This window comes from Phragmites australis, chromosome 22, assembly GCF_958298935.1.
Source record: "Phragmites australis chromosome 22, lpPhrAust1.1, whole genome shotgun sequence".
NCBI classification, from domain to species: Eukaryota; Viridiplantae; Streptophyta; class Magnoliopsida; order Poales; family Poaceae; genus Phragmites; species Phragmites australis.
The window spans coordinates 17,355,828-17,427,916 of NC_084942.1; the positions used below are offsets into that span (position 1 = coordinate 17,355,828).

The 72,089-nt window shown below is 41.8% G+C and overlaps 4 protein-coding genes across 4 annotated transcripts; 3 read left to right on the plus strand and 1 right to left on the minus strand.

Annotated features, from left to right (window-relative positions):
* The first annotated feature begins 18,779 nt into the window (after positions 1–18,779).
* On the plus strand, positions 18,780–27,816 carry LOC133904547 (indole-3-pyruvate monooxygenase YUCCA1-like). Its single transcript, XM_062346039.1, has 4 exons — positions 18,780–19,628; positions 21,827–22,075; positions 22,351–22,473; positions 27,598–27,816. Exons 1-4 carry the CDS (start codon positions 18,903–18,905, stop codon positions 27,814–27,816), a joined length of 1,317 nt encoding a protein of 438 aa, XP_062202023.1. The 5' UTR covers positions 18,780–18,902.
* A 4,642-nt stretch (positions 27,817–32,458) lies between these two features.
* On the minus strand, positions 32,459–35,637 carry LOC133904549 (uncharacterized). Its single transcript, XM_062346040.1, has 4 exons — positions 35,092–35,637; positions 33,625–33,867; positions 33,403–33,536; positions 32,459–32,477 (listed from the first exon to the last, which is right to left on the minus strand). The coding sequence occupies exons 1-4, from the start codon at positions 35,491–35,493 to the stop codon at positions 32,459–32,461; spliced, it is 798 nt and encodes a 265-aa protein (XP_062202024.1). The 5' UTR covers positions 35,494–35,637.
* Positions 35,638–46,706: 11,069 nt separating this feature from the next.
* On the plus strand, positions 46,707–47,219 carry LOC133904550 (uncharacterized; the record flags this gene model as incomplete). Its single annotated transcript, XM_062346041.1, has 1 exon — positions 46,707–47,219. A coding segment is annotated over one exon (513 nt), but the record flags the coding sequence as incomplete, so codon positions are not given.
* Positions 47,220–53,372: 6,153 nt separating this feature from the next.
* LOC133904551 (peroxisomal and mitochondrial division factor 1) lies at positions 53,373–55,584 on the plus strand. The gene is given in 3 exon segments (XM_062346042.1): positions 53,373–53,700; positions 54,661–55,040; positions 55,174–55,584. Coding segments are annotated over 3 exon segments (1,119 nt in total).
* The last annotated feature ends 16,505 nt before the right edge of the window (positions 55,585–72,089 follow it).

The window sequence follows — 72,089 nt, forward strand, 5'->3', positions numbered from 1 at the left end:
TTTTTATATATGTGATCATGCTTGTCTTTTATTTTCTTCTCTTGTCATGAACACAGGGCTGCCACTAATTATTTACATTTAGGATTTATTTTAATCATTTAGTGAAACCTAAACTCTTGAATGATCTGGTTTGAGAAGCTAGATTCTGTTGGGCTTGCATAGTCTGCATTTGTAGACTATAGATAGGTGGCTTGGCTTCAAAATTTAAATGGCCAACAATAAATAGCATGGTCACCGTACTTCATATCAATTATTATGAAAAATCATTATGAACATCAGCATTGGTTTCATGTCTTCAAAAGGTTTTTGACATTTAAGTAAGAAAATAATGGTTATAAGCTCATGCTTTAGGTGCTTTGTTTTCAGTTCTGTCATGGTCAAGTAGTTATCTCTTCTTGCTGAATTGTTTGGGATCATGGCCCAAGATCTTTACGTCAGGTTTACATTGATTTTTTTAATTCAATATTCATTTCATGTATGATAAGCCAATCTGGAATTTATAGATTGGTTATGTTAGTTTTTTCTCCTTACTTGTGCCCTTCAAAAGGTTTCTTATCTTCTTATAACAAAGAATCTATGTGATTATCTTACCTTTTTACTGCTTGCATGGACGTATCTAAAAAAGAACATATGTGATTGTCTTATATCTGTACTGCCCTACATTTACCTTAATGTTTGCTTTTGCTAAGATGTATGTTCCGTTGACAGAATTTGTTAATTTACTAAGAAACCTCTCTATATCTCCCTATCTCTCAGTTATACCTATTCATACTTTTCTCGTGTGTTGATGTGTCAAGTAAGGAGGGAGAATAATACAGACATGATAGAAATATGTTGATGAACGTCTTCGTATGACCATAGCAGCATTTTAGGTTGTCATTCAAATTGTGTTATTAAAACATAGATTGGCCTATGCATAACATCATCGACCTATGGGGAGGTGTGATCTTAGGTACAACATTGTTGACTCATATTTTCCCCCTTCCCTGAGTTTTGGTTGTGATTGAACATGTGATTCATAGCTTTAATTATCTTCTACGATGTACTATATCTTATCTTTATACATGCAAACTGCTAGGACTGTTTTCATTGGGTTAGTGGCCTTATTGATCAGAGCAAGACAATGGAAGAATCATGTATAGTGTAAAAATTAATTGCCCTCTTATAAATTAATAGCTTGGAGTGCAACATGTGTTTGATCTTGCCCTTTTTAATTATGACTTGTGTGTTTCTATGAGCATATTTTTTGATATTGTCTGCTATGAAGTCTGCAAGTGTCAGTGAGTGTGCATGGTATTTTGTTTTTGAGAAGAAGATCACCCTATTCTGGTTAATTTTGTCATGGAGTAAATGATTCTTTATATGTTGGTGTTCCAAACTCTACATTTCTAAAATAAAAATTCCTGCTTGAACTTTTATTTTGGTAATTTTATGTTGCATAGTATCAATGGCACAATTCTTCAACCACATTTTAATGGTTTCTTTGGTATAGTGGAATTAGCAACGAGGAGAAGGACCACCTTTGGAAAAATCTTTTGCTAAATATACTTGAAGAGAATAGCCAGGTGCACACCAGATAATATGCATTCAGTTTTAGTCATATGATGGTAAACACATATTATTTGTATTGACAGCAGTATGTTTTCTTAATACCAAATAATATCTAGTACTTCTATAATTTAAGAGAGAAACTAAAGATTTCGTGTTGTGCACAACAGCTGGCCTACGGTTACATTGGTTGGTAAAATGTGGTTATTCTCACATGCTCTTTGTCATTGTTTTATAGAGGAAATATCAGACGCACAAAACCATTTTATAAGTGCCTAATTGAGTTTCAAACAACTATAACATCTTTTCTATTTATCATCTACTCTTCCCTAAAATCCGTTGATTTTGTGTACAAGGTCTCAATTATACTTCTAGTTGTCTAATGTTCAGTAAAATGCTAGGTGAAGGTACAATGTAACCGACAAAAAATAAATGGTTACAATAGATTGCAGTTCATGTAGGGAAAAATATATTATTCTTATGGATATATATACACACACGTGTGTTGGTTTCTTATTCATATGGAGGATATTGTGCTAAATAATAATTAAGTCCACCTTTTATAAACATAAATATCCATTCAAAATGTTTCATTAAACTCATAAATATTATTGTAAAGATCACCAATTTAAAACTTAGCATTTCTTGGAGAAATTCCGAATGTAACCCTTCCACATATTATAGTCAAATTTCTATCATAGGTAATGCATGCATATAGTGGTTCAAAAATATAGATATGTAATTCTGCCATGACAAGACCACTCTGATGAAGTATTCGTTGAAATTTAATTGAAATATCTATAGCTTCTGTTTGGTGCATTCTTAAACATAATGCATTTGGGGCTAGTACATCTAGTAGCTAGGAACAATGGAACAAAAATTGGTAAACACCATGAACTTGGCAAGCAAAAAATAAGCACACGCAACTGTAATAACCGTAGTAGTATAGGCAAACAAAAAGAAGAGTTCAGAGTTGTGCCATTAATCAATGTAGGGAGGGGACAACTAAAAATAAAGAAGAGAGGAGCTGTTCATGTGCGCAACTGAAGAGAACAACCCAAGTTTATGATTTTTTTAGGACGAAGCACAAGTTTAAGAATTGTAGAAGGCAAGTCAATTACCCTATCTAGGGATGCAAGTGGGTACCTAATGGGTAGTTCTAGATCATAACTTAGTTTATTTTTTTCTTAACTTAATTGGGTGGGAGTGAATATTTAGTTTTTTTAAGTTTTGGGTCGATCGACCCAGAAAATACAAAACTTGTATCCCTAGGCCCATCCCAAGTCCCAACAACATGCACCGGTGAACTATACTGGCTCGAAGGTTGAAGATAGTTGCACACACACAGTGCCAAAACATAATGGTATGAGCCACTGGCAATGACCAAAACTTGTGAAATCCACCCGGGGGAGCAACGAATCAACTTCGAGCAGCCTGTGTGGTGAGAGGGGCTATGCGACCTAATATCATCAGAACAATGTTAGTAAAACTCATTGTCAGTCCATGTGATCCAGTAAAGTAACCTATAGACCTATATTGACATAATTATAACTTAAGATTGATTTTCCTAAAATTCCTAGAAAAAGATGTTTCATAAAATTTGATTTGTATTTCTAAGATCCAAATAACCACTTTGAATCTATGCTTCACTATATATACCCATAAGTTTAAGAATTATGTCATTTATAGTGTAGTGTACATTATGAATTTGTTCTATGTTTTATAGTATATTACTTATATGGTTGTCAACCTTTTTTTCTTGACGTAAACAAGTGGGGAGGCTCCTAATGATCTTTTTCATTAAAAGGAAATATGTACAAGCAGAATATATAAGGCTCAAGGCCCAAAGTAGAGAAGGCGCAAACTACAAGACTAGAGATTACTTAGCCAATATTGTAATTGACAGATGGTTTTGCTCTGGTCATCAACCTTTTATCTAGCGTAAATCTATTGCACGGGTGTTATCTAGATTGTTATAATGATGACTAAAAAAATAAGCCTCTAAAAAGAGCCACATAATTCTTAAGTTTTGTGTACCAAAAAGAAAATTCAAGTATCTCATTCTCTAAAATATTTGTGATGAAAAAACTAGAATGTTGTTAACGAAACATTTGTTTCAGAATATGCTCGATGTTGTAAGGTTAGATTGTAACTATCTAAAGTTTGATATTTGTTTAGGAAATGTTTATAGAAAGAGGATACATATGCAAAGAGGCCTGGATCTTGCCATGTGGCAATGATGTAACTACTAATGTAACCCCTAAATGTGTAAGTAGCACTAGTGTAAAGTACATCGCAAGGTGCATGTATGTTCAACGATGGATATTTAATAAACATGTTGGCTCTTATACAAACAATGCATACTTTAGTTATTCATTTATGGATGTTAGTTCTAAGTTACCAAGATCTTTTTTTTTTTTGTTTATCATGTGCGTGTATTCTTGAAATCCTTTGGTCTCTTGATGAGCTCAGAGATGTTGGCTTCTGGTAGTCATTAGTGTGGATTGTATCATTTTCTCATCTAGCTTCTTGCATTTTGAAATGGCATTATGGAGATTCAACCCAAACGCTGAAGCTAAAACCGTCAATCTCGAACCCAATTTTCAACTTAGAGTGACTTAATTGATATTTTTTTTTTAAAAAAAGGACATCTACCGTATTGTATTTAGTCATGGGGAGAATGGTGAAGAGTGAGGTGGTATAAGTTCAATGATGCACTATATTTCCTCAATGTACAAAATTAATATGTGACTTAATTCTATTCACAAGGACTTGCATGGCTCCAAATTTGTCTTATTCTTCTCCTTTTATGTATTGCAGGAGAAAATTTGATACATTATTGTTGTATACTATTCAAACATGCAAACAACTATCACCAATAATGACATTTCCTCATTGCATTATATTTTTGAGACATTTGTTTTCTTCAACGATTATCTATTCTCCAACCGCAAAGTGCAAAGGCACATGCAATTGTCACCTTTGATGAGACCTTTCAGTTACGGTGCATACTTGTCTATATCACAAGTAATAATAACATCACATATTGTTCAAAACATCAGCACAAACATTTACATCATAAATAATAAGAACACCACACATTATTTAGAACATCATCTCAGGCATTTACATATCACAAATAATAAGAACATCACGCATTGTTCAGTACATCACACATTTTTAGAACATAAACCTAGCTAGCTAAACGCGAGATAATTGGCATCATTGAAGACGCTATTTTCCAAAAGGACAAGATGATTGACATCACTGATCGACGTCATCTTCCAGAATGACGAAATGATTGACATCATCTCAGCCACCTGTATTTCGGCACAATGTCAACCCAAGCAGCATCTTCAATTTCGCCGTCATCAGATCAAGCACATCCTAACTAACTCAGTCATGTACCAGAACTAAACTGCATTGCTGCCAAATCGTCAGACATGGTTAAGTAAGAAATGCACGTTCAAACCATTCTTGCAGTTAACGAAAACATCTTCATTGTGACGAACAACAATAAAGAAATTTTCAGCTAGAAGAACATAGTATAGAACAAGATTCATAGTAAAAATAGGGTCCATGGAGGGACCCTTCACAGCAGCGAAGAACGCATAGTCCACACGACCGAAATTGACATCAAGCATTCGCACCATGGAAGCAGGCATAGGAATAATCTCATCCTACCAACGCCTGATAGCAGTGAACAAATACGTTGTAGATCTAAGATGAAAACACCATATTACCCTCGGTTACATAGATTGAAACAAACACTAATGAACCCTAACAAAACCATGATGGAAACCTACATTATGCACCTCAGTGCATGGACGGGGATTCGGCATCCAGTTCTCGCTCCTCCGACGTAGAAAAAAACCCTAGCTGACCATCGCGAAATGGGCTCTCTGATGGCAACAAGGAGAGCAAAAAAGATGAACTCCTCGTCACTTTATATTCAGTGAGCGAGGGTAGACGAACGGTTGTGTGTATGAGAAGCCAAAGAGCGAGGGGAGATGAGTGGTCAAATTTAAAACAGTGACATGGTCTTTAACTACAAGCGAGTTTTCAGAAAATCTGTCTGTGACTATCATACAGACGTAGATGGATCTTACAAGAAACTGTCTGCGACAATATCACAGATGGATTTTTCTAAACACCGTCTATGTCTATATGATAGAAATAGATAGATTTGTGAAAACCGTTTGTGAGTTTTGACACACCCAGACAACAATCTTGTTACATATGTGTCTGTCTTAAAAACCGTGTGAGGGTATTTTGTCAATAACGGATCCCAAGAAACCGTATATCATAGTTAGTCTGTTTTGATTTTGTGGTAGCGGTTGATACATGTGAATGTTGCACAAGTGTTGAAATTAGGTTTTAGTGAACCCAAATTTCTAAAGGGTACATATAAGGACTCGCACCACTCACTCACATCACACCACTACTACAGAACAGGTCATAAGTAGCGCCTCATCAGTGTTGGTTTGAGCGTAACCGGTACTGTTGACATATTAGTGCGGTTCTTAAACTTTGATACGAATGGTGTCCCGATCTTCGCAAAGTAGGATCACAAACAAGATAACTAGCTTCAAAGAAGCTGGATAACTAGCTGCAAACAGTCGGATAATAGTGCAACCTGGCAAATAAAACTTGAAGTCAACCACCGTCTTTAACCGGTAACCTGAATCGAGGATTCATCCAACCACACTCTCAAAGAACCAACCAACACAACCTGGAATCAATGGACCAGGCGCACCAATTGGGAGCCGATGACGCGAACGCTTTCGTAATCTCGCGAGGACTCTACAAGAGCAAAGGGGTAGAGATCACTCTCTGAATTTGTTAGCACACAGCTAAATAAAGGGGTTTGTATTTTGATTATCAAAAGTCAGCCTATAATAGTGATACAAGGGGGTATTTATACTAGGAACAACCCTCCTATCTAGGTGTGAAAGGTTGGTGGAGTTTCCTTAAAGATAAGCTAGCTGAAAGGTCTAAAGTCGAAGAGTCTCACGTGGCCTGTTCAGCTTCTAGCAGTCTTTAATAAATTGGCCATTACTCCTTATTGGGAAGTCAAAATAATGAACCATTTTTTGGGTGTGAAACTAGTCTTGATTATGTTTCCAACCATGTGTATTATGCATGCCGAATCATCACAGGTTTGGTCGCATGACTCGTGGAAGTTGAAACATTTGTCACAAGACTGAGAGTATTGAAGGTTGTGGAGGCGGTCGAGGCCCCCTCTTTGTGGTCGACGAGGTGGTCGACGAGATCGACCACTTCCTCTTTGTGGTCGACGAGGTGGTCAACGAGATCGACCACTTCCTCTTCGTGGTTGAGTATCTTGCTGCACTGCTCGGAATTGGTTGAGGATCACGCGAGGCTACTCAGAGCTGGTCGAAGAGCACGCGACGCTACTCGAAACTGGTCGAGGAGTATGCGGCGCTGCTCGGAACTGGTCGAGGATTACGTGGCGCTGCTCATAGGCCTTTGTATCCAGAGCAATGTCCTTCTCTTCAGGTGTAAACCTTAGCAAAATAAATATACAACATTTAGGTAGTATAAAATTCTCATAATTATTAAAGTTTAACTCAGTAAGAAGCGAGTTCACATCTTGTTGTATCTTTTTGGCACGGCTTCGTGCAATCGACCCTTGGACTAGGGGTGAAGCATCTTGGTTTACATGACTGGTTGGGATGTCCGCATCAAACTTTCGCACGCGAGCGATAATTGAGGCGTCACAAACTGGCACTGATAGGCACTATCAGTGCCGGTTCTTGGCACCTCAATTATTATTCACACGCGGGAGTTTAAGAACCGGTACTGATAGTTATTACCAGTGTCTGTAGAAACTAGAACCGGCACTGATGCTTATGTTATATGTATATCCAGCACTTATCTTCTCTCCTCGTTTGCTCCATTCAGCCTGACGTCGCTCCTCCTCCTCCACCGTCACCTCCTCCTTGTCCGTAGCCTCCTCATCGCGCGTCGGCTCATTGCCTCATAGTCCTCGTCCTCATCGTGCGTCGGCCCACCGCCTCCTCCTCCTCCTCCTCTTGCGCTGACCGCCACCTCCTCCTCCTCATCACACGCCAAACGCCGCCTCCTCATCCTCGTCGTGCGTCAGCCCACCGCTACCTTCTCGCTCTCCCCGCGCTCCAGCCCACCGTCGCCTCCTCAACATCCCCATGGCGAATAGCAGTGGCAGTGGAGGTGGAGGGCGTAGATCTAGGTAGCGTGGAGGCAGCCGCTCCATCCTATCCGGCCACCCGGGTCTGGATGACCAACCTTGTACTCCCGACCTCCTGATCCTCAACATTGTATCCCCTTCTTACCCGAAAGGGCCACAAAATACCTGGGCTAGTTCTCAAATTCAAGTTAGCAAATTGTAGTTAGCAATTTTAGTTAGCCAATTTAGGTCCTAAAATTAGATATGTATTTTAGTTCAAAATATGTTGGCTTATTATTATATATGTATGTCATGATATTAGATGTGTATCGCTATATTGGTGTTTTAGATTTTACCATCACTTCCCAATGAGCAACTAGTTTGGTACTTCCTTGTTCTGCAATTGATGACTTGACATAATTGCGAGATTATCCACATGTGCCGATTGATATGGTATTGGTGTTTTTTTTTCTTTGGGCATGTAGACGTACCTATGACTTGTCATAGGTACATCTAAATGCTCAGAGATGAAAATACTTTTGCTATAAATTATAAAAGGTTAGTTAATATTGTAGTTTATAGTTAATAAATTCAGAAACTAACATGCCGATTGATGTAGATGCTTCCTCATCTACAATGGCTATATGACATTATTGCGAACCTTAATGGCACACCACTTGTGGTGACAACCACATTAGCTGATAACAATAAAATGAATATCACTATCTCTTTTAGCATTATTTTTCCTATAGAAAGATATATCACTTTAATAGCATCAAGCTCTGAAACATACCAAAGACTTATGGCTGAAAGATCTGCTGTCCATACGCTTCTACAATCGGTTAACTTGCAACTTGGATACATGTTTCCGGACTACAGCTATTTCAAATTGAAAGCGCTTGAACAGAATGAGGATGTGCTTATAATGACTCCTAGGCTCTCGCGGTTACATGCAGCTGAAACGGTTGATGACATGAACATGTAGTTTATAGCTAAGATTATTTCAATAATATTAAATTTTTTCTCTATATTGTTGCTCTTTGTCTGTAGGATTTTTACTGGAACACTTGAATGCGGATGGATCGTAGGTTTACTTCAATCTTACATCTTCTTGCCCAGCAGCGGGGGTACATTTTACTTGGTCCTCAATGTAGGAAGGTATGGGAAGAAAAGTATCAGTCATACCTTAAGTTTCAGTATGATAGTAATAATTTCGTTATAAACGGAAGTCCAATGAAACATCCATTTGAAGCAACAGCTAGTGCGCTTATTTATGCACTAAATCATTTTGATGTAATATTTTGAGCTCAAATTTTAGATATCAACTATGCATGTAATGGTATTTGATGTAATTTTAGAAATGCATGTAGTTTGAATTAATGTATTAAGTGTTTATCGTGACTAAAACATTAGAAGAATAGATGCATGTGCATGTGATGTATTTTGGATTGTGCAAATTTTTTGCTACCAAATATCTATCAGTGCCGATTGCTAATAGGGAACTGGCACTGATAATTCGTGGATAGAACCGCACTGATAGTGATTTTCAGTGTCGGTTCTATACCCGACACTGATAGTCACTGATTTTCAGTGTCGAGTAATCAATGTCGGTTTAAAACTCAACACTGATGACGATTTTAAACTAACACTGATAAAGTATTCTACAGTAGTACGCTCTTGTGTTTGTCCTATACGTAGTAGGAAGAGAGTAGAGGACTATAAGCCTCCAAACTTTGGAAAATACACAATATCATTGAATACCCATATATACCCACAACCTACCCAATATCTATTCACGGGGTAAGATTAAATCCAAGCGGTAGGTAAACGCCTGCGTGCAGCACTGGAACTTAACACAAGTGAGCACGGACGCACCACGGCGTGTAGCCCACTGTAGTTCTCATCTAGTGAACTCAAATGATCATGGTTCATGGGAACTGGGCCGCGCTTGTCTTATTAATGGGCCTAAGCCCATAGGATATATTCTGTATATGTTACTTGTATACTATTTGTCTGTAGTACATGGATGATTCTATTGCTATCATGGGAAACAGAGTATCCCATAACTATTGCAGAACTTTTTCTTTTGTGGCTTATCCCACAAATGATTGTGTGATTGTGTCTATCAAGACTCTAGAGATGTCAACAAAGAGGCCATATTTTTTTACGAATGTGCAAGAGATAATTAAGAAAAACATGATGCACATGAATAATCATGTGTAAATTGGCAAACTTCCTTCCAACCAACTTAAGATTACTACTTCCCCTCCCTACGCCAACTAGCTGCACCAAGTCCCTATATTCAGCCCATAGTGTGTACAAATTTAGGTTTGGTAGAGCTCTCAACACAAACGTTGTCCTTGTACCAACACGTTTTTTAACATGATCAGTACATAGTGTCACTGATAAGTGGACTCAACTCATAAAACTTTCCTAAACTGAACTAGCCGTAAATATAACCGTGCCGCCATTCCAAAATCGACACATGTACTTCAATTTTAGTCACACCTTTTAATTGTACCATGTTCCTTGCAACATGTGAGTATATGCTGTACCACCACATATGGACCAACCAAAAAAATCTCACGTTATTCAACTATTGCAATTAGATGCTCCCAATGTTTCATCTAGAAATCAACCACGTTATTCAAGAAAAAGGCCATTAATAGTTTCCTCCAATAACCTTTAATTTATTCGCACTTGCGAAGGCTTTGAAATCCCTTACGTTGGCACAGGAAGGTATGGACTTCAGATATACCATGGATTCTCCTCTCACCAATTGTCATCATCGTGGAGGAATTTCTCGGAACCATATTAATATGCTGCCCAAATATGGGCTTTATGGAGATAGTCTTAGATTGCGTTATAGGCCATATACAGCTAATATTGTGGATTCGAAAGCGGGCACCAAAATAATACCTTATGAAAATACAGTACATCACCGACTATAGAAAAAAATGTGTTGGAGGTCCATAACTTGTGTGCTGTAGCAAAATGTCGTCAACAAGGTACCTCAACATGAATGTTAAGTTGATAGGTCCCTCTACTGAAAATTGTTGTGAAGAAAATAGAAGTCTGCATGGACCATTCAATATGATACATATCAGTTCCGCACCTCCATGCCATTTCCATGCCAGCATTTAATCAATCAACAAATTCGAACAGCATAATTGACACAAATTTTCAAGTCAATGTCTTGATGTGTTATGCAACAGCGATTGGACCCCATGTCCCATCCATCTCATACCTCTCTGTTGCCACGGTTTTCAACTTATGAGTGTGACCACCGTTGCTGACTAGCTATATGTTTGTTTGAAACTAGATGCAAGTTTTGTATTTTTTAAATCATTAGATTAATCTAAAACTCAAAAATTAAACTAGAAATTTACTCTCACATAATTAAATTAAGAAAAAAATTAAAATAAGTAGTAACTCAGAGCTACCTATTAGGTATTCACTTGCATCCTTAATTCTACCATTCGGTCTACAAGCAGCCCTCATCGGTGACAGATTCTGGAAACTATCACTAATTATATGGAGGATCAATTATTTGTGAAAATTACTCACAGATTAACTTCAAAACAAATATAATACAAGGAGGTTTGCAAAATGTGTCAGATCCACCACCGGCTGGCAACGTCCACAGACGGTTGTTCAACATGTCTCCACTCTCTAACCATCAGTGTCGGTGTCTTAGAAATTTCCTTCTCTGCTGACAACGAGAACATATGGTTACTGACCCCCCTACTATCCATGGTTGCATCAAAGTCAATTCAATACATTATATGAAAAACAGATAAATAAGACATAATTTAGTGATAAATCATTATACGAAGTTATATAGCATCAGATCGAAATCGGATATTGACTCATCACTGATCGTTGGTCATGAGTGACGGATTACATCAAAGTCAATTCAATATACCACACGCACCTCACAACCAAAAACATGCATATAGATCCTTTGTGGTACAGGTAGCTCCCTGTTGCCCCTCCTGGCCCTCGCATCCCTCGGTAGGGTGACTCAGGGGCGTCACAAACTCGCCGTGCCTCCATCTTGACATCCGGTCTAGTGCGCGGCCACCGCCATTGCCAGCCGGCAGTGGTGGCGAAGGCCAGCTACGGAACCGAGCGGCCTTCGTTGCGGCCTTATTTCTCTCCCTTACTTCCATTCTTCTTGCATTGCTTTGGATGGCGATGGTGGTGCGGCATCATCTTTTCGCAGCTCGTGGGCAGCCGTCTTCCCCTGGGTAGTAGATAGATCTACACGCCCAGGCAAGCTCAGTGCGGCGGCGGCCAGATCTTGTGGCTCCCGCGCGTGGTCTAGTTCTGCAGGTGGCAGCGGCTGTGCGACGGTGCGGTCGCCTTACCGTGTGGGTGGATGGATCTGCTGGCATGGATCCACACGGTTGCTGCGGCATGAAAATCCGTGGGATCCTACGTGACGACAGTCGGATCCACAGGTAGCAACTCTTGGTGTCTTTGGCGGTGGCCTGGATCCGCCGGATCTATGCGACAACGGCCGGATCTATGGGTGACAGACTTGCTGGCGTTGTAGCGGCGCAAGTGGTAGTGGAAGTGTGCGCGGTGCAGCGCATGTACTTGGTGCTGAGTGAGGCGAAGGAATGCCTAGCGCATATCTACATGGAGAACTGCACGGAGGTTTGGCCAGCGGAGGAGGCGCCTGCAGCGTCACCATGCGGTGGAACGTAACATGTTAGCTAGGGGCTTCAGCTTCTCATTCGCCACATGTCCAATTGCCACTGCAAGTGCTACGCAAGGTGCCTACAAGTCAATCAACCTCCACGCTCTGCCTCTTGCAACGAAGTCATACATGCACGCCTGTATCTTGAACACCACCACCACCGCTGCCCGCCCCCCATTGTGTTCATACCGTTCAGTCTCGGCGTGCGCTCTTGCATCGGCCTATGTCTCGTGGCTGTCAACATCATGGCACTCGTCACGATCGCCTAGCTTCTGACATGTCTCTGCTTCTCGATTTCATATTCGAGCCGGTGTTCGGGCTGCACCTCCTCGTCCGTCACCTCGGTTTAGACGACAGCGGGTTATCCTCGGCGGCTGGTGGCGATGCTTGTGGCCAGGTCGGCCTTGATGGTGCATTGGCGTAGCACCTGTATCCTCGGTCGTATGCATATCTGCGCATGTGAGCGGAGCAGGCGGCTACTTTTCGACTTCCTACGAATGTTCTGCGCACGTCGACAAGAAGATATTGCATCCTCAACCCCTACATGCCTCAAGCCACTTTTTCGCTACCAGAATGATGTCCTTTTACTACCGAATTAGAGACCACCTCTTCGGTTCCGTTGCCACCTTCCTTTGCCAGTGCTTCAGCAGTTCTTTCAGCTTTGTCACCTACCCTACTTGCTTGTTGGTCGATCTATTTTGAGGGCAAATTAAAATTGTTGCTGTGATGCAGCTGTTGTGTGTTATCGTCCTGAGTTACACCATTTTGTGAGTTCATCATCGGAGCCATCACCCTGAAGTGTAGGTCTGCAGTTGTGGAGGCCCCGTGATTTTTACTAGTTGTTCAGGTCGACAGCAAGTTGCTCGTCATCGATGTGCATCATAGGGGAGGTGGTAAAGAGATTTGGGTTGTCAGCTTTCCGCGTTTTGCTCTTCATCACTACCAAGCTAAGTGCCTGCCTCTCGCCTTTGCCATTCTGATGTCGATGATTGGAGGTTCTAGCAATGTGTGCTCGCGTGGTTTCTTTGACTATGATGAAGCTTGTGGTTCATCATTCCACCGCGTCTATTGTTCTCTCTCAAGTTTGGTACAACGGTGATCTCCACAGTATTTAGCATGTATCCATGTTTGAAGCGTCAGTGTGTCAAAAGGTCTAAGACTAGCATTGGTCAGGTTAGCAGCAATGGTGCACCAGTCCTCTTCTTATCCATGTGGTATTGTAGCTATTAGCAGGCTTTAGCGATTGAGACGTCAATGTGTCGAAAGATCTTAAAATGACAGTGATATTAGGCTATCACTGCCGGTTGTGGAACTGACAACGACAATCTCAAACTATCATTGCTAAGTACATATTTTCAATTCAAAAACCGATATAGATGGTAGTTTCTGTTGCAGCGTTAACTAAGCAAGGTCTCGCTACGCTAGCTCGCGTTCTAGACTCACACCCATTTTTTTTTTAAAAAAAAAATGGAGGGTGAGGGGAAAAGAAAGAGATAGTGTATGATTATTGCAAACATCTATGGCCTAGCTTGCGCGGCGGCCCAAGCCCATGCCTCTGCAGTGCTAGTACACACTCCGACTAAATAGACCTTATGCATATCTAGTCTCAAAAAAGACTTCATTGATATCCTAGCTAGCTGATTATTGTTCAATAAAGCTTTCATTAGAGAAAAAAACTGTTTTTTACGAAAGTAGGATCATTCCTTACTGATTATGTATTAAATTTAAAATAAAGAGATAGTAAAAAATAGATTACCAACCAAAAACTAAAACTAAAAAAAGCTCTAAAATAGTTATTCTAAAGAAGCAAGCCATTGACACATGTCATCAACTCTAGAACATTTAGCTCGGTTAATTATTCAAGCGAAATCTTGCTTGAAAAAAATACCAAATTGCATGAACGGTTGGGAGTGAATCATTGAAAATCCAGTCATTTCGAATCACCAGATGCCCCAACACATGATTGTAATAATTTTCATTGCAAAAGGTATAGCAAGTCTTCTCTTGAAGATTCTGAAATTCTGGAACCGACTAACATTGGGGTTGGACTGGAGATTCAGTAATGCCCAGTAGTTCCTAGCAAAATTCCAGGAGAGAAAAAGATGAAATCTAGTTTCTTCAAGCTGCCAAAGACCAAGATCACAAATATAAGAAGAGAGCGTCATATTTTTCTATCACATAAGCTCTCTTGTATTAAGTCTATGCTTTAGAAGCAACCAAAAGAAAACTTTATGCTTCATTTGGCAACAAGTTCTCTAGTTCCATTTGAAGATCGGAAGAATAGGTCTATGCCCCATAAGATAACTTTGCTAGCAGAGAAGAGGGCACTTCCCTAAAAGTAAGTCTAAGTATCATTCTGAGAAGTAAAAGGTAACTGAGAAATGTGATCTTGAAGCTGCTAAAACTACTGATAAACTTGAACAGACAAGGGTAAATAAAAAGACTCAGTTAGATTATCAGCTGAGAAACCTGTTAAAGAGTAATTTTATCATTTCTAGCAAAAGAGAAGAGCTCAAGGAAAGAAAGAGAGGGAACAAAACCATTCCAAATATTTGTCCACAGGAGAACTTAAGATCGATTTCCAATAATTGGAGAGGCAATACCTTTATAAATATCCAGTAACTTAACTGTATCTCTCCACCAAAAAGACCCTCTTCTAGAATTAGAATGCAAGGTTATAGTTTTGTAATAGCTCTCCCAAATTAAATGTATCCAGGGTAGTTTTTTTTTTGAAAAACTTATGAAGGTTCTTGAGAAGCAGAGTATTATTATAAGTTCTCAGCTTTATGATGCCAAGACCTCCCTTTTGTTTAGGTCTACATGCCATTTTTCATGAAGTTAGCGGTGAATTTTTACCAATCAAATCAGACCCCCTCCATAGACAATGCCTTCTATAATTGTCAATTAGTTTTATAACCCCTGAAGGAAGCCTGAGAGTGCAAATATAAAAAGTAGGCAAAGAAGAAAGAACAGTATTCACCATTTCAAGATTATTTGACTTGGTCTTTTGAATATCTACATCTCTGTTATTATTCTAAAAAAGATATTGTCCTTCTGAAATTGGATTTTGAAAAGGCTTTCGACAAAGTAGAGCATCAAGTTATCCTGGATATCTTTTTTCACAAAGGTTTTAGTCAGCGTTGGATTTCCTGGATTTCTGACATTATTCAATCTGGTACTTCTGCAATTCTTTTGAATGGGGTGTCTGGAAAAGTGTTCCATTACAGAAGAGAGGTGCGGCAAAGGGATCCCTTTCACCCCTCCTCTTTGTTTTAGCTGCAGATCTTCTATAGAGTATTTTAAATAAAACTAAAGATCTAGGTCTCCTTCATCTTCCTCTTATAATTGAGGCTAATCAGTATTTCCCTGTTGTGCAATATGTTATTGACATACTTCTTATCCTTCAAGCTTGCTCCAAACAACTCTTTGTGTTTAAAACATCGCTCAATATTTTTACTGAATCTATAGGTTTAAGAGTCAATTATTCAAAGTTAGTCAAGGTTCCTATTAATTTGTCGGATGAGAAAATGGATATTTTGGCTAAGACTTTCAATTGTCAAAAAGAAATCTTTCCTTCACTTATTTGAGTTTACTTTTAGGTCTTAAAAAACTCAATCTAGAGATTTTCTTCTTCTAATAAAAAAGCTGATTATTGTTCATACATACTTTTTTATAGCGCTTACACGTACCAATCACACCCTTGTCGCTGTCGCCTCTGGACGTACGTTACGTACGCACGCTACTCTTCAACTTCACCGGTTCACACGCACGCCCATGCCTTCCCGTTGCATGTGTCGCATGCCAACCATTGCCTGCGTCCATGCTGAGACCTTGCTATCAAATCTAAATCTTGCAGCCCAGCCATTGCCTATGGCAAGGATCTTTCCATTCAGATATAAAGTGGTTTGCCAAGTATTCGAACTTGCATTTGTATTCGACGCATACGAACGAATATATAAAGTAGTTCTTCGCCTGACTGTTATATATATATATATATATATATATATATATATATATATATATATATATATATATATATATATATATATATATATATATATAGTTCACCTGTACGTACATCTCAGTTATGATAAAAACAGTATAATTATGATCACAAAATATATCAATTATTATAAATATATATGGTCGTAACTTGAATACATTCTCTAGTCGTAATTATGTACTTTTTATCATGTAATTGTAACTTGTTCATATCTGCGCACACCTCCTAGTTATAATTAAAAACAGTATAGTTACGATCTACAAGATATTTTACTTACTATAAATATATATGGTCGTAACTCGAATACATTCTTTAATTGTAATGATATGCCTTTTTATTTTTATTTTATTTTTCTCTTATTTTTTCTCACTTCAGAAGCACTAGAATATGAACCATTGGATATTTCTGCTCAAATTTGATGTAAGGGGTAACGGCTATGAACACAAACGCTCGTTCCGAAAATGGTGCAGAAACTTCTAGAGGCGAGAACTCAATCTTCCAAGCCATTTTAGGCCTCGAAAAATTCGCCGAACCTGACAAAGTCGGGGAGAAACGGATGTAACTTTTTTTTGATATCCGTACAGTCAAAAAACGTCGAAATCGGAGTCTGTATGCAAAAGTTATGGCCATTTAACCGAAGGCACTCCGAGTCAACTGTTTTTTATGTCTATTGTAAAATTAACATTGGTAACGTGTCATAACTATAACCCGTCACTTATGATCCTCAGTAAAATAGTTAAAATGATATTTTATCCGAGTCCCTTCAGGATGCACGCGAGGTTAAGGTGGTCAGACAGCTACGCGTGCGAGGGGCTGTCGTGAGTTCGATTCCCACAGAACGCACATTCTAAAAACAGCCTGAAAAATAGGTAGAGACACGTGGCGAGTGGTGATAGACCTGAGTTGGATTGACTTGGGTGAAAAATATTTTTTTGACTTTTTTTCGCATCAAAAAACACGAAAACCGTATATCAGTCATAAGTGACGGGTCACAAACAAGTCATAAGTGACGATCACAGTTGTGACCCATCACCAATGACCTTAATAAGTGACGGGTCAAATTTTGACCCGTTAACAATGATCTTATTGGTGATAGGTTCGGGATGATAGGTACGGGACCCATCATCCTTGTCCATTTTTCACGTAGTGGGTAGCCATGGGGCGGGGGAAGCAGTGGAGCTGGTCGGGCAAGGGGAATCGGTAGAGCTCGTGATGGTAAGCGAGATGCGGATGGGCGCTAGGTCGCATCTGGAGGTGCCTCCATTGGGGGTTGCACTGCATTTGGGAGGTGAGCTCGATCGGCCTGAAATGTGCGGCGGCGCGGTCGCGTGCGGGAAGGAGGTGCGGGAAGGAGCGGGCGTTTGATTCGGAGCAGGCTGGTTCGGTCAGGATGGTGTGGGCGGGGGAAGTTTCTCCGATGGAAGCAAATTATAAAAGAATTTCGTGTGATCCTAATCTAACTATACATGCTCTAATCTAACGGTTGGGCTAAAGAGCACATAGAGAGGAGACACATGTATCATAGAGAATGAGGTCTATCGTAGAATCTGATCCTGTAGAATTTGCTTCCTCGCTCGATCTGATTGCTGGTTCAATCGGGTGGCTTGGTTGTGTAAAAATGTCGCAGAATAATTATTATACATCATATATATATATATATATATATATATATATATATAAAGTTTCAATGTGGTGTTACGTTCACTTAGCTTAATTACAATTGTTACATTTTGCCATGATGATAATTAGGTCTATTGTAATTTTTTTTAATGGCGCCTCCCAAGTCTTTTTGGAGATCATAGGGTGCGGGACTAGAGATCGAATCCTCACCGGCTCACTCCACCTTGTAGGTTTTGTCACTAGCTACGAGCCCATCCACAGGACTATTGGAATTTTGCTGTGTCCGAATATATAACAAGTATAGCCCATTCAACCAAATTACGGGAATATGTTTAATTCGTATTCATTTTAGTTCGTCAGAACCCACAACCTAATTAAAATAATTCGATTTGTATGTGTATTCATATCTGCCTTAAAAATATGGACACGGATGTGGTATGACACTCTGTTTGAATCGTATTCGAGCCACATAACAGTTGTATTTTTACAAACAAAACTCACGTTCCGATTTAGTGATAGATAGATACGATCTATTTGGCCTGCACACATTTTTGACAAAAAATCTACAAATTATTTATTATTCTCATATGATAAATTTAAACCCCTTTGTATAACAATAACCAAGGAATAAATTCTGACTAATTAATCCTAGTTTGACATCTATTTTGGACCGCAAACAGTATACTATACATATTTATAAACATATATGTGTAGCTCTGGAGTGTAGCTAAAGCTGTATGTATGTGCAGTACAAGTTCACAAGAAGGCACCTAGAGAGAGATCTCGACACTCAACAGTAACAATAGCTAGATAGCTCAACATCTTCCACATACACATACAGTTGTCTCCTCGTTGCCATGGCAACCTCGCGAGGAGGAGGACAAGACGACGACCACCCCTCCATCCTACACAGCGGCGACGGCGACGGTGGCGGAGGGGACGCCGGCGACGGCGACGGACCGAGGCAGGTGTGGGTGCCGGGGCCGGTGATCGTGGGCGCGGGCCCGTCGGGGCTGGCGACGGCAGCGTGCCTCAAGGCACGCGGCGTGCCGTCGCTGGTGCTGGAGAAGGACGCGTGCGTGGCGGCGTTGTGGCGGCATCGCACGTACGAGCGGCTCCGGCTGCACTTGCCGCGGTGCTTCTGCGAGCTCCCGCTCGCGCCGTTCCCGCCGGGCACGCCGGCGTACCCGACCAGGAACCAGTTCATCGCCTACCTCGACGCCTACGCTCGCGCCTTCGGCATTGAGCCCCGCCTCGGCGCGCGCGTCCGCAGCGCCGCCTACGACGCCACCATTGGGTTCTGGAGGGTCACCGTCGACGTCGACGGCGAGGCGGCGGCGACAGAGTTCGTGTCGCGATGGCTCGTGGTGGCCACCGGCGAGAATGCGGAGCCGGCGTGGCCGGAGGGCGTGGAGGGGATGGACAGCTACCGCGGCGCGGTCATGCACACGAGCAGCTACAAGAAGGGGCACGAGTTCAGGGGCAAGAAGGTGCTCGTCGTCGGCTGCGGCAACTCTGGCATGGAGGTCAGCCTCGACCTCTGCAACAATGGAGCCAGGCCCTCCATGGTTGTCAGGGACAAGGTAAGTACGTAGTCTGACGTGTCGCTGTTCACATGATCACATCATGCATTTACTTGCCAAGTAGTTAAGTGACAAATCACAAATCATAACAGATTGGACATCAGTTTAAAGAAAATCCAGTTTTGCCATGGTGAGCAAACAATACTAGCAGTAACAAAATCCAGTTTTTGTCCCTTTCTTATTCGGTTATTACCAATTTACCATGCACGAATGTGTACTCCCTGCAGTCAAGAAATAAGTGATGTTTTAGGATGTATGCATTTAGAATATATATTTGTATGTGTTTATATTGATTATATGAAACGGTATGCATAATAGACTCGATGTCATCATAATAGACAATGCCCATATCATCAAAGCAATAGAATTCAGCTTGTAATTATGTGCCAATTCTCTTAAGTGGTCAATTCTGTAGTGCGCCACGTATGTTTCCTTCCTTTTTGTCCCCCTCTCGACAGATTGTTGTCATTTTCACAAGCAAAGTAATAGTAATTCAAGAAATTCACAATGACCAATACGAGTATATATTTAATAGATTGTTGAAGTACTAAGGATTCTGGATCTTCAGTTTCCTCGCAATTTTTTTTCTTCAATTCGATCAACGGTGTATAGCATACATTGTGCCACTTGTGACATTCTGTTACATAAATTTTATTAGTACATGAAATTTTATTATTCCGAAATATATTGGTTCTTGTGTAGTATATGTTGGCTACTTGTAACCTGCTGTTTACACAGAAATATATACTGATGTGGTGCTACAGTGACCAATACATCTTCCTTTCCTTATCTTGCATACCTGTCCGAGAGACAGGGAAAGAGCAACCAAAACAAGAAAAGTGACAGGAAAAAAAATAAATCAGAACCTGAGAACCCTCGAGAATACATACATTTTGTCTGCGTACAAGTGGTATCGTATTTTTTTCCCAAAAGACAAGAAAATAGAATTGGTAGTGTTGAACATATCATAGAGTTTGCTAACTATATAATGGTTCGAGAAATATTTCAGCAGTAGTAATTCATGTGAAACTGTCTAATACTCCCTCCAGTCTAAAATATATGAAGATAGTTTGCAAATGGATGCCGTTTAGAGTTTTGGAGGCAATATTTTTGAACAAATGCTGCTACTATATATCTATTTTCTTAGTGGTAGTGATGTTAGAGAGGTACTACCTAGTTTGTTTTACTTCTTATTCTGGTTATTGACACAGTCTCCAATATATGTTTCTGATCATTACTTTTCGTAACCATCTTTTATGAAAAAATAATTAAAATTATAATCAATTGAAAGTGTTTTTCATGAAAAATCAATTAATACCATTCTTATGTGACAAAGTTTTAATTCTTTCATGTATATCAGTGCTCAAATTTTACAAAGTATGAATGCACGCATATTTAAACAACATTTATTTGAAAGTGAAGAGAGACTAGTAATTTATGAGTAGGACCAATCTATACCAAGAACCAAACTGTGTTAATTAACGTTCCTTATGCTGCATCTATAGAGGTGAAGTTACTAATAAAGCAGACCGGCCGGAGGGAGTACTCACAAAGAAAACACAATTGTTAGAATATTTGTATTCTAAAAGTTAGGCATATATTGTTTTCTTTGAAAAAGATTAGTTTACAACATATTAGGGTAAACATCCATCGGGAGGATAAACGGGCAGCATCAGCTGCTAGAGGAGGGATTAGACTATAGATTGGGAAGATAAAACATCGGAGAAGACATAGAAGGAGACTGAGAACTAGATCTATTCTTTTTTCTTGATTACAATGATGCATGGTTGCTCTTTTATATAGAGGGGGAATTACAATTCAAATCCAACTTCAAATCCTAATTTACCTAATTTATCTCTAGTTGAAATGGAAACTAATCAAACTATGTCTCCTAATTTAAATCAAATTTAACTTCTACCAAATTTATCTTTTAATTAAATGGCAAGCCTAGATTTCCTGCCATAACATAACTCGTGCTACAAGACCCGTGGTACTGTTCACACGAGTAAACAATAATTCTTGCACATGAACAGTAGCCTTTGCACGTAACACAGCAACTATATAATAAAAATTAACAAAACTCTTATACATATTTTTGAAATACAAACAGTAGGAATTGAGAAATTAATTGCATGATTTTGTGTCGTCTATGCGCCATACTTATATTTATTCTTATATATGCTGCTTCTTTTTTTTAGCTTCATGTGTTGCCCAGGAGATACTTAGGCATCTCCACATTTGGACTCTCGGTGTTCCTTCTCAGGTGGCTCCCGATAAAACAGGTTGATTGTTTGCTCCTCTTCTTCACAAGATTGATCCTTGGAGATACTGAAAAATATGGTCTCCCGCGGCCTATGATCGGCCCACTGCAAATCAAGAATTCAACCGGGAAAACACCAGTACTCGACATCGGAGCTCTAAGAAAGATCAAAGATGGTGAAATAAAGGTAAATGATCCTAATACTTCCCAAAAACTCGACGTAGGAATTTCATGAGACAAAAAATTAATATCCGCTCTTGCTGGAAATGGGTTTCCCACAGAGTTGCTGCATAGTACGTAGGAGTGATGCAGTACTCTAAATGGGACCTTATGTACTGCAAGGAATAAAAACTACGTAGATCTCGAAATGGAACAGAAGAGTCCTAGATTTGTATCACTTGTTAGTGTAGTCAATGATATATATGTTGTCCTAGCTAATGAATCTAGAGAGAGATTCCGTAGGTGGTCCCGGCAATCAACCGGTTCACAGAGAATGGGGTTGAGTTCATAGACGGCCACATAGAGGTCTTTGATGCCGTCATCTTCGCCACCGGGTACAAAAGTAATGTGTCTTCATGGCTCAAGGTATGTACATACCTACACATTCAATGGTCATGTATTATCTTTAAACAAACATGAATGAACTTTTGATAGTGGTATAATAGATCAATCATCAAAGTTAATCACATGCTCACTCACACATCTCTCTTATCCAGTAACAGAAAAAAATTAAGTGACAATTCATTGGAGAGCTTTTTTCTAGTATTATATTTAGCTCTAAATTATGTGAAAAACTTAGGATTTGTTTGGCTATGCCTCGGGTTTATTCTAGCTTCTACAGAAGCTGGTTCAAGAGAAGCTGCTGTCAGCTACTTCTCTCTTGTACTAGTTCATTTTGTGCTCTAGAGCAGCTAGGCTTCTCCAGATCTGGGCTTCAAAGCTGAACCAAACGACACCTTAGAGACAATATGGATACAAATATACATGCCCTTGGCTAACCTTATACACCCGCGCATGTATGGCGAGCAATGCCTACTACAGAAAGGATCATCCGCACCCTCTGCACTGCCCGATCAAAAATAATTAGCAGTGATAACATATTACTGCCGGTTTGGGACCTCCAGGTGCACATAAAAGCCAAGCTAATAAGAACCAATAGTGATAGTGATTAATATTACGCACATAAAAAGGTTGGTGTTACTAATTGGCAGTGATATTCAAATTCTCACTACCAGTTAAAAGACGTGCCTTTAAAAACCGGTAGTGATATATAAAAATCCGTATGATTTCATGTGTGCTCCTGCTCGGCTTCACGTGCCTGCCTGCTCGGCTTCTCCCAACACCTTTAAATGTTGCTTCTCTCACACTCGATCAACTCACCTCTCTCTCACTCTTTCTCCCCTTCCACAGCTACTGCTCTCACCCTCCCATGCCTTCCTCTGACTCCGCTACCACTGTGCCACACGATGGATCCACCACCGCCGGCTCCATAGCTGCCTCCACCGCCGCCTTCTCTGGGGAGGAGGAGGCCCCATAGGTGCGGTCACCGGATGAGGCGTTGATGGCCTCGGATGCCAGTGAGTCGCCAGGCCCCCCACCTTCGACGAGGTGTGGGATTTCTTCGTCGACGAGCTGAAGGAGAAGAAGCCCTGGTTGAGCTCATTGGAGGAGGAGGAGGAGACCGGTGAGGACGACTTCGGTGTCACCAATGACGATGACGCCGATGACGAGGATGATGACGACAATGACGATGATGACTTCTTCTCCCGGATTGAGTATCATTAGGGTCAGTAGCTTAGTCGCGCGCATTTAGGGTTTTTGTGTGCGGGGGTTTAGGGTTTTGCGAGTGACCGTGCATGATGTACGTTAGGTTTTGGTGTACAGTGGGATTATCATTGCTATAAACTCAAATATTATGGTTATTAGTAATATCAATCTCGGTTAAAATATTGCCTCAATGCTTAAATTTTTATTTATTTTTTTGTCTTGGATTGAGTATCACTGCTAGTTCATAGTTAGAACTGACAATGATAAGTATACAAATAATTAGAATAAGCTCAAGAACTGACAGTAACAGCTTGCATCACTGTAGGTTTTGTAACTGCGGTGGATTATCACTGCCACTTATTCACTCTCAGTTCAAAAACCAGTAGTAATGCAGTTTTTGAACCAGTAGTGATAACCTTTTCAATGTGACATCTTAGGGGTCCTAATGACACCTTAGGGACTAGGGACATTCCCATAACATATGTTTTGATATCAAGTTAATTCAATGTGCATGTGCATTTATATATGTAGTCCTTGTCAAATTAAGCTAGTGTCTAGATAGCAAGCACTACTATAGAATACACGTTCATTGCTAGTTCTAAACTAGCTTTCACTACTAGTTTTGGAACTGACAATACGCAACAGGCAATGATAGTCATATTTCTATCGCTACCAACAGTTGTCCACCGGCAGTATTGGTATTTTTAGGAAACAAAAACAGAATCCTAGACGCTACTCGCTCGCTGGCACCCACTACTGCTCAAGCTCACCGGAGCCCCTCGCTTGCCACTCCACCGCCACGGGCTTGGCTGCCGCGCGCACTCCGCTCCACCGTCACACCCTTGGCCACCTTGCATAGAAAAATGCAATGACACAAAGGCCACCACCACAACACATAGTACTGCTATCGTCAAGGACAATGTCACGGCTACTGGTGCTGTCGAGGATGAGGGTGCAGCCACCAGAGACGCGGAGGAGTCCTTGAAGGCATCAAAGAAGAAGCTGGTGCAACAGGTAGGGCGGTGAGCTCTAGGAGCGGGTGGATCAGGACGAACCGCGGGCGCAGGGAGGCGCCAGCCACGGTGTCGAGGCAGGCACCTAGGACGAGGTTGGTAGGGAGACCGAGGAGGAGGAGGATCCCGCGAGGACATGGCGGCTGGAGGCGGTGGCAGAGAAGCCTCGTGGAGGACATGGTGGCAGGCCATGGCGTCGGATTTGGCCTCCCATGGAGGTCTCATCGCTGGATCCAGCCTCCCGTGTAAGCCTCACCGGATCGCCACGCTCCTCGACCCACATGCCATTATCACAGAGAAAGAGAGGGTGGCGGCCATGAGGAGTTTGCCGAGGATGAGGCTGGTGGGGAGACTGAGTTGGAGGAGGATCTCGCAAACATGGCGGTTGGCAGTGGGTAGTGGCTTGGGACCAAGAGGGATTGAGGAGACGAAGAGAGAGAGAGAGAGAGAGAGAGAGAGAGAGAGAGAGAGAGAGAGAGAGAGAGAGAGAGAGAGAGAGAGAGAGAAGAGACCTTATCTCTTGCGTCGGGAGCCCGGGACTTGGAAAAAATCTCGGACCCGAGCTCGGTTTCGAGGAAAAGGCTGATTGAATAGAAATTTCAGGTCCGGCTCCTTCATCACTGCTGGTCCGTATTAAAAACTATCATTGCCGGTTTTTAATATGAACCGGCAGTGATAACCTATTAGCACTGCCGGTTGTTTTCTAAAACTAGCAGTGGTACTGATTTTGTTAATGACCATAGCGATACAACTATTATTGTTAGTTTTTGATGATCCGACAGTGATGGGGCAAAATATATAGGGTTTTTTATAGTAGTGAAGTTATGGGCAATGAAAATGATGCCAAGGGGACGACGCTATCCCCATGACGGTGACACGAAAACTTGATCATCAGGAAATTGACAATCAAGGGCAATGTTGATTGATGTGGAATTAATTTGCGCAACCTAATTTGGGGAGAAAATAATCAACTTTAGGCACCGATAAAAAGGAATAATGTACACAAAGTTATGGGCCATATATGTGCTTGTTTTTTTCAATATGGTCCTTCATATGATAGCTGCTAGTCTTGTACTTGATTTCCTTGTATCTATCTTCTTTACATCATTGCGCGTGTATACATATATGGACACTCATATGTACAACTGTTGATGTCATGCCAACACGTCAAAGTTTTGATCGTGCAAACAAGCTAGAGCAAATTAAGAATGGAGAGTGCACTGGCGGCTAGATGTTAATAATTAGCTTGCATATGTAGCTTTCATGCGCGTATTTTGTTTTCATTGCTCTGTGTATTTGTGTTTGTGTTTGTATCATTGTTGTTGTATGATCCTGGTCAAATAATGGAGCCCATTTCTACATGGGCGTTGGGCCATCTAACAGTGACCACTGTGCGAAAATAAGGGATAAAAAACACATTACTGTTAAGAAAATATTAAGTTAAGGTCTAATTTAGGTGGTCATTATAATACAATTTACAAATGATCAGGTCATATTTGTGCCACTGACTCAAGATTTTCATATTTAGTCTCCAACATGATCTTGGCAAATAAATCACCATGCATGTATGCAAGGTTGAATTTGTAAAGCACAAAGCCATATTTGTTTAGCATTTTTACCATCCTTGGAAGGTACCAAGAGATACGGTTAAATTATATCATGAGAGGGACTAATTTTTGGTACCTTCGATAGTATAATTTGACCTCATGGTACTTCCCAAGAACCGTAAAAGCACTGTTGTTCCACATAAACAATTAACCGATGTGTGATATATAGGCATGTTCGCTCGGTGCTCAAGTCTGTGTAAGCTTGCCTAAAAAAATGGCACTTCGACTAGATTTGATCACATTTTGTCTAAATTTGGTCCAACGAGAATAATTTTTTTGGCAAGGCACCCAACTTATTTAGTCACCTAGTTCATCTTAATATCCGAAATCTGAGCAGCTATCTTGATGGTTCCAAAATTTGGCCTGGCTTTCATGTGCTTCTATTGAGCACAAACCAAACAACCGGTACAACTTCAGAAAAACCACAGACAAGAAATTGAGCACATGCCGCGCACCTAAGAAATTAACTTAAGTAGCATGTACGCACCTATTGATAGGCTGCCCCATTTGCACCTCCCTGCTGCCATCAAGTGGGGGATCGAAGGATATGGAAGAAGCTGCAGCCCTGTGGGATGGGAAAGAGATTGCCGAAACTCCCATGCATGGGGACAGTTCGGTGATGCACATGCTGATCCTTGTGGTGTGATGAGGTAAGGGCCATCTGGTCCTCATGTGCTAGGCGACTGCTGCCCACTCTACCTTTTTGTAGGGTGGCCCATCTAGATGCATGGCTCAGATTGCTTGATGGATCCCATGTGTGTCTAACCAGATTGGATGGCCTCATGCATGCAACTGTGTTTGGCATGCACTGAGCTGATTGCTAATTTGCAGTTGAACAGTGTGTGTATGCGCATGCATGCATGGGTTTGGAGGATTGAATAATGTGACGAGTGTTAAGAGAGTTTGCAATCCTTTGCATTGGCCCACAAACCTTTTTGTTTCATAATATTCAGTTGGTAATTAATTGTTAGGAAAGCCATCAATATATGCATATAGCTCTTTGCATCTGGTAAGAGGAATTAAGACTTCTGTGGTATCTTATTTAACAGCTTTGTCATATCTTATTTCTGATCGACCAATATATAGTTAGTAATTTCCAAAAGAAAAAAAAAACTCTCCAGAACCTCATCTTGCTGATCAGGACAAATGTGTACATAGACCATCAACCTATAAGCAATTTCAACTCAAAGAGATAAACCCATTCAATCTTCAGACTCATTAATGCATGCATATGTGTCCACCACTTCATTGCATTGAATTTCTTACAAACAAGGGAAAAAAATTAACTTCTTTTGCATTTAAATTTACATATACATGTACAGGAGGAGGAGCTCTTCAGCCAGGTTGATGGGTTCCCTAGAAAGCCTTTCCCGCATAGCTGGAGGGGCAGGAACAATCTCTATGCCGCTGGCTTCACCAAGAGGGGCCTCGTGGGCACCTCCTACGATGCTATCAGAATCGCCGAAGATATTGCAAACCAGTGGACTGAGGTATTTGCAAGCACCACTGCTGCTCATAGAAACAGCGACCAAGATGCTTGAAGGCATGAAGGCCGGTCATGCAACTCTACCCATTGGTCGATCGGTCTCTAGCTTGATTGTATGATCATAAGTAAATTCATTTGTTTTTTTCTCTTTTTTTTTTCTATTTTGGCAAGTGAGAATGTGTAGTTGAAATGTGTATATAAGTATGTTGAACTATTTGTGTGTCTGTGGTAGTGCAATAGTGTTTGTGCCTTTTGTTCTCGATCCATTTATCTACTACAACATGTATGCATGGAGAAATGCCATTTAACTGTGTAATAAGAATTCTCATGTTACATGGAGTTACTTCCCATTCTAATAACCTTCTAGGTTCTTATTATTTCCCAATGAAAAAGGTGCATCTTGTTGCCCGAAGTTTGCAAGCTATTCATATAACTTCCTCAACTATTTTTTGACTCATTCTAGCACCTGAATTACTTCACTCTCCCTAATGAAATGTGTCATTTTTTATTCTCCTTGCAAAAGTTATATTTTAGTATGAAAATTTATAAAATGATGCATAACATCAATGCCCGATGTTAAAAAAAAAATCATATTCCAACGAAAAACAAAGAGGTAGAACTACTACCTCTTTCCATTACGATAACTACAGAGAGATAGGGAGATGAACTAGAGAGAGAATAGAGAGTAACAAATGTAAAAGCTGGCAAGCATGTGAACTAGATGAAGAGAAAGGTAAACGAACATGTCGACCAAGCTGGTAAGCATGACAAAGGGACGAGTGATGATCATGTTTATTACAAGAAATAGCAGTACTATCGGCTAACCCAGAAAAGGCTTCAGAACCGAGATGACGATACCAAACGGTGGAGGACTAGGCATCGGCGATGAGGGCATGTGGAGGAGTGAACGCCGATGTCAAGAAGAGGGGATAAAGCTGCCCGAAGCTATTGCACCTGATGATCACGTTCCTGGTTTCAAGGTCCTTCACAGAAAGGCCATATGGGTCAAACTCAACAGAACAGTTATTATCAGTGGTGAAGCGACGAATAGAAATCAAATTCTTAATGATATTTGGAGAGACCAAAACATTATGAAGATGTAAAGGACCTTGGGCTGCAGGAAAAGACATGAAACCGGTGGAGGTAACGGGTAGCAATGACCCGTTGCCGACAATAATATTAGATGGAGTGGAATAAGATGGAGGGGAAACTGATGTGAGTATACCGGAGTTCGATGTCATGTGTGAAGATACCCCTGAGTCCATGTACCAGTGCGTGACGGGTGGAGGTGTTAGCATCATCGTGTTGAAGGAGTTGGCAAGGACATTCTGGTTCCACTGGCTGAAGGTGGGCGGCGACAGACCCGGCAGTCCTGCTAGCGCATGCGGCACAGGAGACTGCAAGATGGGTTGGGGCGTGTACTGTTGCGGCGCAGGAGGTAGGAGCTAGAGAGGTTGGGCCAGCATGCCGGGTAGGGCCGGTGCACTAGGCAAGCCAAACCCGCCAGCATGGCCTACTAGGAAGGCATGCTACTGTGTAGGCCTACATGGCTGCTGGGGTGCGTTGGGCCGATGACCCGAGGTAGGCGTACGAGACTGGGATGGGCCGGGCCACATTTGAATGGTCCCGATCCATGGGTTGTAGAATGATGGCCAGCCCGAAGAGGCCCCGTTGGAGGTGTTGTCGTTGCGACGCCAACGACGTTCGCGCCAGGAGCCACCAGTGCCGCCATTACCGGAGGAAGGAGCAACACCGATATTGCTGGAGGAAGGAGCCGCCGGAGAAGAAGCTCGATTAATGGTGGCGATAAGGGCAATAGATGTGGAGCCCGACTTTGAAGTCATGGTGATCTCCTCCAGAATGAGGTCGTTGCGGACCTCGATGAAGGAGGGGAACAGCTTCTGGCGCTTGAGGAGAGCAGCCATGTAGCCGAACTTTTAGTTGATGATGCGCAGGACGGAAAGGACAAGGGTCCGATCTTGGACCAGCTCACCCAGATCGCCAAGAGCATCGGCCATGGCTTTCAATTTCCGGCAGTACTCCGCAATGGAGAGATCTCCCTGGACAAAATTGCGGAACTCGGCATCGAGGATGAGAGCTCGTGTCTCCTTGTTGCCGAGGAATTGGTCCTTGATGGCGAACCAAACACGGCACACGGTGTGCTGGGCGTCATGACGTCGTCGAGGAGGTCAGTGTTGATGGTGGCATATATCCATAAGCGCACGGTACAATCCATGTGTGCCCAATCGGGATCGGCGGGAGGGTCGCCGACATGAAGAATATGATCATCGAGGGCATACTTACCCAATGTGGTGAGGAAGAGCCCCCGCCACTTGCTGTACTGGGTTGATGCCCGATCAAGAACAATCGGCACCAAGGCGCGAAAGTTCTGGATGGCGACGGCTAGCGCATGCAGGGCGGCGGAGACAGCCTGGGCGTTGACGAGGGCAAGCACGCGGGTCTCTACGCGAGCGGCTTCCTCGTCACAACGTGCACAGGAGGGCTCGTCTTCCAGGCGTACACGCTCGCGAGCCTCTGCTACTCTTCCAGGCGCGCATGGGCGGTCGCCTCGGCCACCTCTACGGTCTCCGGATGTGTCATGGCAAGAAAACAGGAGGGCTCAGGAATTTTCCGGCAGAGGGGCAGCTGAGGGTGGCTAGCGGCGACGGTAGGAGGAACCGACGGCTAGGGCTAGGGTTTGGAGCGGAAGCACGATGGTTGCGGGAGCAACAGCATCGGATACCATGAAAGCGAGAGATAATACACGCTATGATTGAATTGATTAACCAAGGGTTACATATATAGGCCATGCCCTTTCATATCCCAACAACCGGTTTATAGAAATAGATATCCGGGAGAATAGGAAGGTGAGCCTAAAATGGCTAATGCGTGATATATGCCTAAATAAAGGACATGCATATTCATATGTCTAACAAAACGAATGAGAAATCTTCTAAGGAACAGGTAGGCTACGCTAGGACAAATTAAAAATTATCTATCATGTTCAACAAGAAAATCATGCAAGAGGGTGATCATAGATCCTTACCGCTAAACGTGCAGTACAACAGATGTGCGCATCCATGAAGAGAAAGTATCCCAGAGACTTTGGGTAGTTATGTGATCGTGTAGCCGAGAGCTTCATTCGGAACCTCACTCGGAGTGTCCGGCACATCCCGGATAGTCCGAACCAACCCGGAGGTTCTGAGTCAAGTTAAAATAATGCTAACCGAGATCCTTTCCCGGATGATGTTCCGGATACTCCGGAACCCGGATAATCCAGATTCACCCGGATACTTCGGACCGGTCAAATAAAAAGTAGTAACCGAGCACCTCTTCCGAAGGGTCACCCGGAGGGTTTGAGCCCGGATACTCCGAACCAGTCCGGATACTCCGGATGGATGTTATTTTCCTGTTTTTGTTTAGATCGTTTAGTATTGCATTGATTCGCATATCATATACTTCTAGCATATTGTTAAGCATTGTGGTATGCATTGTTGCACTTTATTCATACTCATGGCATTGCACGTGTTAGTTTTTTTATAGGACGTCAAGCCGGTGATCCAGGAGAGCGAGGGAAACTTAGGGCAGCCACCTGAACAACAATGCAAGTATTCCATATGTATGCCAGAATCAGTTTCATCATACATGCGGTGACATAATAAGTGATATATAGTTATATATCGAACAAAATAACTTTATTAAAATAGATACCAGAGTTTTTAAACAGCAGGAGAAGAACAAGACGGAACTCCAATGAAAGCTTCAGGGCACACCACAGGCAATCGATTAGGAGCAACGCGACCTAGGATGCTCTATCTTTATTATAGCATTCATCTTCCTTGATCTGCTTGTAGTCTTCTCCAACTGAGCAGTATTTATTATTGGAAATAGCAAGTGTGAGTTTTTTATGCACTCTACAAATGTGGAAAAGCATGACATGGGGCTTAAGTCAAGAAAAAGTTAGACACTATTTTACTGCACTAAGCAACCTTAACCTATAACTCCAAGAATTAGACATCTTATTTACTAAGTGTGAAGACACAACTTAAACAAGAAGAACAGCTCATCGGATTTTATCTGACTATCAAACTCACCAGATATTCCATATCTGGCTACCATAAATCACCAGGTAATCCCATTACCTGGCTACCCGACCATCCATATCAGAACCCTAATCCCAACTAATCAAAAAGAAGTCCAAGCCGCTCTTGACCATGAGCACGGGTGATCGATTAGTTTTATACTTTGCAGAGTTTACACACTTTACCCACGAGTCATGATTTCATCACCTGTATTACCAGGTGATAATCTCTATATTGTTGTGCCGGCCAAGTACTTACACACTTCTGAGGTGTGCTTCAGGAGATCACTACAAGACCTTTACAAAGCTCCCACCGACCTGCAAGCACGCACTGAGATTTTATCGCTAATAGTAATTTCATCACTGTAGAAGTCCCCTCTTGTGCCACTCAACAGTCCAATGGTGATCACAGAACTGGAGGGGTGGCTAATTAATTGACTAGGCTATACTCATATAGGCCTCGTGGTTACGCTATTTAGCCAGATTACATGCTTCAAGAACAAGTCCTTAGGACCCCACACAGGAATAGGCACATTCCCACCGTGTAGCATAAGACATGCTCCTTCATGCACCATCCACATACCAACCATCCTATTAGGATCCCTATTCCATATTGCTATGAAAGATTACCATATCTGATTCATGTTGCATAAATATTAGTCAAGTTTAACATTTATCCCAACCAAGACAGTGACTAGCATATCTACCCTTTATTTTCCATGACTCAATCAACAACGACAAGGATATTCAAACAATTGCTAGTAAACTCTAATCATGGGATTCCAATTTAGACAAGTATGCATGAAGGATGACAACTAGTATATAAATCCTAAAATAGGTGCAAGATGTTCAAGAACACTTGTCTAGCTGATACTTAGTTATCTTCGTAAATTCGGTTCTAGCATATCTCGAAGTCTCGACCTTGTAGCTCATCGAATCTCTATAAACGCTATATTCTGCTCACAAGATCTGCCAACAAAAGAGAGAGCATAAAACAGCTAAAAATAATACACCAAACAGAGACAACACATCATAAAAACACTATGGTTGGATGACATGAATGACATTCCTTCTTACCCTTTTGTTGCCTAATTATGTTAATTATGATCTTTTATTGCAAACTTGTCTTAGTTATGAACTTTAGTGAATGTCATATGAAAGAACATGGTTATGTATGCATGAATGAGATGATATGTTAATGAATTGTGTATGTATGTGAGATTATATACGTATGTAAAACTTGAATGCATGTTTATCTTGCTATTTGTGAAATTATTTGTGATATTGTCGGCAACGGTTATATTCTGTATAAGGGGGAGGGGTCAAGCCATCAGTGCTGGCTCATGATAAAAAGCCGACACTAATAGTCTGTATCAGTGTCAGCTTATAATACTATCAGTGATAATTCTTTTTTATGAACCGGTACTAATACTTATTATTAGTGTCGGTTCACAAACCAACACTTATAGTAAATACAGGGGAGGGCCTATCAGCTAGGTTCCAAGCTCTTCTAGCTAAGGAATGAGCAGTTCTGTTTAACTCCCTCTTGATTTTGCGCACCTAAACTGAGTTTCATTGTTATTTTTCATGAAAGCAGCTAAGTGTGGCCTCAAGTTCCAATGTCCTGGAGCAGTGATAATGTCTTTCTTTTGAAGAGTTGTAACCAGCAGCTGATTGTCGGAGATGTATGTCACCTGATTGAGCCTTAGAGAGATTGAACCACCATGGAAGCTAATTTGATTTCTTGAGCTTCAGCCATAAGGGGCCCTGTACCTTAAAAACCTGTGCAAAAATGAATATACCTGAGGAAGTTGTAGTTGCCGAAGTGTTGCGGACAAAGACTCCGACTCCTGCTTTGCTTTGCTCCGTTGCTAGATTGTCAAGGGCGATGACTGCATCTGTGTAGCAGCGAGGACCTGGTTGCAGCGATCTTGGTGTATTCTGTGCACATGTTGCTCTCAGTTGACCTTCTCTCTGAAGGTGCCTCTCTTGATGTTCCTCCTGTCCAGCCTGTTGAATCTGAACCTGTACACCATTGGCATTTAAAATTCTACCTATAACCAAGGTTTACGTTACAGACCGGAGGTCGGCGGTAACCGAAAAACCACGGTAACCGCGATTACCGGTCAAAAATTCAAAAAAAATCGGAGAAAATTAATTCGGCAATTTTTGAATTTTTGCGAAAAAATCGTGTTTTTGCCCTCTCGGTAACCGCTCGGTTTTGGTCGGTTACCGAGCGGTTTGGGTCGGTTACCGAGCGATTTTCTCGTATTTTTGATTTGGTCGGTTACCGAGCGGTTTGGGTCGGTAACCGCTCGGTTTTCTCGATTTATCGAGCAGTTTTATCGAATTTCAGCGCAGTTCAACAAAAAACCTAAAAAAGGGTTCAATCTTGTAAAATCAATAACTAATTCATCTGAGCTTCAAATCAAGTGAAACAAATTTTGTTGGCTTCCTTGTAACATTATCTACATAATAAAAGTATTTATACTCATAAAAAAGTTCAAAATTTTCTGTGAGAAATTTTATTTGTTAAACCAAGTTAAATGCATAGTTTACTCTTTGCTAATCCAAAAATCATGAAACTAATTTTGTTAGTCTTCTTACATGATCCTATATCTTTTAAAAATATATGAACTCATGAATTAGTTATTGTAACATGCATGATTGTGTGAATGTGTTGCGACTAGATTAATTCATAACTGACCCATCACACCTCAAAAATTAGTGAAATCACTTTCATTAGCTTATTTATATTATGATTTATGTAGAAAAAATAATAGTAGACATGAAAAAGTTAATTACAGTGCTGTTTCTTAACATATTCACTTTATGCTTGTGAACTTTGTAAAAATCATAGAGAATTTAATAAAACTCTAAATAAAGTGAATTCAATTTTAAAGATTCTCTTAAAATATGTTTTATACAAGAAAAATATGTGTTTGCATGATGTACTTGCTGCACCGTTCAATCCTTCCTGTTAAACCTGAGGTCGTTTCTTGCTTTCCATATGCACCAAAGAGTTTTGAAGATTCTCTGTATATATGGGATTAGGGAATCGGATTGAAACAACACAGAGATGGGAGCTTGAATGCCTATATCACCTTCTGGAAGAGCATCTGTTCTTAAAGCAGGGTTAACAGTAAACCAAACAGCTCTAGCAAAGTCACATGTGAAAAAAAAGGTGATGGTCAGTTTCTAGGAGGCCACATTTTTTACAATTAACATCAATGTGGCTAGAGTATCTACTAGCTCTCTCTCCTGAGCAATAGCTTGTCTAAGCAACCTCCAAGCAAAAGTTTTTATCCTTGGCTGTATCAACTTGTGATTCCAGATTTTGTTCAAAAGAATGAGAATGGATTGGGGCAGAGCTCTTGTACCTTGTGTTGGAATTGGCTGGAGATTTTCCTGCTCCAAGTACTTGTAGGCCTCCTTCGCTGTGCAGATTCCAGATGCTGATGGTTTCCAACATAGGATATCTGGCTCTTCAAGATCTGAAACCTGTACCTGTGTAATAATCTGGGCTGCTTGCTCACCAAAGAAATGAGTAATTTTATTTTGATTCCAAGTTTTAGTGTTAGCGAGCCAAAGGTCAGAGACAATATTAAGAACTTGTTCACCAGGATTAGTGTTATTCAAAAAGGAATGCATATGCTGCCAAATGGGACACAGAGGCTGAGACCAAATGTTTGTGTCACCTTGAGAGATTTGGTAGATACAGTTTTGGGTGAGAGTGTGTCTAACCTGTTGGATGGAAGACCAAAAGACACATTTTGAGCCTAAAGTGGTTGCTTTCAGAAGTGTAAAGATGATACTTGGCTTTCAAAACAGCAGAGAGATGAGGATCGTGATTATAAGCTATCATCAAAGCAGATCTAATAATGAGGCTCCTGTTTACCTGCTCTAGATCTCTTATCCCTAGACCACATCTATTCTTTGGCTGGTAGATGCCCTCCCAAGCCCTGAAGAGGATGGGTCATGTAGTGTCTCCTTCCTGTACACCAACCCACCAGAAGTTCCTCACAACGGCAGTAATTTGAGCAATGAAAGTTTTTGAGAAAAGAATGTTAGCCATGTAGTAAATGGGAATAGAAGCAAAGACCGAATTGATGTGAGTCTATCTGCCAGGGCCACGGCCAGGCCTCCCTATACTTATATTGCTCTACAGTATATATATGTAATTAGTAGCATATAAAAACTAAATAAATTAAGAGCTAATTGGTATACAAACTCATTTTTATCTACTATATATGTTTCGAGTATTATGTCTTTTTTTAACACATTTCAGATATTAGATGTCATCAGGTATAATTTACTACACATTGTTATTATGAATGCATCTAAACGAAATATTTTTTCATGCCAAACTTTATCAATTTAAAAGCGTTTGTCCTTAATGATCATGATTTATGTTACATTGATCTACTGTTTATTGACCTGAGCTCTAGTTATTTTCAGTTATAGATGTTTTTTAGCAATTTCTATGGTAAGCTAATATCGAACTAGAAAAAGCAATATCGAGACGTTGAATGGATATCTATTATTATCTATTATAGGAAAGATCATATATTTGTGTATGAATAAGAAAAATGATATTTTAAACTGATCCTGGAACATAGATTCATCGTTACACATGTATTTTGTTTTTCTAAAAAATAAAAAATATATTAATTAATATTAAGAGAAAATTATGCTTTATTATAAGGATTAAGTTAATAGCTTCTAGAATCGATTTAAATTTATCTCTCATCGGCCCTCCCTATCGTCCAATGTTGGCCCCCTGGGTAATAGTACAAAACCATTGCAGTTATCGTTGAAGCAAAGTGATGATGGACAAAGTAGGGCCTAGAGTAACTGAATAACTCTTTGTTTTGTGAGTTGATTGGTGATTACTTATAGCTGGCACTATATTTAATCAAATGTTGCTGAAATTGCATATTCTGTTTAATTTGGCCAACACGAAAGATGAATCACGAACCTCTGGAAGAGCTTGTCTGATGTTCGAATGTCCGAAACAACACAGTATTCTTTTAGTGGTGAGTGTGACCTAGTAGTGAAAAACCCCATTACCGCGAAGGGACAAGGTCTCTTTGCCGCTTGATTGGTAAATGATATATTAGCTATTCAGCTGGCAATGCACAATGAACTCAGAACTTTGGCTTCCATGCCTATATTTGTTGTGCCCTTGTTGATGTTTATTTGGTGTAGTTTTATCTCGGAAGATTGTACACTGAACTTTGAGCTACACGTTTGACATCAGAATTTCTGACAGTTGCCTTGTGACGATTGATGCCTTGCACTATATTTATCCAACTGCTGCCCGCAGAAATGCCAATTATTACTGGTTAGCTCTGCCAGGAAGGAACAGGTTTGAGGTTATGCAGAGATTTAGGCTATGGAGCTAGGTGTGCTGTCTCAGGCAGTGAATTTTCTTTCTGAACATGAGAATGAACTGAAAGAGCCTCATAACAGTAACCACACACTACCACAGAAACCATTTTTAGTGACAGAGTATTAGTGATGGCCGAAGTAAACACGTCACTAATGCACTGTTAATGACAGGTACAGTGTCGATCCGTCACTAATGTGTGACCCAGGTTGGAACCAAGCCGTAACTTGTCACTAAAGATGGTAGTGACGGGCCACCTCAAAGCCCGTTACTAATGACTCGTTACTAAAGAAGGTCTTTAGTGACGCGTGTCTTCATAATAAACGTCACTAAAGATGTCTTTAGTGACATGAGTCTATGCACAATCCTCACTAGTGCGAAAGCATTAGTGGCGTGCATCGTGGTCACCCGTCAACTGACGTTAGTGACGTGCAACAGGTGTGAAAGGATCGAATAGCCCAAGAGGGGGGGTGAATTGGGATATTAATTAAAACTTCTACCGCTTAAGCAAATAAAACTAAAAAAAATGCGACTACGGGATTTAACTAGGACAAGATAACTAACTAAGCAAAAATAACTAAGAGAGATAATCTTAAAGAAGAACTTGCAATAGTAACAAAGCTCAAAATAAGATGCGAGAAAGTAATTAATTGGAGAAGACAAAACTGATTTTTTCCTGAGGTTTCGAGAAGTTGGCACTTCCCCCTAGTCCTCGTTGGAGCATCCACCAAGGATGTAGCTCCCCCTTGAGTCACCAAGGCTCAAGTGCTCCCTCTTGATTACCCCTTCTCTATCTTCGGATTGGCGGGTATCAAACTAAGTACACCTTCTTTTCCCGGGGCTCCCATAATTCCTCCAAGAGCTCACCGAGAAGTCCTCCGATCACCACGACCGTCTAGGTGTTGCCAACCACCAAGAATAACAAGCCTCAAGCTTCACTTGACAAAGACCAAACCTAGACAACAGCTAGATGCACACTTGTTACTCTTTAAGCACTCAAAGAAGTCCTTAATCCTCAACTAAGAACTTGGAATTGACACAAGTGCTCTATCTCTTGCTTCTAAATGACACACCAAGTGTATGAGCTGCTACAGGGTAGCAAGAGATGAAGAGAGGTCCAAATGAGTGGGTATTTATAGGCTAAGGATCGAAAATTAGCCGTTGCTTAATAACCTAGAACTTTTTCTTAACGCCGGAAGGTCCGGTGTGAATAACACGCTTCACACCGGAATATCCGGTGCTAATACATCTGACAAAATAGCCATTAACTGTTCCATTAGCCGTTAAACCTCCGGTGATTAATCCTGTCCTACAGCGGATCATCCGGCGCATTGAAATGGGCCAGATGATAGTTTACAACCTCTCTGTATAAATTCATCCGGTGATCATATTTTGCTACGCCGGACTATCCGGTGTGTAGAATTAGTTCTGGAGTTCATTGCTTTCTATTTATCCGGTGATTTCACCTATTGAACGCCGGACTATCCGGCGTGCTCTTCAACAATTTTTCAAGTCAGAACTCTTAGGAATTTACTCCGTCAAACTCACTCTGATATCAAAGGATCATCCGGTGAACTGAAATTTCGCTGATTTTATCTATTTCAAAACAATTTTGAGTTCTACCTTCGAGATTTGGAACCAATGATTTTTTTAGGTTAACCTAGTAATGGAAAGTCACAAGTGTGCATCGACTATATCTAGACTCTCCTAAGTCAAGCTACAACTTTTAACCCCTCTTTATAGTACGGTCAAAAGACTAAGTAGAAAAAGAACCTATACTACTCTAAGTGTTCTTCATCTTCTTGTGACACTTAGATCTAGAAGATCCTTATCCTTCACGTTCCGGTCCTTTGATCATCATATAAGTCTTTTAACGGGCAAGAGTGTAAAGGCATCATTGACAATTAAGTTTTTCTTTACCCTTTATGCTGCTTAAAAGCTGAAATGTTAGTCACAATGATATAGTTGTCATTAATCACCGAAACTCTTACCTTTTTCTTAGGGGCCTAGATGCTACAAGGTGCCCATAGGCCATAAGAGACATAAGTTAGAGACACGCGTCTTCTATCATCGGTTACTGAAGATAGTCATTAGTGACGGGTGAGCGCCCATCACTAATGTGTCATCTTTGTGACATGTTTGGAGTGGCGGATCATTTACCCATTACTAATGACTATTATGACTCATCACTAATGACCTATTTTGAGGTAATGACATGTGGTAAATTCAAACTTTCATATCCAAATTCACACTGCAAAACCAAGTGTCACACTTGATTTTTAGATTTCTCAAATTTCTAAAAAATTTCCAAGAATAGTTGATAGATCAAATAGTATAGGAAAAAAGTCATTTTTTATAAGTTCCAATTCAAATTTGAATAAAGTTATTAATTGTTTGAATGCATTAATGCTGTTATTAGGCATTTAGGGTTTATTTGGTTTGTTTGGATCTGATTTTTGTGGCTTGAATTTGAATCTCTCTGCTTTGGATTTGAATTCAAAAGCTTTTAGAAAAAAATGAAAAAGAAAAAGGAATAAAACCCTACTGGGCCTCTCCTCCCCCCTCACTTCTCTCTCTCTCTCTCTCTCTCTCTCTCTCTCTCTCTCTCTCTCTTTCTCTCGGCCCAACCCTAGCCGGCCCACTCTCCTCCCCTTCCCTTCCCGCTTGGTCTGTGCCGAGCCAACCCACTCCTCAGCCCTTCTCGCGCTAGCGCCAGCCCGCACTGCTGTCACGCCCGAAGATGCCCCGGCTGAAGCCGTCTTCGCCCCTGCGCCACGCCCATCTCCTCCGACTCGGACGTCGCCGCCCAGTCGTGTCCAAGATGGATCTCGCCACCGCCCAAGAGTCCTAAAATGCCCCAAGAGTCCTAAGCCCGCTTATAAAGCTAGTCGCACCCCTCCTCAATTTCTCTCCATCCCAAAGTTGCCGAAACCGAGCTCATCTCGTCGAGATCGATCTCACCACCGCCATTCGAGCCACCTCGCCGCTCTTGAGCCGTTCAGCGCCTCCCAAAGCCTCTAGCAGACGTGCCTGTCTCCGCCAAAGCTTCTCCCACCGTCTGCTTCGTCGTTAGATCACTGGAGCCGCTTCTCCGATAAAGATTTGACCCCTCCGCCACCCCTCATCGTCGCCAAGCTCCTCCAGTGCTGCATCGTCATCAGTAAACCCTCAGTCGGGTTCCCCGTGAGCATCTCTTCGTGTTCCGCCGCTCGTCGTCGCTGCTCAAGGGCAGCAACAAGGTCAGAGCCCTTCTCCGGCGAGTGCGTCGCCACCAGCCCTTCGGCTCCGCCGTGAACTCCCTCTCTGGTCATCCCCTTTGATCTCAGTCGTCGGATCCATCATCATCGGTCTAGATTAGATCATCAAAATACCTCTTCGCCAGCCAATCAGAAACCACCACGTGTCCACATAGATCCCAGTCAGCCTTCATGCCCTGTCAGCAAGCCATGTCATCGCCATGTGTGCTCCACCCTAGTAGATCTTGCTAATGTGTCAGCCCAGTCATACCCGGTCAGCAGCCACGCATTAAATAGGGTTTTTCAATAAAAAAATAATTCCAAAACTCTCTGATAATTGGTATTTTGTAATTAAGACCCTGAACTTTTCTATAATTACAAAAAGAGCCATGCCTTTTACACTTAGATCCCTGAGCTTTTCCAAAATTACATATAGGTCCCTCTGTTTTTAAAAAAGGTCCTAAAAACTTTCTGTTAATTACAAATTAGTCGTTTTCTTTTTCATATTAACTTCTAAAATTGTTTTAACGTATCTTCTTCTTTTTAGCTCCAGTTTAAGTAATTCTTGCGCTCAAATTTTTCTAAAAACATGATCTATCCAGCCATGCCAGTTTTAGATGTTATTTCTCACATCTTTATAGTAGTTTTCCTTCATTAACATCTAGATCCCTACAACCTTATCCTTCCCATAAGAACTCCAGTCAATTTTGTTCTCCTGGTCGAGCCCAATCAAAGATCACAGTTTATCATTCTATTCCTTTTATTTGCAATTTGAAGTTTATTTGGTGTTTATTCGATGTTGCTTTTCTTTGTCGATAGAATTCACGAATAGTTGATAACACTTCGGATCTGTTCGATAGATTTGAAGACCAAGGTTTCGACAACACTGAGTAGCATTGGGTAAAAGTCAAGTGTCCTTGATCATCTTGTACCTATGTTTTAAATATTTTATTTTACAAATTGCATGCAGTGACTGTCAATACGATGGGTAACCACCTATGTTAGTTTTTTCCCTAGTCTTTCACTTATCATCCCTTGGAATTTAGGTGGTTTATGGTTATATGTCTTTTATGGATAGATTGCTTAGCCATGCTTTTGGGATACTGGGAAGTATTATAATCTTGGCTAATGAACTTATGCAAAAATGGTTGTTAAATTGTTAATGGTCTAGCAACATGAAACCTTAAAACTTGAGCAAAGTGGTTTTGGTGGTTGTCATAGTTATGTTGTTGATTTAGTATTTGCTCAAGTAACCTAAGTAAGGATCGGTTTGTAGAGCGACAACCTAAGAAGTAACGTATCAATCACGAAGCTGATATGGGTAAGGTGTGACATACTAGTTAGAATCTATCCAGTATGTATTGTGTTAACACAAAAGGGGGCTTCTGGGTAGGAGTTAGACTCGCGTAAACCTTAGCGGTAAAACTTAGTGGGTAGATGCATACTGCATTAGACTTTGGTTAGTAAAAAATGTCATTTAGTGATTTCTTGGCGGCACACCACTGGCATGTGTTAAGTGTCCTGCAAACATTGCAACATGGAATTCACTGACTCGTGATGAAAGCTGGATAACCTCTACAGAGTGTTAAAAACTGTTAACAGTTGTGCCTGTGGTTATGAGAGACTTAGATCCTCACATGATTAGTTGGTTATGAATTTGGGTTTGGTTATAGTATAAGGAGTACTAGACGGTTATAATGTATAAGGTGGGGAGCCTTGTATGCTGGATGTTGGACTGTTTAAGTTACATTCACTTAATAATTGTTTAATGCCTCTTGAGTTCAAATATATTTTTATTACTTGCATTTACGTAAATATACCATGTGTTAGCCTATTCTTGATATAAACACGCATATCATTATTCTCATGTACACTTGTTGAGTACGTCATGTACTCACACTTGCTATTTTCCCTATGCCATGCGATATGTGTGGTGCTGCTCAGTGAGTGAAGATGTTGAAGATTATCAAGACGATGTTCTGATGTTCCAGATGCGTCTCTCGACCAGTTACCTACGGTGTTGTTGGCACTAGTGCTTATGTTCTACTGCAGATATCTTTATAGAAGATAATATATGTCAATTGTTGTAAGAGATAATATTTATTTAATAAAAATATTATTTTTGTTACTTCAACTGTAACGTCTTTATATATGTTAAATATCTTGGACACATATAAATCGTATCTGATTTTATTCGTTAAAATCCTGTGCGACACTAAGTGATTTGGATTCACCCATCAAGCAGGTTAATTTCACCCGCCAATGCAATGCATTCAGAATGACAGAAGGTTTAGTGTGTTATTGGTTGGTCATATAGGCCGACTGCAACTGAAACAAATTCTCAGGAAAGTGAACGATTTGGTGGCTACATTTACCAACGATCCAAACATTGACCTAGAACAGAACAAACTTCAGATTGCAACATCACATTTGCCAGCTAAAACATTCACACAACCACCACAAACTCCACCCTACGACCATCCATTAGTACGTCTAATGGCTGCAGGTTTCTGCAATGCTGGATTTTCTGAACAGCATGAGACTGAACAAAAAGAGCCCTACAATGGCAAACCCATCTACAACATTTCGATCTTTCAGATCAAAATTCGAACTCCTAATACCAGCATTGGCATGCCAAGGAGCAGGCATCACATTTGGCTAACGAAACATTCAGACATCGCAATCACTAACGATCTTTAACAAATGAGGAATAAAAGCATCACAGCAAGTAACAGCAACCGATCATTTCATCCATTCCGGCAAGATTAACTGATTGAAAGATACAACCATCATTCACCAGAAACTCCGCTTACCAAAATCCATCTCAAAACCTAACCTAACCTAACCTAACCTAGGCAAGACACTAGTCCTACTTGTTGGAGATCATCCCCAGCCGTCCCCATACCCGAGGGCAACTGCGAAGTTAGTTGGAGTTGGAGTCATCCACAACCGGTCCGATGGATGCGAAGACTGGTCTGCCCTGACTACCCGACGAAGCTACAGTTCGTGCTCCAGGCCTTCGACAGGAGGCAGTGAAGACGGGGCCAGGCCTCCGCCTGATGGATGCGAAGACAGGACCAGGCATTCGCACGGAAGTGGTGACGACCGAGCCAGGCCTTCGCCTGGTGGTGGCGGAGACAAGATCAAGGCTTCGCTTGGAGATGATAGAGGCAGCTCATCGGAAGGTTGGTTGGAGATGACTTCGACACCCTTCGATTGAGAAATAGCCGGATAGTGGGCCCAACTGTCATGGGCACTGTTGTGATTATGGGACCATATTTAATTGTACCATATTGCCCCCGGATATTCCGGAAATGTAGTAGGTTAGGGGATAGTAAGTGTAAACCGGGTCTGTGATTGCGGGGGTGTGGGCTATAAATAGAGTTACAGTGTAAATGTAAACAGGATGTCAGACTGTTCACTCCCCAATACACGTCACATAACGGGTCTTCACCAGTTCTACCCCGAAGCCCCCCATCTGATCTGGGACTTCGATCCCAACACTACTGATCAAAGAAGCTTCAAGCGCATCATTGATTCGAGTTCGGTTCGAAACAAAGAAGCCAGCAGCAACAGTGGGCTTAGAACTCCTGGGATGAAGACACGATCTCAGCCTTGTCCTTGCTTCAACATATTCAACTATTGTTGAACTAAAGAGAATCGACCCTTGGGAAGCAGAAGCACACTGCATAATTTCACTTTCCATATTTTAACATTATTATTCTCTAGTGCATTTGAATCTGGCTTTCAAAATCCTTCATTTGGTCGCATTATAACTATATAATCACATTTGTCAAACACCAGCCTTTTATCCACTGTCACAATAACAAGGCTTAGTCCTTCTCCAAAATTGTTTCAGGTCAACAGTATTGATGTTGTCTTTGGCAAATGAACTATTCGGATGGTTCGGTGTGCGGCGAGATGTGTCCTGTGAATTTTAATGCAGAATAATACAAGGTTTCATTGCGAGTTTAGTTTATCTGTTCTCAGGTATGGTATGGTTTTGATGACAATCAATGAACAGTCTATCCTTCTAGGTGCAGTAGTAAATTGCATAAGATGGTTCAAGCAGTAGACGAAAGTACGAAACAACAATGCCTTAGGTCTTGAACACTGCTTACACAATCGAGATCAGAATTTCTGAGATTTTGCGAGTTGCCTCATGAAGTTGAGATGAACCGTTCCTTTCTCCTGATGCCGCCAGCAGGAATGCCAGGAAAGAATCAAAAAACAGTTTATGCAGAGACATGGGCTCTAGAGCTAGGCGCACAGTTTCATAGCAGCATGCAAGTTTCAGAAATTGTGGATTTCAAAGAAAAAGAAAGAAAAACACGGTACGGATCGCCATAAGGAAATCGGAGAAAGGGGGATTGAGATTCGAGCACGGTTCAAAAAATCGACAGTAACCACTCAAAAATCACGATAACCGACCTCCTCGGTCCGGTCCGGTTTTATAAACCGAACGGTAACCGAATTTGAATTCAAAAAATTCGAAAAAAAAACAAAAAAAACTTAAAAAACTAGACACAATTCTAAAACCTTCTGTGAATTTTTTTTTTTTTAAAAATAATGTCGTTTGCATCATATTCTATAGGGAGGAAGTTTGAAAAAAATGAAAAAAAAATTGAAGCGTGTGACTCAGTTATTAACTCATGTTAAAGAAAAGTTTAACATGCAAACATATATTTTTTTTGTGTAAAACGTATTTTAAGAGAATCTTTAAAATTGATTTTATTTTATTTAGAGTTTTATTAATTTCTCTATGATTTTTACAAAGTTCGCAAGCATAAAGTGAATATGTTAAGAAATAGCACTGTAATTAAATTTTTCATGTCTACTATTATTTTTTCTACGTAAATCATAGTATAAATAAGCTAATAAAAGTGCTTTCACTAATTTTTGAGGTGTGATGGGTCAGTTATGAATTAATCTAGTCACAACACTTTTACACAATCATGTATGTTACAATAATGAATTCATGAGTTCATATATTTTTAAAAGACACAGGATTATGTAATAAGACTAACAAAATTAGTTTCACGATTTTTGGATTAGCAAAGAATAACTATGCATTTAACTTGGTTTAACCAACACAATTTCTCACAGAAAATTTTGAACCTTTTTATGTGTATAAATACTTTTATCATGTAGATCATATTATAAGGAAACCAACAAAATTTGTTTCACTTGATTTGAAGCTCAGATGAATTAGTTATTGATTTTACAAGATTGAGATAATTTTTAAATTTTAGGTTGAACTTCACTGAAAATTGAGAAAACCGCTTGATAAATCGAGAAAACCGAGCGTTTACCGACAATGCAGAAAATTCAAGAAAACTACTCGATAAATCGTAAAAACCGCTCGGTAACTGGTCCAAACTGACCGGTTACCGAACGGCTAAAATCGCGATTTTTTTCCAAATTTTAAATTTTGCCAAATGAATTTTGACCGATTTTTTTTAAAATTTTTAATTGGTTACCGCGGTAACTGAGAATTTTCGGTTACCGCCGGAGATCGGTAACGTGAAATTCGAGAAGACGGTTCTCACCTCGGCGGCAAGTCTCTCCTCTGCTTCTCTCTTCCCACCCTCTCTGCCTCCTCCGCCGACACTTCGTCTCTTCTCTCCTCTGCTTCCCTTCCTCACCGACATTCCACTCCATCCCCCCTCTCTCCGCTGCTTCTTCGCACCGAGACAGCTTCGTCAGGGGCAGCACAAAGGGCGCGGGTCTACATTCTTCGGCTGGGGCACGGCGAAGATAGCGAAGCGTCTTCCTCCTGCCGTCCTGCTGGCGCGCGAGGACAGCGGCCCGGCTTGTGCTTGGACGAGTGTGTGCCAACTGCGGCGCCAGAAAAAGTGGTTTTCGGGTGGGCCATTTTCTTGTCAAACCAGTCTATTTTTTTCAATTACAAATTTGTTACTGCTTTGAATCCTTATTGCAAACTTGACGCTACAAAATTACAAAAATACTATCAAAACGGTCATGTCATTCAAGTGGTATTCTTATAAAAAAATAGTGATAAATTTTTATATGCCCTAATTTTTTAAGAAAAGAAACGGGAAGGTCCAGTTTCTGCGCATTGTGGTTTTATCTCTCTCCTCTTTCCTCTAATACACCCTCCAAAACATACACAGTAGCAGATATCTTCAGTGATAAAAAGGAAGGCAAAATCTCGAGATTGGAGAACAGGTTGTGGGAGTTGAATCACGACAACTCCCAGCTGTGGATCAACAGGTTAAACTGAGAAAGGAACTAGAGAAGACAAAGAGGACAGTACAAGAGTTGTCAATTTGTCAAGACAGAAAGAAGATTTCGAGAGGAGCTTGCAGGACTTCAAGAAAATAGCCCAGGAGCAAATTAATGCAAGGGTAGAGGAATTAAAGAAGGCGGAGATGGATGCGAGGGCGGCATCTTTGGAGTTGGAGCTCAAGGTAGCTGTGGCTACAAAAGGAGAATTGGAAGCTGATGCCATGGTGAAGAAGAGGGAGTATGATTTGGTAAAGGGTGAAAATGGTAAGCTTCGGTCGGAGGTTTTGATTGCAGAGAAAAAACATAGCATGTCTGAAGTAGAGATTAAGAGGCTCATGATAAAATTAGGTGTGTTGGTGGTGGCGAAGGAGGTTGCTGCCAAGGCATTTGATGCAGAGAAGGCAGAAATAATGAAGGAATTAGAGGAACTCAAGAGTAAGGTGGAGGAAATACAAGCCAGCAAGGAAACGACTGAGGGAGCAGGTCGCGAGACGGATGCTTAGGTCGATAAACTGAGGGCTAAGCTGGAGGCAGGGTTCAAAAAACCGTTGGTAACCGCTCAAAAATCGCGGTTACCGACCTTCCCGGTCCGGTCCGGTTTCAAAAACCGCTCAGTAACCGAAATTTGAATTCAAAAAATTTGAAAAAATAAAAAAATTCAAAAAAATCTTTAAAAAAACTAGACATAATTCTAAGAACTTCTGTGAAATTTTTTTTCAAAAATAATGTCATTTGCATCATATTCTATAGGGAAAAAGTTTGAAAAAAAAATGAAAAAAAATTGAAGCGCGCGGCTCAATTATTAACTCACGTTAAGGAAAAGTGTAACATACAAACACATATTTTTCTTGTATAAAACGTATTTTAAGAGAATCTTTAAAATTGATTTCACTTTATTTAGAGTTTTATTAAATTCTCTATGATTTTTACAAAGTTCACAAGCATAAAGTGAATATGTTAAGAAACATCACTGTAATTAATTTTTTCATGTCTACTATTATTTTTTCTACGTAAATCATAATATAAATAAGCTAATGAAAGTGGTTTCACTAATTTTTAAGGTGTGATGGGTCAGTTATGAATTAATCTAGTTGCAACACATTTACACAATCATGCATGTTACAATAACTAATTCATGAGTTCATATATTTTTAAAAGATATAGGATCATTTAAGAAGACTAACAAAATTAGTTTCATGATTTTTGGATTAGCAAAGAGTAAACTATTCATTTACCTTGGTTTAACAAATAAAATTTCTCACAGAAAATTTTGAACTTTTTTATGAGTATAAATACTTTTATCATGTATATCATGTTACAAGGAAGCCAACAAAATTTGTTTCACTTGATTTGAAGCTCGGATGAATTAGTTATTGATTTTACAAGATTGAACTCTTTTTTAGGTTTTTTGTTGAACTGCGCTGAAATTCGATAAAATTGCTCGGTAACCGCTTGGTAACCGACCGAATCAAAAATGCGAGAAAATCACTCGGTAACCGCTCAAAACCGCTCGGTTACCGAGAGGGCAAAAACATGATTTTTTCGCAAAAATTTAAAATTTGCCGGATGAATTTTCTCCGAATTTTTTTGAATTTTTGACCGGTAACCGCGGTTATCGCGCATTTTTGGTTACCGCCGGAGCTCGGTAACCGAGCTCCGGTCGGTAAATGGAACCTTGGCTGGAGGAGCTCTGTGTTTCTATGTCGCAGTTGCAAGCATCCTACGATGAACTTGATATCAATCATTCGTAACTGAATGATGAGAAGAATTCAGTTCAGAATGCATTGGATGCCGAGAAGGCTATAGCATGCGATAAAGTCAAAAATTGTGGCACTTGAGAACTGCAATGCGGAAAAGGATAGTGAAATTGGGAACTGAAGGCGGCATTGGAGGAAAAGAAGGGGAAGATCGATGTCCTCAGTAAGGAAATTGAGCTGCTGCATCTTACAGTGACCGAGGCGCGGAGAAAGAAAAAGGGTGACATTTGGGCTATCTTGTCCTCCGCAAGGACATGCTTATCATTATGCAACTCGAAATGATCAGGTTGCTATCGTGCTGTAATGGTGATCGGTTGGTACTATGCAATGAAATAAAACCTTGCTTACTTTGTGATATGTGATGTGTTCTTGCTTAGTTCATTTTGATGCATTTTATCTGTAAAATTATGATTTGCAGATTGTTTGACATGTAGTCCGCAGAACCATGAAACTGAAATTTTCCATTTTGCACTGTTTTGGTGACATACAATCTAGACCTTTCATGCATACAGCTAATACTCTTTTCACTTGTGATCCATGCTTGAACCCCAATGATACCAGGCAAACCTTATTCATGGTACCTTCTTTTATTGACGAGAATTTGGCAGTTGCTCTGCCATTTGATTATAGTAGAAACAAATTTGATGTACAAATGTGGAGTATACGCAAGAGTGCCAGGATCAAGAGGGCCTACAGCACAAAACTAGTGAAAATACTGTGGCCAAATTGGCAAAACAAGTGAATTTACACCTGGTAATCTTTGCCTTCCGAGCTCAGGGTGTGATCCTTGGAACTGAATTTCAAAGGATTGTGTCTTGCTAGTTGTTTAGCTGAACAGATAGATGAGACTCCATAGCCTGGCAAACTGCCGAAGCTCCTCTCATCCATTCTGAACATCGGAACCCTTAGGAAATATTTCCCTTTTTTCCCAAACCAAATCACCGCTAAGAATAGTATTACAATCTTCACACTGAATTCTTCAAGTAAAGATGAATTATACTGGTTAGCAAAAGCAATTCAGAATTCACAAACTAGAGCATCATAGGGCACGGTATTCTGAAACAAGAGGTATCACACAGGGCATGGCATTCTGAAACAAGAGGCATCACACATGGCATGGCGTTTTTATTCAAGTAACCCAACAATGCACTAGTTTTAAATGAAACTAAAATAGCTCATCAGCAAATGATGGCGCCTAAAGAGCTCCATGTTTCTGCAATGGTGAATTTTCTGAATACGAGACTAAGCAAAGGGCCTTATAACGGCAAACCCATACCAAGCAATTTTGATCTTTCATATCAAAATTCAAAAACCAAAGCTTGCATGGTACCAAAAAGCAGGTAAATTCCTCCGAAAATTACAGTACATTCAGTGTCATGGGCTCATGACAGTGGACCAAGAAAAGGGCAGCCATGCACAAGGTGGCACGAGACAGGGACGGCAGCAGTAGCAATTGAGCTGGTTAGATAGGATTATCTAGATAAGATAGGTTAGTTAGATAAGCTACAATTTGTTAGCAATTTGTTAGGAGCCGTGGCCTCTATCCCTTATAATAGATAGCTAGCATCTCTTAGGGAGGCAAGCAAGAAGAATATCAATCTATCTTACCAGTCCCTTCTTCTATCCCTGCCCTTTGATGTGGCTGCCACCTTCCTGCTTGGGTCCAGGGTCATCTAGTTAGGCACACGGCATGTGATATTCAGACCGACAGAACATTCAAGTGTATTATTCGTCATGCTAGACTGAGCATATGGATTTGCCAACGTATGTATATTTAACACTTGGTGCAGAGATCGACCCTAACCAGCAGAAATGTTTCAGATTGCAGTCATTAACATTAATTTGCCAAACAAAAGGTTCACTGTTCGCAGTCAGAAACCATAAAGAACAAAAAAGAAGATAACAGCAAGTAACGAAGGCAAACGACCTTTTCATCATTCCAGCAAGATTGAGTGATTGACACATCCAATCATCCTGCATCCACCACAACTCCGCTTAATATAATCCATCAGAGCCTTGTCCTTGCCGCCGGCCTTCGTCGGCAGCAGCGTCTGGTGGATGTTAGGCAGTACCCTGACGGCGCCTAGAAACTGGCTGAGGTCCTCGCCGTTGCACACCGCTAGCTAGCTGTATGTACCGCCGCACGATCCGGTTCTTGTGGTTGCCCCGCGCTGCGTTCCCCGCAATCTCCAGCACCTAAAACAGTACGAATCGCTAAGAGGAAATCGGAAACCGTCAGCAGGAATGCCAATCACGGATTTGCTCAGCTAGGGAAGAACCAAAGAACAGGTTATGAAGAGACTTGGGCTCTAGAGCAAGGCGCACAGTTTCATAGCCTGATGCAGGTTTCAGAAACTGTGAACTTCAAAGAAAAAAAAAGGACTAAGTACGTTTTACTCATCGAACTATCACGTTTGTTCGGATAACTCTGAACTTTTAGACCTCCATTTTTCTCCCCTGAATTATCAATACCGTACATTTTACCTAGAGTGGTTTTTCTCGGTGGTTTTGATGATATGGTGTCGGTTTCACCACGTGGCAGTCCTAGTCAGCGTGTCCAATCAGCGTGCTGACATCAGCGTTGCCAGTAATTCGATTTTTCTTTAGAAAAATAATTCATGAAAATAGATTATTCCGAAAAATAGGTTTTATGTTAAAAATCCAAAAAATATAAAGTAATTTAGATACATGTTTTAATATGTTTTTAGCTCTATTTTTATTTCTGTAAATATTATTTAATATTTTTCTAGTGTAAAAATTATTCCAAAAATGTTAGGATAAATATTTTAATTTGGAAAATAGTTTTAGAAAATATAGGTTAATTCTCATAAAGTTTAAAAATATTTTCTTTGATAAAATAAATACTTTTAATATTTTATTGTACATAAAATTAGTTTTAATTCTAGAAAAATTAGGTTTAAATCCTGAAAAATAGTATTCGTCATTTTTAGCCGTAGTTTTTGCGTCATTTCTAGCCGTTGAAATTAGTTTAGCCGTACTTTTTGATACATTTTGGGTACATTTGACCACATTTTGAGCACATTTTGGCATATTTGGACACATTTGGCCATATCTTAGCCACATTTTAGCCACATTTGGGTACATTTTGGGCATATTTGGGCCCATTTTAAACACATTTTGAGCACATTTTTGATACATTTTTGTTAAATTTGGGCACATTTTGGGCATATTTGACCATATTTGACACATTTTAGGCATATTTGGACACATTTTAGCCATATTTTGATACATTTTGGGTATATTTTGGGCACATTTTGAGCATATTTGAACAAAATATGGCTAAATATGCCAGAATGTACCTAAATATGCTCAAATATGTCCAAAATATGGCCAAATGTGCTCATATATGGTCAAATGTGCAAAAATGTGACCAAATATGTCCAAATATGCTAAAAATATGACAAAATGTGATAAAAATATGTCCAAATATGCTAAAATGTGCCCAAATATGACAAAAATGTGCTCAAATATGTCCAAAATATGCACAAAAGTACTACTAAATGAATTTTAAACGGCTAGAAACGACGTGAAACTACAACTAAAAATGACAAAAACTATTTTTTGGATTTAACCTAATTTTTCTAGAATTAAAACTAATTTTATATACAACAAAACATATTAAAAGCATTTATTTCATCAAAGAAACTATTTTTGAACTTTATCAGAATTAATCTATATTTTTAAAAACTAGTTTCCAAATTAAAAAATTTATTCTAACATTTTTGGAATAATTTTTACACTAGAAAACATTAAATGATATTTACAGAAATAAAAACAGAGCTAAAAATGTATTAAAACATTTATCTAAATCATTTATATTTTTGGATATTTTTCTAAACATAAAACCTATTTTTCGGAATAATCTATTTTCATGAATTATTTTTTAAAGAAAAATCGAATTACTGCGCAACGCTGATGTCAGCACACTGACTAGGATTGCCATGTGGTAAAACTGGCACCACATCATCAATACCACCGAGAAAACCACTCTGGTGGGTAAAATGGACGGTATTAGTAGTTCGGGGGAGTAAAATGCACTATTTAAAAGTTCAGGGGGTTATTCGGACAAACGTGATAGTTCGAGGGAGTAAAATGGACTTATTTCAAAAAAGAAACACAATACGAATCGCCATAAGGAAATCAGATACCGGCGCGATTCGACGCAACAAAAGGAGAAAGAGGGATCGAGATCCGAGAAGACGGGTCTCACCTCAACGGTAAGGTACTCTCTCATCTACTTCACACTCCATCCTATCATTGTCCTCTGCTTCTTCCCTCTTCATATTCTCTTCCTCACCGACACTCCATCCTATCAATGTTCTCTACTTCTTCCCTCTTCATCTCCTCTTCCTCATCGACACTCCATCCTATCAATGTCCTCTGCTTCTTCCCTCTTCATCTCCTCTTCCTCACCAACACTCCATCCTATCAATGTCCTCTGCTTCCTCCCTCTTCCTCTGCTCTTCCTCACGGACACTCCATCCTATCTCTCCTCTCTGCTTCTTCCCTGTTCCTCACCCACACTCCATCCTCTCTCTCCCATTTCCTTCTTCCCTTGTATTCACCTCGAGGTAGCTTCGGCAGGGGCAGAACCTCTCCAATTCGGCTAGGCCACGACGAACACACCGACACGTCTTCCACCGACAAGTGCGTGACAAGATTGGCCACAAGTCACCGTCCAACTCTCCAAGTCTCTAGAACAAGTCGTGGTTTCCGGATGGGCCAAGGCATCCTTTTTTTTCTTGCGCAGTGTGGTCCCATCTCTCTCCTCTAATTACCCATCTAAATTATACGTTGCAGATCTCCTCAATCTCTGGCAGATCTCCATTTCAAATCCCTAGAAGAAGACCACGCACTCACGCTGCGCAGGGCAGATCGATGGGAGCGGAGCAGAGCTTGGAGGACAGGGCGCAGGACTTAGAGCGCAAAAACTCCCAGCTATCGGGTGAGAAGGATGAACTGGAGAAGCAGCTGAAGAAGACCACTAGGATGTCTCAGGTGTTCTCAAATCAGGTCTCCACACTGGGGTACAGAGTGCAGGAGTTAGGGCGTAAAAATACGGAGTTATCTGGTGAGAAAGGTAAACTAGAGAAGCAATTGGAGGAGACGACGAATGCGTCTCAGGTATTGTCAAGCCAGGTCTCCACACTGGAGTACAGGGTGCGGGAGTTGGGGCGTAAAAATACGGAGTTATTTGATGAGAAGGGTAAACTAGAGAAGCAATTGGAGGAGACGAGGAAGACATCTCAGGTGTTGTCAAGCCAGGTCTCCATACTGGAGTACAGGGTGCAGGAGTTGGGGCATAAAAACATGGAGTTGTCTGGTGAGAAGGGTAAACAGGAGAAACAATTGGAGGAGATGACGAAGGCATCTCAGGTGTTGTCAAGCCAGGTCTCCACACTGGAGTACAGGGTGCGGGAGTTGGGGCATAAAAACACAGAATTGTCTGGTGAGAAGGGTAAACTGGAGAAGCAATTGGAGGAGACGACGAAGGCGTCTCAGGCGTTGTTAAGCCAGGTCTCCACACTGGAGTGCAGGGTGCAGGAGTTGGAGCATAAAAACACAGAGTTGTCTGGTAAACTAGAGAAGCAATTGGAGGATACAAGGAAGGCGGGTCTATTGTTCATGAATGCAGCCGATGAGTACCAGGAAGTAATGGAGTACAGGGTGCGGGAGTTGGAGCACAAAAACACAGAGTTGTCTGGTAAACTAGAGAAGCAATTGGAGGATACAAGGAAGGCGGGTCTATTGTTCATGAATGCAGCCGATGAGTACCAGGAAGTAATGGAGTACAAGGTGCGGGAGTTGGAGCATAAAAACACAGAGTTATCTGGTAAACTAGAGAAGCAATTGGAGGATACAAGGAAGGCAGGTCTGCTGTTCATGAATGTGGCCGATGAGTACCAAGAAGTAATGGAGTACAGGGTGCGGGAGTTGGAGCATAAAAACACAGAGTTATCTGGTAAACTAGAGAAGCAATTGGAGGATACAAGGAAGGTGGGTCTGCTATTCATGAACTTGGCCGATGAGTACCAGGAAGTAATGGAGTACAGGGTGTGGGAGTTGAAGCATAAAAACACAGAGTTGTGTAATAAACTAGAGAAACAATTAGAGGATACAAGGAAGGCAGGTCTGATGTTTATGAATGTAGCTAATGAGTACCAAGAAGTAGCAGAGAAGCAAATTAAGGCAAAGGTGGAGGAATTGAAGGTGCTGGGGGCCCAGAAAGCGGAGATGGATGAGAAGGCAACATCTTTGGAGTTGGAGCTCCAGGCAGCTATGGCTAAGAAAGGGGAATTGGAGGCCAATGTCATGGTGAAGAAGAGGGAATATGAGTTGCTGAAGGGGGAAAATGATAATCTTTGATCGGAGGTTTTGATTGCAAAGCAGAAACTTAGCGTGTCAGAAGTAGAGGTTAAGAGGCTCAAGATGCAATTGGGTGAATTGGTGGAGGCAAAGGAGGCAGCTACGAAGACATTTGATGTTGAGAAGGCAAAAATCATGATGGAATTAGAGTATCTTAAGAGGAAGGTGGAGGAAATCCAGGCCAACAAGGATTTGGTGGAGGAGGTTCGGTTAGAGGTTTTTACTGCAGAGCAGAAACATAGCTTGTCTGAAGTAGAGGTTAAGAGGCATGAAGGAATCAGAGAACCTCAAGAGGAAATTGGAGGAAATCCAGGCCAGCAAGGAAGTGGCTAAGGAAGCAAGGTGCGAGAAGGATGCTCAGGCCGATAAACTGAGGGATGAGTTGGAGGAGCTCCGTGTTTCTATGTCGCAGCTACAAGCATCCTATGAAGAACTTGATATCAATCGTTCACACCTAAATGATGAGAAGAATTTAGTTCAGAATGCACTAGATACTGGAAAGGCTATAGCATGCAAGCTAAAGTCAAAAGTTGAGGCACTTGAGAACTACAATGCAGAAAAGGATAGTGAGATTGCGAACCTGAATGCAGCATTGGAGGAAAAGAAGGGAAAGATTGATGTCCTTAGCAAGGAAATTGAGCTGTTGCATCTCACAATGGCTAAGGTGCAAAGGAAGAAAAAGGGTGGCACTTGGGCTATCTTGTCCTCAGTAAGGAAATGCTAATCATTATGCAGCTCAAAATAATCAGGTTGCTATCGTGTTGTATTATGGTGATCAGTTTGTACTATGCAATGAAATAAAACTTTCGCTTACTTTGTGATATGTGATGTGTTCTTGCTCAGCTCACCTGGATGCATTTTATTTGTAAAATTCAATGGTGTGATTTGTAGATTATTTGATATGTAGTTGAAAGGATTGAATGACCCAAGAGGGGGGGGTGAATTGGGCTCTAATTAAAATTACTTCCACCGAAATCTAAAATAAGTAAGTAACCTTAGCCTAGATAAATAGTAATACAACTACATGATCAAGCTAGATGAAAGAAGGATTTTGGGCGTAGCCGTCACAGAAAGACGCCGGAATCGACAACAATCGAGGGTTACTAACATCCGGGTGGGAGACGCAACCACGAGATACTTCCACTTAAAGGCGATCTCCAGGCACCAAAAAAATCACATCACACGCCTCCAAATGGATCTAGGTTGGGCGGTCACTCATACAGAAAAGGAGCAAGAGATATATAACCACTTCTCATCGATCATGGCCAGTTCATTGGGACGCCAACATGACTTGAACTGGGACACGCTACAGCTACCGTCCCATGACCTACACCACCTAGAAGACCCCTTCACTACCAATGAGATCCACTAGGCCATCAAGGAACTCCCATCAGAGAAGGCTTCGAGACCGGACGGTTTCACTAGGGCCTTCTTCAAGGCTTGCTGGGATATCGTCAAGGACAACCTAAACATGGTCATCAAGGCCTTCCATAGCCTCCGCTGCTCACCGATTGCCTTACTCAACACGGCCAACATCACTCTAATCCCAAAGAAAGAAAGCGCGGAGAGGGTTACGGACTTCTGGCCTATCAGCCTGATTCACGTAGTGGCCAAAATCATCTCCAAGATTATGGCTCTTCAACTGGCCCCACATATGGACTCCATCACCTCCCAAAGTCAAAGTGCGTTCATCAAGCGCCAAAGCATACATGACAAACACATGTACGTCCGAGGATTATGCCGCCGATTTCATCAAACAAAAACTCCGATGCTACTCTTCAAGCTGGACATCGCCAAAGCCTTCGACTCGATCCGCTGGGACTACCTCCTCGACCTCATGCAGAAGAAAGGTCCCCCCCACCAGGTGGCGTGACTGGGTTACGCTGCTTCTCTCAACCTCGACATCATGCGTTCTCACGAACGACATCCCCTCTCCACCGATACACCATGGTCGTGGACTCAGGCAGGGTGACCCACTCTCGCCCCTTCTTTTCATTTTAACAATCAACCTGCTAAATACTATCCTGGACAAAGCGACAGTAGCTGGCCTCGTAACTCCATTACAAGGAAGATCTGCCAGATTGCGAACTTCACTTTATGTTGATGATGCAGTGATCTTAATTTCTCCAAGTCGAGAGGATGTTGATTCCCTATCGCGAATCTTACACTGCTTTAGCGAGGCCACTAGACTACGGACGAACCTCCAAAAAACAATAGTCGCGCCGACAAGATGTGAGAGCGTCGATCTTGATCAAGCACTTGGAGGTCTACCTGTTGTGCGATCTCATTTCCCGATCAAATACCTTGGTTTGCCGCTCTCAACCCGACGCCTGCGTAAAGTTCACTTTCAACCACTAGTTGACAAAGAAACCGGGAAAATATCAACGTGGAGCAGAAAGAACCTAACGTCTGCAGGCCGCTTGACTTTGGTCAAGTTAGTCCTATCCTCTCAGCCAATTTACCTCCTCACCGCCATATAGGTGCCAAAGGGAACACTCCAGTTAATCGATAAAAAAAAAGAAACAATTCTTGTGGGCTGGTAACGAGACCATCATGGGGGTGAGGGAGATGTAAGGTCAGCTTGAAGCGGTGCACACGAACAACGACTTCGGGAGGCTTGGGAATCCTAGACCTGAAGGGGTTCGCGAGGGCCCTTCGGTTGCGATGGCTTTGGCAGGAATGGAAGGCGGACCATAAACCCTGGGTGGGCATGGAGATCCCGTGCAACGAAACTGATCGTCACCTCTTTGCGGCGGCAACTACCATCACACTCGGGCTCGGCTCCAAGACTTGTTTTTGACAGGTGGCTTGGCTCCGAGGTCGAATGCCAAAGGACATCGCACCCGATGTTTACAACATCTCCAAGGCCAAGAACAAATAACCGAAGGACGCCCTACTAGAGGAGTCCTGGCTATGTGACATCCTGTCACATCTGAACCTTCAAGCCCTCCAACAGCTAGTGCACTTATGGGTGCAGGATGACATCGCTTGGAAGCTAACAGGAAAAAAGTGAGTATACAACAAGCTCTGCCTATAAGCACAGTTCGTCGGATCGACAAAGACAAACCTCCACGTGCTAATCAGGTTAGTTCCCCCCCCCCCCCCCCAAAAGTAAGCTCTTCACTTGGCTTGCCCTCCAGAATCGTCTTTGGACCTCTGACAGACTAGCCAGACGACAGTGGAAGAACAATGTCTATTGCCCCTGTGTTGGCACACTCTTGAGATGATGCTACACATTTTCGCAGAATGCAAATTCAGCAGACGAGTTTGGGACTCCATTGCACAGTGGCTCTCTTTGCCAGGTCTTGCCCCAGAATCTTGGATTCCCATTGAGACTGTGCATGCTTGGTGGACTGCTATCGCTGAGGGCACTTGCTCTCCCAAGAAAGCTGTGAAATCCATTCTGATGCTAGTCACCTGGATCATGTGGAATGAGCGAAACGCGCGCATCTTCAAGCACAAGACTTTAACCTTGGCTGCAACGTTTGTCAAAACTATGGGCATTTGGTGGTGTGAAGCATCTTGCACAGATTGAGCAATGTAACTCTCTGTCCAGCCTTTTTGGGGGCTGCTATGTTGTACGCCTCTGTCCGTATGAACCGCGGCCAGTTTTAGCCTCTCCTTCTTATTCAATAAAATAGGCAGATCTTATGTGTGTTCGCTTAAAAAAAACAATGTATGTTGCTGCAGTCTGCTTCTTTCGCTGTGAAGTACTTGAGCTTGAACACTTGCAGGTGATAAAGTTTGAAGACTTTGTGAAGATGTGACTCATCAGACGAAAATAAAAAGAAATAACGGAGCTGATTTAGACTGCTAACTCTATCAAGTGCACGGAACAAGGATGGCACATCGAAGTGTAGTAGACGCAAGTGTTTTGAATTACACAGAATAGACCAAAGAATACGTTCAGCCCCATTATCAAGACAACACTCGTTTGTTATGATGAGGGTCCGCAAATACCCAAAATTGTACATCATCTCGAAATTGTCGCAGATCGCCCCTATATCGCTGCCACGTGTAACAGACAGGTGTCGGGTTGTGGGACGGACATTATTGAAATCACCAGTATCCACTCTTGCACATTCATCTCGAGAGACAAGTTGTGCCAAATCATGCATTGAACTATGCAAAACATAATATTCATTCTGATCTCCACTAGAAGGTTCTGTTTCTAGCATACAGCAAAAGAACGATTTTCTTGCCAATGCATCGAAGTAGTCTTCCCCGACATTGTCTGCACTCAAAAGGTCAACATTTTTGTTTCCTGTAGGCCAATATTCTCTTGCTTTGATGATTTGAAAGGTATCACTCCAGAACCAGTCCACATTTTTGCCAATTCTACCTTGTTAAATTTGTGTCCTTTCGGAAATATACTGCAATATCGAAAACAAGCTTGTAGGTCTGTAGGAAGATAATAGTAGCTCAATCTGAATGATGAAATAATGATGTCTTTTTGTTCAATGTGCTGCCAGCCTTTCTGTAGTGCGGTAATCCAATGATGGGTCTCCATATGTGACCCCAACCATGAAGCAACAAGGCTAATTACTAGAGGGCATCCACCAATCTTCTTCACTATTTGTTCACCGATCAACAGAAGATTATTATAATCTTCAGAATCAATCTGAGATGGCAGTCGGCTTTTGAGGAGCATGAGACTTTCATCTTCGTCCAAGTCATTCAGTTTCAGATATTCAGCTGCAGCTCCTATAGCAGCAGCTGCCACATCCACTACAGATTGCATTCGAGTCGTCAGCAAGATCCTGCTTCCTCTTTTGTAAGGCCTTAGAAGAGTCATCAATGCTTCCCACCTGTCCACACACTATTGTCCTCCCAGACATCATCTAGAATAAGCAAAAGCTTCTTATATGTGAGTTTATCTGTGTAAGAGCGTTTTGTAGAAACTTCGTATTAGAGTATGCAGGTGATATGCTACTAATCGATTCCAGCATAAATTTTGTCATTCCTTTTGCACTGAAATCAACAGACACGGGCACCCATACAAGATAGTCAAAATTCATGGACACTCTTGGGTCTTGACGAACTATCTTAGCAAGAGTGGTTTTCCCCATGCCAGCCATCCCTACTACTGAATAAACGGCGATAGGATGGTGTTCGGTTGCGTCTTTTGTCAACCACTTCACTATCTGTTATTTCTCCCTGTCTCGGCCAAACACATTCCAGTGGCAACCCAACTGGGGTATCGCTCATAACCAGGGGCAGGAGATGAAATATTGGACACACCACGTTCAGAAAGAAAACGCTGACAACTTTCGTGTAAACTTGATATATTTAAAGCTAACGCCCTGGCAGCATTTCTCAGCCTTACCAGGTTGTTCTTCGGAATAACATAACTTGCAAGCTAGTTAACAATCTTTTTCTTGGCAAACTTGGAGACGGGATTACGAGACTCGTCCTCCAACCTGCGGTACTCGATCTCGTCGATGGCGTCCTCCATCTCCTCAACAGTGCCCCTGAACCCCCAGATACAGTACTTGACCCAGCTGAGCGAGGAGCCAATGCCTGTTTCTTGACGCTCGATTTCATGTAATTCTACCTGGATACTTCGGAGATCTTGCAACCGCGTCTGCTTGCGATGCCGCCGCAAGTAGTGGAAGGCTTTGTCCACCAACGAGATAGCAACCGCCGGCGCCGCTTTCCCTACAGACAGATCAAGTTCCACTTTAACCATATGTGGGTGTGGGAGGCTATGGGGAGGAATCCTGCTCACTGGAAGGAGAAGAAATGGAGAGAGGAGAGGAGGGGAGCGGCCGAGGAAAACTGAGGATCTATTTGGCAGAATTTTTAGAGCAGTTTTTCGGTTGGAATTAGGGGAGTTCTGTTAAACAATAACTTTCAGCTTTTAGTTTCCTGAGTGGAATTCGTAGGAGTGATTCTCTGAAATAAATTAGAAGTTGAGAGTTAAAAAAGCAGCTTCTCCTTATTTAATTCCTACGAAGAATCACTTCATTCATATATTTTATTTTAGTATATTTTATTTTAAAGAATTAATTTCAGCTACATAATCACTCTCTTTAGAAAATTACTTCCTACAGAGAATTTAAATTAAAAAGAACTTTACCAAATAGACCTGACAAGCAGGACTTAGGACGATTCGTGCTGGCTTGACAAGCAATGTGAGGTGACGTCGACACAGGAGACAAATTGCACCAAGAGACCATAGGTTCTGGTGGAATGGTTTTCCGAACCCTGCCATAGGCCTGACCATGACTCGAAGAGGCCGAAAAACTTTGCCCAAATTTGACCCGGTTAAAGGCTAGCGGGCTTAGTTTCTGGGACAGGCCCAGGCTGCATTACCAATTTATTATTGGAGAATAAGGAAAGGTAATCCCTATATGATAGCAGGGACCTCACCATGAGTGCGGTAGCTCCTTCCCACCAGGCTGTTCGAGTGCTTCTGTGTAGTATCAGATTCTACATATAATTAACCTGTATGGAAAGTTTGAATTTAACGAATCTGGCCGAAATTTTTCCGGTAACTGCCAGTAACAGGTCATATCGGCCCAGAGTGATAAATTTTGGCAGCTGATAGATTTTTCCCTGTATGATAGTCAACTATTTATTTTTTGCATCTCAGTAGAATTCTCATACGTCGGATTTTCGATTGTTGTTGCGATGAGCGCTCGCGGCTGCATGTCTCAGCTTCGGACCAAGTTTGTGGGCTGCTTTCTTGTTTTTTTGTGTGATCTGTTTTCAGTTTTAGCCCATCTTTTTTTTTAAGCGATACAATAGAGCAGGCCCCTACCGTGGCATAATATTAATATACTAGTTTGATTGGCACGTCTACACCGCGTTCATTTTTTTTCATAGAAAATGACAAAAGAAGACTAAAAAAATTAGGTTCACCAATTTAGGATATCTCAATATTTATTTATGAATTTATCAATATTTAACACATTCATTTAATTATGGGAAAAATAATATTATTTTTATGCATGCACATAATTTTAGCATGTAGACAACAGTAATACGAAACTAACAAAATTTGTTTCATATTTTTTGAGTTTTATATATTTTTCTTTGCATTATAGATTATTTCAGTCGATTTATCAATATAACTAATATTCCTTTCGATATTTTTTAGAATTTCCAGAAAATAAAATTATATTATATGTGTAAATATATGTATATGTATGCATATATATACGTATACGTATATATGTGTATGTATATATCTATACATACACATATGTGGGGCCCACTGCCACAGTAGCTACAGTACCTGAACCCCTGTGAGCCTCAAAATCTTGGCTCGATAATATATGTTATTATAGATAAGAAACGAACTGTATAAAAGCCAAAAGAAGCAACAAAAATAGGGAAAAAGAAAGAAACTAGAGGCTAAAGAGCCAAAAGAAGCGAGGTAGACTATAAAGGGAAAAAAGAGAGATTTTGAATCTATGGGACTGTAGAAGAAGTTCATCTTTGAAACCTTTCTTTCGCGCAGCAATGCAGGGTTGTTTTCCTTCGAACAATGAAGCTGTTCCTTTGTTTCCAAATGTGCCAAGCTCCCACTGTAAAGATCTCCATGAAGAAAGGCGATTGGAAGTCATTTTTCCTTTGGCCGGCATGTTATAAAATTGAAGTGAGAAGTCCCATGTGATTCCAATGTATTGCCAGCATCTAATGATGAAGCTGCATCCAAAGAAGAGGTGGAAATTGGTTTCTTCAGTATGTGTTCTGCAAAGGATGCAATTATAGTTGTTGTCATTGATGTTATATCTTTTTCTTCTGAGAAGGATCTTGGTGTTCAGCCTGTCAATGCAAAGGAGCCAACTAAAGATTTTGAGCTTGTTGCTACATCTTGATTTCCGGATCCAGAGAATTGGTCCTGGTGGGGTTATGAAAGATCTAGGCCCCTAACATTGTGGTATGGTGAGTTTTGGTGATTAATGACAACCGGATATACGGGACTAACTACTTTCATGAGTTGGTGTATTAGGTTGAGTTCCAGCATGAAGAGAAAGGTTGATAGCTCATATGTTGAGGATCGACTAGTTGAGGTTGTGGATTGATGACAAGGTGGCATCATATGTTGACGGGCATCAAGCTACCTCGTGAAGGAGCATCTTGTATTGATGAAAGCCAGGTGATTTAGTGAAAAGCTAGAAGATATAAAATGTAGATGATGAAAGGTAAAAGGATGGACTTCATGTGTTGATGGACATCAAGCTAGACCCGAAGTGGATAATTGCACAAGGCAAATATATAAAATGTAGGGCATTTTCATTTTCCTGGTCTCGGTGATTAGTGGAGAAAAGACCGGTTTGCTAGAATAGAATGTCATACTATTAAGAGGGGTCTTGGTGATTGCTGGAGTTTTACCATGTGTTGATAAGGTCAATCTTGCATGTGCATGAAGTCAGCAACTGAGATTTGTGTGTTCTTTGCAAAAGATAACAGTCTTGAAAACTTCTGCCATAGGAAGTGTCCATTACAAACATTTGTTCAAAAGAGGAGTGTTCTTCCATCTCCTATGGTGCCTGAAGCAATTCTCCTGTATAGGATGTAGAAGGAAAGGACATCCCTCCACTAGAATGAACCTTTCTCTGCAGTTGCATGTTGGATTTCTCCATTTGAGTAGCAGGTGTTCCAAATCAGGTGAACCCAAGGTAGGTCTTTTCTGTTGTAGAATTTCTCCAGGTTCTTCAAAAGCCCAGCATTCGGTGTCCTGAGGTAGTTTACTCTCGTGAATCCTTTCTTCTTGGGCTTGCGGACTCTTTTCCATGCCACCAGAGATTTGCCTTTCGCATTAATACCAGATCCTCTCCAGAGGCAATGCCTCCTGGCCTGTCAATGTTCTCAATTACTGTAGCCAGCAGTGCACACTGCATATGTTGGCAAGGAAGATATCATAGAGTTCACCATCTCCAGTTTGCCAACATAGGTTAACAGTGATGATGTGGCAGTGAGTCTCCTTTCAGTTTTGCCTATGAGAGGAGCATAGTCAATGACTCTAGGCTTTGTTGTTCCAAGGGGCAGCCCTAAGTATGTGAAGGGTAGGGATCCAATGGAGCATCCAAAGACACCAGCAAACATATGAGTTATTTCTTCAAACATATTTAAGTGGAATTAACAGGATTTGTGAAAAATTACTTTGAGTCCTTTGGTTTGTGTGAAGCTTTCAAGAGGAGACTTCAAGAAAAAAGTTCCCTTTGAGATGCTTTCATAATCATGACTGTGTCATCAGCATACTGCAACATTGAAAAATCATTTCCATGGACTGAAGGTATGGGAAAACTAAGTAGTCCTTGTGAATGTGCCTTGTTGATGATACTCTGAAGCAAGTCAGCTGCTAACACAAACAAGTGGGGAGAAACAGGACTGAAGTCATTTGCTCCTGTAGGATTGTAGTCTCGGGAATCAGCATATGAAGGAGTTGTTGATAGCTTGAAGGTTGATGACATGGTGTTGACCAGGAAAGAAGTTGTTGCAGAGTTCATAGAAGTCATCTTTAATTATTGGCCAGTAACGTTTTAGGAACAAGGCACTGAAACCATCAGATCCTGTCGACACCAGCTACCCGAACTCCGTGTGCCTCCTCTCCAAATCTCTTTAAGAGCTCAAACAAGCACTGTGAGCATGGTACATGAGGTTCACGGAGTTCATCATCAACCTCGGCTTCTACTGTACCCAATTCGACAACTTGCTGTTTGTACTACGACGGGGTTCTGACACGGAGTATCTCGTTCTATATGTTGATGACATGGTGTTGATAGCCTCCTCTGACAAGTTGCTTCATCATCGGATCATGTTGCTCAAGCAGGAGTTCACGGTCAGGAATATTGGACCGTTCAAGTTCTTCCTCGGCATCAACATCAAGCGCTCACCATCCGGATTCTTTCTCTCGTAGTCATAATATGCGGAGGAGCTTATGGAAAGGGCGGGAATGGCCAACTGCAAACCCATCTCCACACCGGTCAACACCGAGCCCAAGATGTCGAGCTCCAATGGGAACAAACTCTTCGACCCGAAGCATTGCTGGTGGCTTGCAATATCTTACCATGATGCATCCTGACATTAGCTATGCAGTTCAACATGTATGCCTTCATATGCATGACCCCAGGACTATCACATGGCCTTTGTCAAGCGCATCTTAAGATATATCCATGGCACGAAGGGCTTAGGTCTTCATCTTTGGGATTCGAGCTCAGCTGATGTTGTGGCGTACTTTGTTGCGAACTGGGTCGGGTGCCTGAACACGAGCCGATCAACGTCCGGTTACTGCATGTACCTTGGCGACACGTTGGTGTCGTGGTGATCCAAGTGGCAAGCCACGGTCTCTAGACCAAGCACCGAGGTTGAATATCGTGTGGTGGAGAATGTCATGGCCGAGTGTGTGTGGCTTCAACAACTCCTCGACGAGCTACATTGCAATGTGCCCAAGGCTACCATTGTGTATTGTGACAATATTTCTGTTGTCTGCATGGCCGCTAACCCTGTACGACATTGACAAACAAAGCACATTAAGCTGGACATTAATTTTGTTCGGGACAAGGTAGCTCTTGGTGAGGTACGAGTCCTTTGCGGGCCAACAAGTCAGCAATTTGCGAATATTATGACAAAAAGATTACTATCAATAGTGTTCAACGAGTTCAGATCCAATCTCTGCATCGGCTCGAGCAAAGCAGAAACTGCGGCGGGGTGTTAGCGATATCCTAGTTACCTTCACGCTCAAGCTGTGTACACGTTCAACTTCGTTGCACATTCTCTTTCTGTTATACTCAATCCACTAGTTTAGTTGGTTAGTTAGCTGACCGCTCCAACCGTGTACATGTGTTTATACCAAGAGATCGATAATATGCAAATCGTGTTGGCTCCACTCTCGTTCACAGGCGACCGGTTAGCGAGTAGGTCGCAGGTGATGAGATCGTCAATCATCGGTGAGCAGCAGCATCAACAGATATGCAGCTCCAGTTGGATCCTCCCGAGCAATAAGACGTGCACTCAGGCCAGCAGGAGGTCCACCGCGGAGGATCTCCAATGAAGCGGGGGCACGGATCCTATTAGCGCGGCCGTACGAATGGAAGACCGGAAGGGGACGTGACGCACCGGCAGAGGGGCTCGCCCGCAGGAACAAGGAGCCCACGGAGCAAACAAGCCGACATGGACAAGGAGCCGATGTCGATGGGGGCGGAATCTGCAACGACGGTAGCGTGATCCATCGATGACCAGAGGATCTCCTGGCGGCGAGGGTATGGATTGAAGAGGACGATCCTGCAATGGCAGGATGAGCCACAGCAACCATCGACGTGATGAGCCGCACCGTCTAAATCTTGATCCAATCGGCACCAATTCAATCGGTAAAGGAACCAATCCAATCGGGAAGAGACAGGAAGATCCGGAAGATTCAACGATGAATAAATCAAGATCCAATTGGGAAGAACTGTGGCTGCCACTCAGAAGAAGAGTAGCGCGCCGACGTGATGGTGGTGGTGGAGATGCGTGCAAGTGCAACATGCGGCGTAGTAGCTACATCTAGAGAGAGGGAAAGAAAACTCTTATCCTAGTTTTTTTCTCTATATACTATATCATGAATAGCACTTGTATTTATCTGAGGACTTTAGGCCTAAATATATATATATGTACAGGTGTGGTGCATATGCACAAAGCCTCTTAGGTCACTCTTAATATTTTGTTTCTTAGGTGATATCTAAGAAGAGAAAGTGAGTAAGAAACCAATGTTAAGAAACGAACTTCCAATACATATATGTGTTGTTAATTTCTTGAGGTCTTCCAAAGCAATTTATTATCTCACAATCATCTAGTATTACTCAAAGAGCTAGTTTCTTTCATAAGAAACAAGCTCATTCTCTCTCTCATATTTAAATTGCTTGCCACATCATATTTTTGCTTTGGTGGATACCTAATTAATGTCTAAGAAACTAGCATTGGGAGTGGCCTTATACAATGGGGAAATATAAAGGAAAAAGTCCAAATTACTTCCCTGAACTATTCTTAATGTCTGGATAACCCTCTGAACTTTAAATTTGTTTATTTAACCACCCGAACTTTAAATACTAGATCAAATAACCTCCTGGAGTGTTTTTTCTCGATGGTTTTGCTGACATGGCGGCGATTTCACTGATGTGGAAGCCCACAATATCATTTTTACTGATATGACAGTGCACACGTAGCAACCTCCCTCCCTCCCTCCCTCTCTCTCTCTCTCTCTCTCTCTCTCTCTCTCTCTCTCTCTCTGAGCCTCTGCACATGGGCCCTGCTTGTTAGAGCCGTCTTCACCCCCAGGCAACACCACTAGCTGAGTAGAGCTGACAATGATCTCTATGCCAATCCGCCTGAGTTCAAGTAGAGGGATCACCTAGAAGTCAACAAAACGGATCCACACCGACTTCCCTGACCATTTTGCAAAGAATCGCGAAAGGAAATGAAGATCTAGCCGAACTATTCCTCATCCGAAAACTTCGACCTGGCAACAGACTCTGGTGGCCAAATTCGACTTGGCCTCAATAGGGAGAGCTTCTAGAAGTTGACAATCGATCTCATGATATACATCGCAATGGATTTGCCACAACTCCCACACTCGATCATACTCCTTACTATGAGGATTTCACGCGAAGATCGTCTCTGGATAAGTTTTGCCGCCATGGACCCGAATAGAATCCTAACTGAATCCACCCTGATTCAAAGGGGGAAATCTATCTGAAGGCTTACCAACTTTTTCACGAGGATCTCATGAGGCCACCTGATTTTATGTCCAAGCCAAGGGGCATTCAAACCCGGAGACCAACTGAAGATAAACCATCGCTGCAAAACCCTAACCGAACATGGATCAATCTCTCCTCACCCTCTCAGCTATAAATAGCAAGCCCTTAACTCTTCTCGAAGTGCACCGATCCTTTTCCCCACCTTTGCACTACGAAACCATCACCGGAGAGCTGCCTCATCGTTGACTGAGCCCCTGCGCCGTGCAGCACCATCGCCGGAACCAGGGCCCTACATAAGGGGACGTCAAGTGTGTCCCTGCAGAAACAGGGCGCCCCGATCGGACTTTTCAGATCGGGGCAGACTTCGATTTGGAGCAGGAGACCCAGCTCCTAGCCGTGCAGCAGACCAACATCGACATTTTTGCCTAGTCCCCACAAGATCTCCCCGAAGTGAATCGTCACATCATCAAGAATGCTCTCCGAGTCGACCCACATGCTAAGCCTGTGAGCCAGTGGCTCCATAAGCTCTCCTCCGAACGGGCAGAGGCTGCAAAGGAGGAGGTACAGAAGCTGCTAAAGGTTGTGGTCATCCGTAAAGTCATCTACTCAGAGTGGCTATCGAACCCCGTCCTGGTCAAGAAGCCTAATGGGAAGTGGTGCATGTGCATTGACTTCACGACACTCAACAAGGTTTGACCTTGAGATCCATACTCGCTCCATCGCAGCGACCAGCTTGTGAACCCCATCACCGGCTACGAGCTATTGGGATTCTTGGATGCGTACTCCAGGTACTGAAAGGACAATGATGTCGCCTAGAGGGGTGGTGAATAGGCGTTTTTACAAAAATCCAACCCTTTCTACCGTTGGCCTAAACTTGCAGCGGAATATAAACTAACGAGTTTTTCACAAAAGAAAACCTAAATATGCTAGGCTCAACTAATGCACAATCATCCTAAATAAGTGTGAAAATTACAATTCTAAGGTGACAAAAATTACTCAATTCTAGCAAGAGATGCAATAAAACTTAAATTGAAAAAGGCTGAAAACACTGTTCATATGCCTGAAATTACTGTTTACCGGAGACTCCGGTGTGTACAGGTCCGGAAACTCCGGTAAAGGCCGGATTCTCCGGGTTCTGTACAGAACTGAGCCCGAAACAGAATAAAATTAATTAGTAGAGAGTTCTAGCTCAAACCAAGTGATGTCGTGTGTTCCCGGAGATGATTTCAAATAGATTCACGAAGAACCTACACTCAAATACACACAAACAAGTAGATCGAGCAATATGCACAAAGATTTGAGCAAGAACATAAAAGTAAGGAAACAAGAGAGGAGACACAAAGATTTGTTTCCCGAAGTTCGGAGGCGAGATCGACCTTCACAAACTTTCCCGCGGCTCACCACACGCGCGGGAGCTCACCGGGCAACACCTAGCTGGCTAGGAGGCTTCACCTCCAAGAGTAACAAACGCAATCGAACTTCTTGCCGAGAACTCAAGTGCTCAAGATTGGATTTTAGCTCACTTGCACTCAATCTTCCAATCTCTCAACCCAACTCACTTTTCTTCTCAAATCACACACTAGAATGGAGTGGGAGAGGTTCTTTTGGCTCTAAAAATGTGTTCTTTCGTGCCCCTTGCAGCAGCCCCAAAGGATGGGGTGAGTGGGGTATAAATAGCCCACTCCAAACAACTAGCCGTTACTGTTTTTGTCAGAACTGACTGGAGTATCCGGCGAACACCGGAGTATCCGGCCCTAAATCCAAATACGGCGTCAGAACGGTCACAGAATGTGTCAGAACTAGCCGTTATGCTCTTTTCTGGACTTCTACTGGAGTATCCGGCCTACACCGGAGTCTCCGGTCAGCACTTAACCCAGAAAACAGCCCCGGAGACTTCCCGGAGTCTCCGGCCACTCCAGGTACTGGAGTATCCGGACTTCACTGGAGTCTCCGGCCTTTCCAGGTATCGGAGAGTCCGGCCTACACCGGAGTCTCCGGCCACAGCACAGCTGACCTCCGAAAAACGGCGATAACTTTTGATTCCGGAGTCCGATTTTGACGATTTTGGACTCTATGGAAAGCTTATTCAGAGGGCTACACATCCCAACTGAATTTATGATCTAAAACACATAGGATCAAATTAGGAACACTCCAAAACCTATTTTGGACACTTCCGCACTTCCCGCTCCGGACTCTTAACGACAAACTCTCACTTTGGGTTTGGTTGGGAACTCTTGAGCACTGAGATGCGACAATTAGCTCACGTTGCATCCCTCTTAATAGTGCGGCATACCTATACTCAAATTCAAAGATAAAACTCGTTTGAACCACTTTGAGCATTTGAAAACTTTCAAGTACCGCTTCTTTTTCTTTCAAACCTTGAGGGTTGCCAACTTCCATATATTCTTCACTCCATCTCTTCTTGATTCTTCATATGATTGATGTGAATCATCCATAGCTTCACATAGCCTCGCACGGTCCATCGGCGCAAAGCCTTAACTCGCTCTTCACCACCACCTTGGTCCTTCGGCGCTAAGCCATTTGCTTGCCCTTCACCACGGATGGTCCATCGCAGCCGAGTCTCGCTTGCCCTTCACCGTCTTGCCATAGAAAACCACTTTGTATTCGACATCTTCAAGGAATTCATTTTTTCATATATGGAGTCCACTTTTATTCTTTACTCTTGGCATATGTGATTTCAATTCAACTTATGCCTTCTTATGGATCCTAACCCCAACTCACTCTCAAGCACAAAGCACATGGGTTAGTCCATAAAACCTAAATGATAATATTTATACCTTAAGCTACTTGATCTCCACAAGTAACATATTAGCCTTCATGCATATTGTCAATCTTCATATAGAACCTAACCCCACTCATTCTTAAACACATAGCACACGGGTTAGTCCATAAAACTCTATTGACAAGTCATACCTTTAGTTACTTGATCTCCACAAGTAACTTAGCCTTCAAGCTTATTGCTAATCTTATTTAGCTTCTTCTTCTTCTTATGAGCATCACTAAAATCTCAATGATTTTTGATGCAATTCTTTGAACTCATGACATTTCTCAAAGAATCCATGCTTCATCATTTATGCATCTCCTATGGAATAACCTAATAGCAATTCTCAATATGATTGTTAGTCCATAGGCATTGTCATCACTTACCCGAGCATCACCTAGAGCTCATTCATCTTGATGCATTTTCATTCTCCTCATTCACTTAAAGCTCATGCATATCTCTCATCCATGCATCACCTATGAAACAACCTACTAACAAACTCAACAATATTGTTAGTCCATAGGTATTGTCATTAATTACCAAAACCACATATAGATGCTAGATGCACTTTCAGGTACCACCAAGTGCGGATGATCAAGGAAGACAAAGACAAAACTAGCTTTATTACCCCTTTTGGTGTGTACTGCTACATTCGGATGCCCTTTGGCCTGTAAAATACCAGAGCCACCTTCTCCCGCCTAGTGCGCAAAATCCTGGAGCAATAGCTAGGCCGCAATGTGGAAGCCTACATTGATGACATCTTTGTAAAAAGCAAACTTGAAGCTGACCACATCGCCAACCTCTAATAAACCTTTAATAGCCTCTGGGCCACAGGTGTGCGGCTGAATCCAAAGAAGTGTGTCTTCGGCGCTAAGGCCGAGAAGCTGCTGGAGTACCTCGCCTCAAAGAGAGGCATCGAGGCCAACCCCGACAACATTTGTGACATCACAGAAATGGCACCCCCCCCACTGATGCGAAGGGGGTCTAGTGACTGGCCGGCTGCCTCACAGCCCTCAACCAGTTCCTTGCCAAATCTGCTGAGCACAACCTTCCTTTCTTCAAGACGTTGAGGGGCTTCGAGCCCTTCCAGTGGATGGTAGAATGCCAGCACGCATTCGAAGCACTAAAGGCCCACCTATCTGACCTCAGGACACTCGCAATACAGCTCCTCGGTGAAGGGACCCTCTTGTACCTATCCACCTCTGCCTCCACTGTGAGTGTCGTGCTCATGTGGGAGGAGGATAATGATGGCCGCCATATTTAGAGGGTAGTATACTATGTTTCGGAGGCCCTGTCCGGAGCCAAAATGCACTACACCTAGCTCAAAAAAATGGTGTATGCTCTCTTGATGACCTCACGTAAGCTCTAACACTACTTCCTCGCTCACGACATTATGGTACCAACTTTGTACCCCATGGGTGACATGTTCCGTAATCGGGAGGCGATTGGATGCATAGGCAAATAGGCTATGGAGCTGGCACCCTTTGCAGTGAAGTTTGTGGCCCGTTCGGCCATCAAATCATAGGTCCTAGCTGATTTCATCGCCGAATAGACTCCCCTGTTGGAGGGCTCCTAGTGGCCCTCCCAAAGGTGTGTGGACAATGTACACTGACGAAGCCGTTGGATCCACCGGCACTGGTGCCAAAGCCATCCTCATCTCTTTGGCTAGAAAGCGAGCCACGTTCGTCGCCCACCTCAAGTTTAAGATGACCAACAACATCGCCGAATACAAAGTCATCCTCCTGGGGCTCCAGAAGTCTT

Excerpts from the sequence above, each read along its gene's own strand:
- LOC133904549 (XM_062346040.1), bottom strand. The coding sequence starts at position 35,493 with ATGCATTCCTTTTTGAATAACACTAATCCTGGTGAACAAGTTCTTAAT. Across the intron at positions 33,868-35,091 it reads TTGCTCAGGAGAGAGAGCTA|GTTCAGATTCAACAGGCTGG; the intron begins GTAGATACTCTA and ends AATGGTGTACAG. Across the intron at positions 33,537-33,624 it reads GTATATTCATTTTTGCACAG|GTGACATACATCTCCGACAA; the intron begins GTTTTTAAGGTA and ends AGGCTCAATCAG.
- LOC133904547 (XM_062346039.1), top strand. The coding sequence starts at position 18,903 with ATGGCAACCTCGCGAGGAGGAGGACAAGACGACGACCACCCCTCCATC. Across the intron at positions 19,629-21,826 it reads CCATGGTTGTCAGGGACAAG|CTTCATGTGTTGCCCAGGAG; the intron begins GTAAGTACGTAG and ends TCTTTTTTTTAG. Across the intron at positions 22,076-22,350 it reads TCAAAGATGGTGAAATAAAG|GTGGTCCCGGCAATCAACCG; the intron begins GTAAATGATCCT and ends GAGATTCCGTAG.